The following is a 70,011-nucleotide window of genomic DNA, read 5'->3' as shown; positions in this document are numbered from 1 at the left end:
GTCTTCTGACCATTACACCCATGCTGTGGCACACACATGCACACATGTACAAATATAACAAATGTAAACAAGCTGGACTCTGTCTTATGTGCTCTTTATATCCATGTAGAATCTGAAGTAGAGAATTCCCACAACAGGCATCTCACAGTAACATTACAACAGAGCTCCGGTGTAGCAAGAGGCAGAAGCAAGCCTGCAGCTGCTCACAGTGGGGTAGCTAAAAGGGAGACCACAAAAGGGGTCTGCCGAAGACCACAGGGAATTTAAAGAGGATGAGTACAAAGGCCTCTAAGTCCTACACAGGATGCTCACCTCATGTTCTTCTCTGTATCTTCTGGAACCCAGGTTACCACCATGTTCCTGACATCTTCGGAGAATGGAAGTTTTGCCTCGTTCAAATTCAACACCGAAAGCTGGAAAAGGTGTCAATGATATGGTACTGAGCACCAGCAGGAGGCTGGGGCCTCAGACCAAATGCTGTGTTGTTATATCCTCTAAAACATTTGATGACTCAGAAAATCATTTTTTTTAATAAAACTTCCTATATCAGATATCAACACAAGTACTTCTCAAATGGGTAGAAGTTTTAACCAATAACACTCCCCACTTCTCCATGACATTACTGTAGAATTTTGGAAAGCCTATCTTACATGAAGGCATCTGGAGGCGACCTTCTAGGAGTACTACTTATTCCTCCACTCCACTGCAAAGGCTTGGATTCCCTGCAGGTAATGCAGCCCACATTTTGGAACCATTTTAGAGTATACTGAGCACAGGTAGTCAAGGTTTCTTTAGTTTCACCCTCTCTATAATTAAAAAAGTCCATATGAGTTAACACGTTAATTTCTCTCACACCTGAGATCACACAGCACGAGGGTTCAAGGAAAACCTGTGAATCATCTAGCCTATATTCTGTTTAAGATTTTTTTCAAAGTTATCAAAAATAAAGTCTTACCCACTGATCAGACTTGGAGAGGTAGAGGCAGAAGGATTTCTGTAAGTTTCAGGCCAGCCTAATATACTAATAAGTTCCAAACCATCCAGAGCTACATTATGAGAACCTTCTCAAAACAAACAAATAACAACAAAGGGGAGAGGAGAGAAGAGAAAAAGAGAGAGAAAAAGAAACAGGACAGAAAATATCAGAATACATCTCCTATGGTGTAAGTAAATTATTCTCTTTTTTACTACAAAATCTAACATTTTTTAGTTGACATATAAAATAATGGGTTCCAATATGACAATTTCATACATGTATATAAAATCCATGTCTAACCATGGATCACAGTTTTTACTTGGAGTCTTAAGTCCCATTTTAAGCCTGGCATTTCAGCAATCTAAGTTCTCTGTTTATAAAATGAGAAGTATTACTTAAAAGCTGAACATGTTCTATATAAGGACAGAGAAAAATCCTCACCTATTTGCAACATTCACAAATAAACTCCTATGTTGCTGGGGTTTCTAAAGACAACGTGGTGTGTGGAGCTATTAGTACAGAGACAGTCCAACATATAGTAAGAACAGCTATTATCGTCCTCATTCCATGACACTGGGGACTGGAGAGACGGCTCAGAGAATAAAGGTCAAATTCCCAGCACCCAGATAGTGGCTCACAACCATCTGTAACTCCAGCTTCAGGGGATCCAATGCCCTCTTCTGGCTTTGGAGTACCAGGCACACACATGGTGCATAGACATACATACAGGCAAAACAACTATACACTGAGAATTAACGTTTTTAAGAAGGAATAATGCCAATGACGAAACACTAATAAAGAGAAAAAAGGTAGAGGAAGCAACTTCTAAAAACTGTGACTTACTTTGGGAGGTCTAGAATGGCTGGTCACACCTTTGTCATATAAAACCTTCCGAGACCTGGAAGATATGAGTTCCAAGAGTGAAACAGAGTCAAAGAGAAAAACAAACAAACAAACAAACAACAACAAAACCAGTGAAATAATAAAGCTCATGCTCTGAAAACCTATCTACTTACTATGAAGGCCTGGGATTTAATACTAACCAAATAAACACAGGTATTCCTACACAGACATTGTACACTGCACTTTACAACTAGGTTTCTCAACCAACTCAGTCCATAGCCTATGCCTTTCTTTCTATAGAGAAAGAGGTACAGCACCTTAAATAACAGTGGATTAAGGGCCAGTAAGATGGCTCAAGAGTAAAAGCACTTGCTGTGCAAGCCTGGCAACCTAACCTTGATCCCTGACACCCACACTGGAAAGACAAAACTGACTCCAAAAGTCATTCTCTGACCTCCACACATGCAGTGTAATGCTCACATGCTTACACACACACACACACAGACACATAAATACCATTTTTTTAAGAGTTATTAAGGTTGGGCACAGAGTTCCATGCTTTTCATCTTAGCACTTGGGAGGCAGAAGCAGGCAGGTCTCTGTTATTCAAGGCTAGCCAGGGCTGCATAGTAAGACCCTGTCTCAAAAAACAGCAGGCACACATGAGAGATAAAGAGAGAGAGAGAGAGAGAGAGAGAGAGCCTGTAATATTTTCATATCATTTGCTCCTTATTTTAAGACATCTTAATCTTATAAATGAAAAAGTAATATGGAGGTATGCAAAGAGTCTACTCATCCTGACTTATGAAGTCTCATGTGATGGAGACCTTAATTTCCACTGGTATTTTCTACAGCTCAATCTTACCTCTGAGCCCACATCATTTCTCCTCTGTTTCAAACTCTCCAAGAATGTCCTCTCACTTGGAGGTCCCTGCATATACTAGTCCTTAGTTTGGAATTTCCTCCCTGCCAGCTTTCCACATGCAAGCCTCCCCTTCAATATGCTGCTCTAATTTCAGGGCTGGAGATCAATGCTCCCTGTGCAGATGACAGTGTCCTAGGTTAGGAAATCTTTCCTGTGCTTCCATAGCCCCAGTCAGCAGTCCTTTTAGGATGCTCCACACTGGATACCCACGACTGCTGGTGTCTTTGCCTCCCAGCTAGGATGAAAGCCTTTGAGCATAGACACAGTCTTATTTCCATGAGATAAACAAAACCCTGCTGTATCCATAACACCCAGTCTGGTGACCCCTACGAAAAACATATCTGTGAGCTACATATGTGACTAATATGTGACTACATATGTGGTGATACCTTGTTTGTACAAATGAAGTGTATCTGAAGATCAGAGGGTGGAGCTTGCCAATAGCTAACCATAGAGGTTTGGAGGTCTGTACAAACAGACAGAAAGTTAGATGGCTGGGCAGAGAAAAGAATATAGGCGGGAGGAAACAGGAACTCAGTCTCTTTTCCGCTGGGAAGCTAGTGAGGTAAAAGTAGCTTTGGCTTACTCCCTCCTTCTTTTCTCTGAACTCTCAGCATTTTCCCCTATACCCAACTCCAGGCTTTTATTATTAAGACCTATTAGAACTCGTGTTACAGCTAACAAATGATGCTGTGACTCCTGCTGTCAAAAGAGCTTAAAATCCAGGGGAGCAAAGAGGACGTAGGGCTGGAACACATGTATAAACATGGCAGGGACAATCGCTGCTGGAAGAACCATCATTCCGAGAATGGTAAGAGGTAAAACTCAGCCTTGACAGTGGAAGAGGCCATATTCACTCATTCATCAGAAACCTGAGCTTCCACCCTGTGCCATGCATTGATGGAGTCGCAGGAAGGCACAGAATGCTAGGAATCTATCCTGGACCCTCTCTCCAGCCCCAGCACTGACATTTTAATGCAGGGAGACTGTGAACTGATGTCCTCACTCTCACTCTCAAAGCCATATCAATCTTAAAGAGTCTGTAAGGCTGAATGGCTGTGTTTGTGGAAAGTTAGGATGTTACAGATCCAGAACCAAACTCTCTTGGCTACCTTTCATTCCTTTTATAACCATTTGTTGTCCAGCTTTATGTCTGACCTAACACGCTGTAATGGTCAGAAACTTTTTGAGGTGTATTAACAGATCATTAGTTGTCACCCACCCAATAGCTAAGTAAGAATGTCATCGTGCAGCATCTGAGACCTAAAACAGAGCTCTCTCCTGCTCTGTTGTAAGTAACCTCTGTTTCAGGACATGGCCACTCATGTTTGGCTCAAGAATGAATGATCTTTTATTCCTTTTTGCTATTGTTATTTGAGACAGGGTTTCTCTGTGGAACCCTGGCTATCCTGGAACTCGCTCTGTAGACTAGGCTGGCTTCAAACTCACAGAGATCTGCCTGTCTCTGCCTCCCAAGTGCTGGGATTAAAGTGTGGTCCACCATGCTCAACTTGCATACCCTTTGAAGTGAGAGCTATATTTTGTGGCAACGAGGCAAAGAGATCAATAAAAGGCTTCTCCGATCAGGATGCAAAGAAAAAGAGGCCAAATCAAATGATGGTCAAGGTGTATATCTTAAATAAGGTGCTAACTGAACTAGATGACAAGGAAGAATTAGCTGCAGGAAGATCTGAGGCAATTTTCTCAGTTTGTCAACTCTGTACCTGCCCCCCCCCCAGGGACATCTGTCAATATTCAGTGTATTTTAGGTTGTCACAGTTTCAGGTGAGGTAGTACTGGCTTGCAGTGGGTACACCCAGGAATGAAGCTCAATGACGCACAGCACAGACCTCAATAATAACTATCTGAACCAAAGTGTCAGTAATGGTGGGTTGTACAACACCAGTCTAGGGAGCAAACTGTAGGGGCATGAGCTGTGGTATAGGAAGTGTGGAGTATGTGACAGACGGAAAGGAAAATATGTCTGGAACCTACTGAACAAGGAAAACCGACACATACAGTAAGGTCCATCAGGAATGCAGGACCTCCTATGGCAGTATAAGCCACTCCAGGGATTTAATGAAGCAGAACAGAGGGAAGGGGGCCTTTAAGGTTGAGAAGGCTGCATGGGCAAAGTGTTAGAGACAGCGGGCCACCATCGGAAAAGCCAGCTGGGCTCCAAGAAAAAGTTGACATCAGAGAACAAGGACCATGACTAGAGAGGAGTCCAGCGATATGAAGGCTACAACTCTAGAGTGAGCAGATGGAAGGAATGAGTTGAGAGAGGAGATGGGCAAAGCATTATTCCTAGAGGCTTAATCTGTTGGTCCTAATGGAAAAGTGTTAGTGAAGAGGCAGGAGAGCACACTCAAGGTCATTCTGGAATAGTCTAGGACAGAGGCTGAGGCAGATGGCAAGAACACAGAAGGAACAGATGGAACAGGAGCTGGCTGGCTGGGGCCCTCCGCAGCACTGGCACATGGCAACTGTGCAGAAGGGGGCCCAGCGCAGGTACCTGGCTGGATGCTGATGCTGTTTTCTCAGGACTCAGGTCCTAGAGAATCAGAGAGTAGTCCTGATCCCTCCTATACTACCTTAAGCCTAAGAAGAAAACAAAATCACCAGATTGCTTACATGGACAATGACTTCAAGGGCAGCCAGTAGTGCTTGAACTCTGGGCAGCAAGGTCTTTGAATTGTAAAAGCTAAGGTTTCCACAGAACTGCAATTTCATGTTTCAGTAGAACTGGAGGCTAGACTTTGCAAGAGATTGAACAAAGGAGCCACTAGGAGCTTAAAAGTAGTTTCATATCTAAAACTAAAAAGTAAAAAGACAGCTTGAACCAGGTACTTGGGAAGCAGAGACAGGTAAATCTATGTAAGTTCAAGGCTAGTCTGGTCTATTTAGTGAGTTTCAGGACAGCTGAGACTATGAAGAGACCTCTTCAAAAATTACTTTTAAAAAGAAAGAAAGACAAAGAAAAGGAAGGCAGATTGCATGTGTTCTCTGATGACCTCCAGAAACTGATAAGGTCACCCCATTACCGGCTAAGTTGTGCCCCAACACCTAAATTTCATTTGTTGAATTCTTAACCCCAGTACTTGAGAATGTGACTATATTTAGAGACAGACTCCTTAAAGAGATAACTAAAATGAGATGAGGTCCTGAGGGTGGGCCCTTATCCAACAGGACTAGTATGTATACAAAATGAGATTAGGGTAAGATAATACAGGAAGACTGAAGGACAAGATGTCATCTCCTAGGAGAGGAGCTAGGAAAAAATAACTAACTCCCTGACCTCAGACTCACCTCCAGAATTCTGTGACAATGAATTTCATTAGTTCTACCACCCCGACAACAGTACAGTCCCATATTACCCTGCTCCTGGAACACACATGTGGCTGTTTCCTTTGGGTTCTCCTCTCTCCATTCATTCCCTACTTAACTTTTAGTATATTCCATTTTGCCATTTTGTTTTTGGTAATACTGGGTGTCAAACTCAAAACCTCATAGGTGCTGATCAAAAGGGTATTATCACTGAGCTACATCCAAGCCCTCAGTACTTTCTTTTAAATCCATCCTTCTCAAAGTCATCTACATGGATAAGAGAAATGTACACCTGGGAGTTGGTGACACAGTCTGCTAAGGAAAGATTATGTGATCACTTACCTGTAATGACACCTGGGAGCTGGTTTCGACAATAAATGCCGCTCCTTAGGGAAGGTAAATTCTGATGATTGTCGATGAACCACCCTATTCTTGGTCCATAAGCAGGTGTCCATGATATTTACAATGGTGAGTGTTGGGAGTTTATCTGAGAAATCAGACCAGAACAAAATGTGTAACCTACTGCCTGGAGAAGGGAATCAAATGAAAACAGCATAAGGACATTGTGAAGAAGACAACAGAGGCTAGCCAACGTACCTTCAATTTCCCGGGGAAATTTGCTAGATGAGTCCAGGATCCTAGGGTGGCCCCTCTCAATCCGTCGGAGAGATGCCCAGCATTGTGGATGTTGACACATTGCTGAGCTGCAGATGGTTTCGTCCCACTGATTGTCATTTGGCAAGTTCATATCTATAAATGGTTTAAGACAAAACCCAATCTTACAGTGTTTTAGCCCTCTGGAGAATTAACAGACACACACTTTGGGGTTATTTTTTAAAATAAATTATTTTTGTAAATTATATATAATGTCCATTGGTGTTTTGCCCGTATGTATGCCTGTGTAAAGATGCCAGAAGCCCTGGACCTGGAGTTACAGACAGATGTGCATTGCCACAAGGGTGCTGGGAACTGAACCCAGGTCCTCCAGAAGAGCAGTCAGTGCTCTTAACCACTGAGGCATCTCTCCAGGCACAATGGGTTATTATTTTTATAGATTAGACAACAATGAAGTCCAGATCTCAATTTGAAATGAAATAATAAACTGTCTGTTGAACCCATGTAAGTCAGTGCTGGTCACACACAAAGATAGATAGTATGAGGCCAAAAGGCAAGTTTGAGAGACTGCCTTCAAAAGCCCTTCTAATTGGATATTTGCAGCTGAGGGACAAGACTTTCCCAGACTGCCTCAGTCTCCTCATCTGTAAAATGACAAGTCTGTTTCAGAAACTACAACAATTAGTTTACAGACAGCCAAAAACTTGCTTAAGGCTGGCTGTGGTTGTGCACACCTTAAATCCTAGCACTCAGGAAGTAAAAGGAGGCTGATCTCCGTGAGACCCTGTCATCTCAAACAACAACAACAAAAAAAAATTGTTCAAATAATTCAAAAATAAATATCAGAGCCAAATGTTCATACATGTAATCCTAGCAGCTCTGGAGGGTGATGTAGGATTAACAGGAACTCTAAGTCAGCCTACGCTACATAATGCTTTAGTTCCAGCATTCTAGCAGGAAGAGGTAGGTGCAGCTCTATGAATTCAAGGCCAGCATGAACGACATAACAAGCTTCAGGCCAACCACGGCCATATAGTGAGACCCCATCTCAAAAAGAAACCAACAATAAAAATTTAAAAGCAGTGAAGTCACAGAAGGGCTATTTAGGTGGCTCAAGCCTTTAGAAGGCATTCCTCACTTTAAAAAAATGCTATTATAAAAACAATCAAAAAAGCTGGGTAGTGATGGTGAACACCTTTAATCCCAGCACTGGGGAGGCAGAGGCAGGCAGATCTCTGTGAGTTCAAGGTCAGCCTGATCTACACAGTTAGTTCCAGGACAGACAGTGCTATACAAACTAAAGCTGTATGCCTGTCTCGACTGGTTGTAATTTTCAAAGATGGTAGTATTTTTATAATGATAAATGAAAGGGAAAGGAAAGGATACTGATATTATCTTTTTCAGTGTGTGTGTAATGCATGTGTGTGTGTGTGTGTGTGTGTGCAGGTATGTTTGACCATACAGATATATATAGAGAGAAGCCAAAAGTCGACACTGAGTGTCTTCCTTAACCACTTCTCTACCTTATTTCTTGAAACAGGGTCTCTCACTGAACTTGGAGATGGCCACTGCAGTTAGACTAGCTGGCCAACAGGCCCTGGGATCCATCTGCCTGTGCCTCCCCAGAAATGATGGTATAGAAATAGTGTCCTCCTAGAAGGCACTACCCTCCCTGTAGGTTGGGAGATGGGATAGGAGGGTGGGAGAACATGAGGGGAGGGAGAGAGGGAGGGAAGGAGAGGGAACTGGGATAGATATGTAAAATAAGAAAAATAAATAAAACATTAAAAAAAAATAAATAAAAGAATGCCTGGCTGTCACATGGCTGTTGTTGAGCTCAACTCAGGTCCCCAGGCTTGCACTTCCACAGCCATCCAGTCAGCTCCCCAGTCCTGGTTTTAATACTTACTATGATTTCTGTGTTTGTGTATATAGACGCCAGAGGACAATTTGCAGGAGTCAATTCTCCCCTTCCACCATGCGGGGTTTGGGGATCATTGAACTCATATTGTTAGTTTTGCTGGCAAATCCTTTTACTCACCAAGCCATTTCCCTAGCCCTACTTTTTTTTTTTTTTTTTTTTTTTTTTTTTAATGTGGGAAGTTTTATTAGGGGAAAGGAATGGAGAGAGGATAGAGAGAGGGAGTAAGAGAGGAGAGAGAGAGGAGAGAAGAGAGGAGAGTGAGAGAGAGGAATCAATATATAAATAGACTTAAAGGATGTAAGTGAAATTTCCCCATCTGGGCTAAGAGTCCTCAAAGAGACATAGACCATCAACCAAAAACCACACTAGGTATGAGAATCCCTCTTTTTAGTTGTTGGTTAGAATTGTCAAGGAACTCCCAAAACAGTATAGGCTATTGCTATTGTCCTTGGTTGACCCCCAAAGGTGGAAGGTAAATCTCTATTACTGAAGACATAATACACTTCAAACACAGGTCTCAGATTAACCTGAAAGCCTCCTCCGTAAGGATTAGCCGAGAAGCCATCAATGATGTTGATGAGCCACATCTATGACCACCGGCACCATGACTCTAAAGGTGAAATAGAGGCATGCATACTTGGTGGTAACCAACAGCTCTCTTAATGAAACGTAAGACCTGCTTAACAAGTGGGAAACCATGCCTGGTAATGGAAGCCTTGTCAACACCACTTAGGTCTAAGAAGTTATGAATTGTGGAGAAGAACCTACAACCACAAATTTACTAAACCAGCATAATCCCTAACTATACTCTAAATATGTGTCCTTATACCCACAGATAAGTGTAGTTCTCACCCCCTCATTAAAGAAACTTCTCATTGAAACAGAGACCAATACTGAAAACCAAATCCAATAAAAATGAGGAGTTATAGAGCCCAGTCTAAGCTGGTACATCTACAACACAATCCCTATACCTAAGACAATAAAGTGAGTTCTAGGACAGCTGGAGCTGTTACACAGAGAAACCCTGTCTCCAAAACAAACAAACAAAAAGAAATGTCAGAAGTGTTGTGGAATATTATTTTAACTGGACAAAAATGTGTTACATGTGCTTATGCTGCAGAATATTACTTTAACTGTGTAAAGGTGTGTTACACTTGTTTGTGCTGCATTTGTTTAATTATGTAAAGATGTGTTGCATCTGTTTCACCTTGCCTGTCTAAGGTACCTGACTGGTCTAATAAAAAAAAAAAAAAAAAAAACTGAATAGCCAATTGTTAGACAGTAGAGGGGTGGGTGGGGCTGGTGGGCAGAGAGAATAAATAGAAGGAAAAATTTAAGGAGAATGGAGGAGAAAGAGAGGCCAGAAGCCAGGCAGCCATCAGCCTGACAGGAGAAGCAGTGAAATTAAGACATACAGAAGGAAGATAGTAAAAAAAAGCCCCAAGGCAAAAGGTAGAAAAAAAGAAACAGGTTAAGCTAAAAAGAGCTAGTTAGAAATGAGCCTAAGCTAGGCCAAGCATTCATAACAATAAACAAACTCCCTGTTCTAAACAGCTTATAATTTCTCCTATATCAAAATGTCTGATAGCACCAGTTCAAGCTAAATAGTGGCTGGAACTAAAGCTTATGACGTCTTTAAACCAGGCCTGTTCTAAGTGTGGAGTTCTTTCCACCACAACAATCACTCAGGACCATTCATCATCCTATCTGCCTTGGTGGGTTGGGTTGGGTTTTTCCCCCTCCTAATAGGGAAATATTTCTTTGTAATTATGTATTCATGAAAAGAGGGAAAACAAGTCTTGGAACATGTTTTAAGGAACAAAAGAGAGAGAGAGGAACACATACAGAGAGCATTAGTTTCTCAGTAAGAATTTTTTCTGTAGTTGATATGAAAATTATGTACCTTAAAACACCATTGAAAATGTAAAATCCTGTAATGACTTTGATGGGAAATATGTACAGAGAATCACTTAATGAATTAAAAACTACAACTTTAACACTTTTTTTTTTTTAATGAGAATGAGAACATGATGCATTATTCTTACAATCAGATGGTTCTCGCCCTTTCAGTACTGGACCAGTCCAGACTGAGTTCCGATGTCTCATCAGGCGTCTCTCGATATCGGCAGCATTACAGCTGTCCTAATAAAATAGTTATTTTAAAAAAAGATTTAAATAACGTTTATCTTTAATACAATTATCATAAAGTTATGAGGGGAATAAGATTAAAGATGGACAACGGTAAATTTGCATGCAATAAACTGGAAGGAAATTTCCACTGAATTCCCAGCCAAAAAGAAAAAAAAAATGAAGGACTCAAGTATCAGTGGTCTGAGATTCCGAGGGATAAAAGCAGATTCCAAAGGGCTCTGTTGGGCACCTCTAGGGACAATACAGAGATTGCGAAAACGCTGAGGATTTGGCCCCGCCCACATCGCCCAAGGGACCCCGCCCACCTCGCCCAAGGGGCCCCGCCCACCTCGTCCGGCGAGGCCCCGCCCATCTCGGCCGTCGTAGTCCGGTCCCTCTGGCTCAGTCTACGCCTTCACCTTTCATGCTAGGCACCATGCCCCCCGTTGCCTAGCAGCGGCGCAGGGTACGATGGGAGAATAGACGGAAACTTCCGAGAGCCAAATTTAGTTTGGTACGAAAGCTCCAATGATAATGACAGTGCGTGGTAAAGGAACGAGCCTGGAGGTGAACGTCGAGGATACAGTATAGGCTAACGAAAACCTCAGTGAGCCGCAACCATTGCGACATGGAAAACTCGGCTACACCGGCGACTTGAGGCGGAGCTGGTGCAGAAGGGAGGCTGTGGTGCGCAAAGCACTGTGGGACACTGGCAACGTGGGGTGGGACGGAAGCCTCCGAGGGTCAGATCTTAGCGACGCGGGAAGTCCAGACACCAGAACTGCCTGAAGAGAAGGCCTGAGGCGGAGAAGGCTCCTGCTCCAGCGGAGGCAATGGCGGAGAGGCCCGAGGACCTAAATCTGCCCAATGCCGTCATTACTAGGATCATAAAGGAAGCGGTGAGCTGCTCGGGCTGGCGAATGGGTCGAGGGCGGACGAGTGGGCAGAAGGTTAACAAGAGCCGCGTGCGTGTTTATCTCCACTCCCGCAGCTCCCGGACGGCGTCAACATCTCCAAGGAGGCCCGGAGTGCCATCTCCCGCGCCGCCAGCGTCTTCGTTCTGTATGCCACATCCTGGTGAGCGGAGCAGGGAGGGAGGCTCTGCGGGATCCTGACCCCGAGTTCGTGGCCCCAGTAATTGTTCCCTGCCTCAGCAGAGAGGGCGACTCACAGCTTTCCATCAGTTCTCGCAAATTCTGATGCAGTTTAAACAGGAAGGTTGCCTTATCCCTCTGTACGGGGAAGGAATGGACTCAGTCGCGTCACAAAAACCTATGAATCTGAGATGCATGTGGGTTTTACCACCCCTCCTCCTGGTGTCTCATGTCCCCTCCCACTGACAGCCTCTGAAGGGCTCTGCTTTCTCTTCCAGTGCCAACAACTTCGCAATGAAAGGGAAGCGCAAGACTCTGAATGCCAGTGATGTGCTGTCAGCCATGGAAGAGATGGAGTTCCAGCGGTTCGTTACACCACTGAAAGAAGCTCTAGAAGGTAGTCACTCACTTTTCAGTTTCTTAAGCCACACGAACGATGGTCGTCCTTAGTCCCAGATCACCTGATTTTAGTAATTCAGTGCTGGTCAGGATTCCACTCTGTTTAGTTGGCCCCACCTCAGACACAAGATGAGGGCCTGGTTAGTCTTCCTATGCCTCAGTTTGTCTAATAAAGCAATAATCTCATCCCTTACAGCGTACAGGCGGGAGCAGAAAGGCAAGAAGGAAGCCTCCGAGCAAAAGAAGAAGGACAAAGACAAAAAGACAGATTCCGAAGAGCAGGACAAGAGCAGAGAGGAAGATGATGAAGATGAAGAAAGACTGGAAGAAGAAGAACAGAATGAAGAGGAGGAAGTAGACAACTGAGTGGAGAGAGTGGGCAGACTGTGGCACCATGGAAGTGACCAACCACCCTGAGATGTTTTTATGCAAGGCCTTTCCCTGCAAGGCCTTTCCCTGCAAGGCAGAGCCATCTTAGGCACCGGTGCCTGAGATCAGAATAAAAACTAACCAGAATGATCCAAAACCAGCTCTTGCCAGGCTCAGAGCATCTGAGTAACAGAAACCTGTTTCACTGAATCAGTCTGGAGATTGTGTTGTGACTTTTTAGTATAAGGGCTTCTGACTGATGAAATAGTTTGATGTCGTTTGTTTACTTAAATATGTGGCTAGCTAGTTTTTGATCCCATTTCCCTCCAAAAAAAGTAATAACTTCCATGTTGCTCGCCTGCTGTGTTTAGGCACTCACGGCTCAGGGTGGGGAAATGGGGCTTTGATCATGGTCACCCTGTTTGATTATACAGTATTTGGCAATAGGTATTAATGGTCAGAATGGTTTCGCTCTGGGAAAAGTCTGTGGGAGGATAAGGTGATCTCTTTACTGGATGGTAACATTACTTGTTTGTTTTCTTTTTGAGACTTAATTAGCTTGCAGCTCTTCTTTGTTGACTGTAGATGTTCAGTTGGCTCGGGTGGCTGCACTCCTATGACATACACTCTTAAATTCTCAGTGTTGATTAGAATCTGTCAGAAAAGGGTGTCAGTTCTTAAAAGCAGGTGGCTTAATCTCAGCAGTAACTCAGTGCCTGCCACTGTAGGATTTAGTGCTACCTCCTGGAAGGTATAAAATCCCAGGTTTTCTCTTCCTTAGTCCATCTCCCTGACTTGTGGCTGCTGCTTTTCATTCCCTGAACTATTGACAAGTTCCAGACTTTATTTCCTCTAGGCACAGCCTTTTCCCTCTCCATCTCTCTCCTGCCTCTGCTTCCGGGCCCCACTTTCTCCTTTTCTTATTTCATCTTCCAGTCTAGGAACTTTGGTGACCCATGCAATGTCCCACAGTGCCAGTTCCTCAGCTTCCTTAGTCCTGCTCTCCTGAAAACCTCTGAACCTTAAGGGAAGTGTAACAGTGCTCAGGAATCTAGCAGCACAGCCACCACTGCTGTGGCTTTGGAAGTGCCTGTTGGCCTTTCCTTTCTCCCCATTTAGTGCTCCAAGCACTTTTTTTCTTAGTTGAGCACTTGAGGTTAAAAAGTAATGTAATATAGTTGGACATTGTTAGCTAGTTGAGTGAATACAATGAAGATTTATTGAAAGTGACAAGACTGTTGAGAAGATTTTAATGCTTTATACAAATAAAGAACATTCTTGTTTAAAATGATGACTCATACAGTGTGCTTTTGGAAAGGGCCCATCGAGCTCTCTCTCTCTCTCCCTGCCTCTCTCTCTCACACACACACACACACACACACTCAATCTGTATCTCCTTGGGTCACCAGCAGGTGAGTGAGCATTTACAACTAAGGGCACTGCTCTTAACCACAGCCCACATTTCCTGAGATTGGCTTGGCTACTCTGTGTATCTCACTGGCTCCCTCTTCATAAGCTCCCCCTGTTCTCTAGCGTTGTTCTAAGTGCTTTCAGGTATTCTCAACTCCTATCAAGCAGCATTGCTGTTACCTTTGTTAGCTCCTAACCACAGCTCTATATTAATTTCTTAATAGACATTGTTCTTAAGTCAGAAGTCAAGTTTATAAATCAGATTTCACAAAGAACCCCAATGGTCATTCAATATCCTTAATTCCCACGAGCAGCCTGCTAAACCTTCAAGTACCATGTGGGCTCCCATGACTTCCTTTGAGCTCAGTGTCCCTTGTGCACAACTTAGCAAATAGATCTTCCTGGAACATAGCTTTGTGTTCTGAGATCAAATCCATAGTTAAACCTGTTATTCAAGGCCTGAGTAAGAGGGGCTCAGCCTGCCATGTAATCTCCACCATAAGGCTGTTCATGTGCCAGTCAAAAATGGAAAGGGCTTAGTAATAGCATACTTGCCTAGCATGTTCAAACAAAACAAAGCCAAATGCTCTTATGTCTTTAGTTCATCCTGCCTGATCCTTTCACTGAACTTTAACTGTCTAAGAGAAACCTTTTCTAGGAGTGCAGATTTGGATTTAAAAGTAAAGAATTCAATATATGGAAAGAATCTTGAGTTCATCCTTCAGCTTTTTTCAGTCACATGTACACCATCCCATAATGGCATCTGGATTTTGAAGGATTTTCAAAGCAGGCTAAAGTAAGTTTCTCCTCTCTTAAGCAGAGTGCTTCATACACAGAGACTAACTTGGATCTGAGCAGTGGAAGGGTTCCTGTTCTAGTTCATTTAAAACTACTTTGAGAATCTGAAGAGATGTCTCAGCAGTTAATATTAATGACACTCTTCCAGAGGACCAAGGATTGGTTCTCAGGACCTACATGGCAGCTAACAACTTCTGCAGCTACAGTTCAAGGGGATCCCATGCCCTTTTCTGGCTTCCTTTCACTGCAGACAAGTGGTGCATAGCCATGCATGCAAGCAAAACATTCACACATAAAAATAAATCTTTTAAAAAATGTTTTTGTGCCCTAGCCCCCTATTTTAATTTATGAGAAGTTGAGGCTTTTTTGAGAAATTAGGGTCTTATAGCTAATTTACGATTACTAAGATTAAGATCCAGTGGCCTTTGGCCTCCTGTTTTTATTTTAGTAAACTTTGCAAATTGTTGGGATAATTTTAAATTTACAGAAAAATTACAAGGAGTGCAGTTCTCATATACCCTTCATCCAACATATCTTCATATTACAACTTTAAGTCCAACTTTTCTAATGAATTTTTAATGACCAAAATGAGATTCACAATCAAAAATTAACCATTTTAAAATGAACATTTGGTGGTGCTTAGGACATTTACAGTATTACACAACCACCCACTCCTACCTTCAAAATGATTTCATCACCTCCTCCCAATAAGCAGTTCCTCCCTAAAGCCTCCCTCCACTCAGGCCCTTACCACCTACCACCAGTCTTTGTTGAGTTTCTAGCCCCAAGAACCTCTCAAGACCCCATGCTCTGATCCTCCACAGCTTAATTTTTGTTTGTTTGTTTCTTGTTATTTTGTCTTTCTGATATGGGGTTTCTCTGTTTAACACCCCTGGCTATCCTGGAACTTGCTTTGTGAGATCCACCTGCCTCTGCCTCCCAAGTGCTGGAATTGCCCAGCTAAATTTTTTTTTAATTAATTGTGCTGTTTGGTTTGTTTTTGTTCGTCAAGACAACATATCACTATGTTGGCTGGCTTGGAACTCACTTGTAGCCAAACCTGACCTCAAATTTGGAGATCCACCTGTCTCTATATCCTAGTGCTAGGATTAAAGATGTATGCCACCTAGTTGGCTCCCTTTGGTCAGATTTTAATGTACTTACTGTAGATAAACTTGATGCCCCATCACATTTGGTTAGTCTTCTTTGTTTTTTTCCTATGTCCACATCTTTCACATCTCTCCACTCGTAACAGATCAAGGGCTGAATAATCAATTACGCTGGAATAAATTTGTCTGCAATGGTCAGACAGTTTGCTGCTGAACTCAACAACTTTAAAGCGCTCAGTGCGAGCCAAAACGGATTTATACGCTGTGTTAGACATTATGTAGTGTTTTAATGTTCTTGACATCCAATTGTTCTTTAAAAAAAAAAAAAATCCAATGAGCAACAGCCAGTGTTTTTTGCTCGAGGCTGAGACCTTCAAGTGAACTCCTGGATGAGTTCGGAAAGCAAGCCAGGGCCCCGCCCAGAGGCTCGGGACTGCCCACATGGAACCCTAGCCTACCCACCTCAAGGGAGGCCCGAGGGGCGGGAGGGGGATGGGCGGGCTCTCGGGCTCCCCGAAAACTCCACGCTGGCCCAGGTTCCAGCCCTCCAAGCGTGGCCCAGGCCGAGCGAGCTGACCCCGGATCCTGGAGCTGCCCCGCAGGGTGCGCAGGCGGCTCTCCCGTGGGGGCGGGCAGTAGAGAGCCGCTTCCGGGTGAGCCGCCCCGCCCCCACGTGGACTTGCGCTTTTAGAGCGGGAGAGCGCAGAGTCGGGAGCAGCGGTTCGGGGCGGCCGGGAGCAGCGTCCTCGGTAGGTGAGCGGCCCCGGCCTCTGGGAAGTGGCGGTTTGGGAGGGCGACTCCAGGACGAAGCGAGGTGCATCTCCGATGGCACTGTGCTCCCGAAGCTCTGACGCTTCAGCAGAGACGCAGTCCCGGTGCACCCTCTATAGAGTGGGCAGAATCTCGCCGCTACATTGCTGCGTCCAGGCTTGGGGATTCAAAGCTGGGCTCCACCCGCCTCCTTTCTCCGAGGCCGCAGGGGTAGTCTCGGAGCGCGAGCTGTCTAGCAGGCTAGAGAATTGGGGGGAAAACAGTGAGAGTCGCATGTCCAGGGTGTCGACAGCCTCTGCTCATTCAGTCATTACAACAACCCACTGAGGTCAGTTCAAGCCTCAATTTACCACACGAGAAGACAAGAGGTCAAGCAAGAATTTGTCTCCAAAGTCACACACAACCCTCCTGCTACCAGCAGTAGCCAGGTCTAGGTCATAACTCTTCCCTCCCTACTCTCTTGCCTGGAGCTCTCAGTAGGCTCATCTCTGCTGGGAATATAATGTATGAACTCTGTTTGTCTAGTGTCAAAGGTCGTGGGCTGTTGAACTCCCGAATTTTAGACCATATTTACAGCTAACCAGCTGTATGATCTCTATTCATTACCTGTCTTTCTCAGAGTTCAGTTTTACCATTGTTTGATGTAGAAGCTCTCAGCCAGAATCTTCTAGCAATCTGGGAAAGGCAACTCCTAGCTTGAAATGGCTAAACCCAGCAGACCTAGTTAGTTCTTTGTCTGCTTCTTCCTTCTAACACTGTGGCAGGTGGTACACAAGGCTATTCAGGAAATGCAAATGGGCTACCGGGCAATTCCTTTTCAGAACTGCCCACAGTTGCTTTTCCTGGGCCTTTTTGAAAATTGCTTCAGGTTTCCCAGCCTTGAACCTTCTACCTAGCTGGCCCTCCTTGTGAGTCTCCTCCCCAGCCCGTGCAGAGCCTGCCAGAGTTGGCACCAGCTCAAAACTATCTATGCCAAGAGCACAGCCTCTGGAATCCTCCATGAGGCACAGCCTGGGAGCCCAGGCCCTGAAGCTCTTTCTCAGCCACTGAGGGTGGCAGCAGTCACTCCCAGGTTGGGAGATCTGCCACTTAACGAAGGTGAGACCTCTGTAGTCTATCCCGCAATGTCTCCATACCCTTCAGTGGTCATTTTTCTTCCTGTCTGGTAATATCCTGCTGGAGGGCTCCTGTGTTCTCTTACCGCAGGCACTGGGTTGACTGTATATCCTTCCTCAGGTACAGTGCAGGGTCGCGAAGTACTGTTTACTCATCCCAGCTCAGCATTAGCCATGTATTTAGCATTACTGTGCTGCTGGTGTGGTGGCTACATACCTCACCATTATCTGATCTTCTCCACAGTTTACTGGCGTGATAAGATCAGCACATTTTAGATTTTGAAAAAAGGGATCTAAAAGGCCTTGCCCAAAGATATAGAGTCAACGCTGGGGCTGTTTGAGCCAGAAACAGTACTTCCTGCACCACTTTGTACAGCTTGCTAGCAAAGTGAAGCGGTTTTAAAATGGGGGAGAAGGTGAGCTGAGCCCCTGTGATCGTGTGTGTATTCCTGTTAGTATGAGACATGGGATTTAAGCTGAAGTTTGCAAATTCCCCTAATCCCCTGTTTGAGAATCTTCCAGACGCAGAAGGATTTCTCTCAAGGCCAAACCCTGATCTAGAATTAGTTCTATAAAATAGAAGCAACTCCAGGCTGCTTTCCACACTGGACTTTTCATTGAGTACCTGCTGTAATAGACTGTGGAGTATAGGAAGTAGGAGCCTCACCCACTGTGAGCTCAAGTCCTGTGACCTTCCTTTCATCCCTTCACTTTTCCTATCAAAATGTGAAGGATTGAATAGAACTCTGAGACATCTCTCAGAGGTTTTTTTTTTTTTTTTTTTTTTTTTGGTGACCAAAATAGAAACCTAAACCTGGGCAAGAGATGTCTCAGTGATTGAGTCACCTGGGTTCAGTCTTGTTCCCACATAGTGGCTCAACAACTAATTCTAGTTCCAGGGGACCCCACACCCCTTCTGTTACAAGATATTTGATTACACTATAAAGATATGTCACTGTAATTGGCTTAATAAAAAGCTAAAAAAGCCAGTAGCTAGGCAGGAGGTATAACAGGGACTTCTAGACAGAGACAGCTCTGGGAAGAGATAAGGCAGAGTCACCAGCCAGACACAGAGGGAGCAAGACATGGAGGAGGAAGGTAAAAGCCACTAGTCACATGGCAACACATAGATGAATAGAAATGTTAAAAGAGTTAGTGAGACACACCTAAGCTATAGGCTGAGCTTTTATGATTAGTAAGTCTCTATGTCGTTTCTGTGAACTGGTAACCTCAAGAAAAGTTCATCTACACCCTTCTGAACTCTGTGGACACTGCAGACATGTGATGGGAATACATGCACACAGGCAAATACTCCTAGATATAAGATCTTCAACTGTTTTTTAAAAAATCTACATCAGAGTTCAGCTATTCTGGCTGGGGATGTAGCTCAGTGCTGGAGCACAAGGGTCCAGGAGTTCAGTCCCATAAGAAGAAAACAAGAGCTGCCATAGTGGACCCCCGAACACGCACACATGCACAAGCACACACATACACACACACCCCTCTCCACTGTCCCCTCCTATCTCTCCCCACTACCTTGATGTAGAATTTGGATGGCACAGCTCCTAGGAGGCCCTCCAGGTTTTACTTTTAGGCAGATGGCCTATCAGTTGGCCTATAAGCTTGTAAAGGAGGTGAGTGAAAGCCAGGGAATGTAGGTGTGGATTCCAGAAGCCAGGTTCTTAGAATAGATGATAGAGATAGTTCTTGGGCAAATGAACCCAAATATGCACCTGGTTTCAAAATCTGACTCCAATCCAAAAGGGCATTGAGCAAGTTCCTTAACCTCCCTGAGCCTCTGTTTCCTAATCACTATAAAAGTTATGTCGATTTTTGCAATTAAATGAACTAAAGTACTAACTTCAGTGTGCTGTACCTGATAGACTCAGTGTATCAGAAACAATATGGTAGGGGGAAACCAGCTAGAGTCCAGAAAACAAGGTCAGATTCTGGTGTTATTGCTAACCAGCTATATGGCTTTGAGCGAATAATTTTACATCTCTGGGCTAACTCTTGTTATATGTGAGAGTCAAATTTTTCACAAAGTGGGTTGATAAACCCTTACATGTGCTGAGTGTGTTCTATCTCTCAGAAGGCCTGGCTGGCCTCCTCTGTGTCCTGTGATGAGGCTGGCCCACCCAGGGGTGTGGTGATAGGGTTAGTACTTGTGTGGTTCCTGATAACCTCAACTGTACCAAGGAGGAAGGTGGGATAAGATGGGCCCCTGGGCTGGTTGGGAGGAAGCTGAAGGGGACTGAGAAACAGAAACACAGCAGGGCACACTGAAGGATCCTAGCATCTCTGGACTTGTTTCCACTTTTAATTTGCTGTAAGACTTTGGGTAAGTAACTGCCCCTCTGATCCTCAACATCCCCATTGTTTGCAGAGCAGACATTCATGCCTACCATCCTCTACTTTCTGTAGTTTTTTGTTTTTTTTTTTTTAACTTGGCTGCTTAGTAGCCAAAAGGTATCTCCAAAAGGAAATGTCTAAAATGGAGCTAACAGTTCAAGCCTTTGTCCCACCACCCTCTTCCTGCCTTGTCCCTGTCTCTCTTGTCCCCTGGGTCAGAGCATCCGCCCTAAGAGACAGCCTCTTGGCTGCCTCAAGATGGCCCTTCCTTCTCCGCCTCCTGGCCTCCCACTGCTCCTCTGCTTCCTGTCTGCTCTCTTAAAGCCAGGTTCAGGCCAGGCCAGTGCCGTTTGGTGCTTAGAATCATCCCAGCCTATTCCTCCACCTGATAGATCCTCGAGGCTGCAGAACAGTTCAGTCACCCTCACTCACCACCGTGAGGGAACACTGTCTCTTCCCCACTGCCAGATTCACACACTCTCCAGAAGAGAGTCCAAGCCCTGTCTTCTTCATCCTCCTCCTCCTCTTCTTTTCTTCTTCATATGATTTTCAGAACATTTTTTAATTTTTAATATTTTTTTCTTATTTTATATATTGATCCCAATTCCCTCTACCTCCCATACCTCCCACAGGCTCCCCCCCCCCATCCCATCCTCATCCACTCCCCAGGGAGGGTGAGGCCTTCTAGGAGGGATCATCAAAATCTCAAATCATTTGGGGTAGGACCTAGGCCCTCCCCCGTGTCCCTAGGCTAATGGAGTATCACTCCATGGGAAATGGCCAGGCCCTGTCTTCTACAAGCTCTTCTGCCCTCCTCTCGGGGTCCATGGGTCATGTAGGCCTGGGCTGCCTGGCTGTGCAGTGCATTCGTCAGCCCTGCCTCCCAGGGCTAGCCTGTGACTTCCAGAAGGCCCTTGTGAGGGTGCTGCTGTGGGCTGGCACACAATAGGTGCTCCTAAAACAAGGTGGCACCCAGGCTTCCTTCAGTCATACGTCGCTTTTTTAGCATGCAGTTTTGTCTTGTGCTCACTGTGATGAATTATTTGCTCTGTGCTAGAGTCTGTGTGTGGGGAGAGTGTGGTGTGGGAGGCAGAAATGAACCCATCACAGCCCTTGCCCTGTAGAAGCTCTGTTAACTGGCACAAGATAAGCCAGTGCCGCCGCCGCCCCCCCCCCCCACACACACAAAGAAAACAGAAAAAACAAAACCTGTTTTATAAGAGGCACTGTGAAGTGGACTAGAAGGAAGCTATGAAGGGAGAGGGCAAAAGCTGGCAGCATGCTTACTTGAGGGGAGACTGTGCAGAGTGGAGGCCTAGGGAAAGAGGACGGCTTGCCATCACAAAACAAACAATTGGGCTGATAGAGTGCTTGCCTGGCATGCACAAACGCCTAGGGTTCCTGTCTGAGGATCACGGGATCCTAACCCTTGGGAGATAGATGCAGAAGGATCAGGCAGACATCATGGTTGGCTGGCGTGGAGGGCCCCTTGGTTGCAAGAGCTCTTGAGAGGACCCTGTACAGGGAAAGTGCATTAGTGTGTTCCTCTGTCAGTCACACTGGCAGTACTTGATCTTGATACTCCTTGTGCCTGGTGCCGCAGCCCGCATACCAAGCAAGGTATTAGCAGTGTTTTGCATGGCAGCTGAATTCCAGGGCATTTTTTTCTTACTGCTTATCTAAAATACTTGCCAAACAAGTTTGAGGCCAGCCTGCATTACATAGTGAAACCCTGCCTCAAAATCAAAACAAAACGCTAAGGTTGGGGCTGTAACTCAGTTGTTGAATCCTTGCCTGATATGTACAAAGCCCCTGGGTTTGATCCATGGCACCACAAAAAGGAAGAAGTCACATCTCAGTCTGCCATATCATGAACATTTTTCATGGAATAAATGAAGTTTAAATGTTGCAATGATCAGTGCTTCTCAAAATACAGACAAGGAAGAATTATTTCTGTTTCTCTATTCCTAAGTTTCTGATTTTTTTTTTTTTTGCTAAAATATGATTTAAAGTTACTAGTAAACTATTTTTTATTTAAATTTTTTATGTGCATTGGTGTTTTCTCTGTATTCATGTCTATGTGAAGGTGTCAGATCCCCTGGAACTGGAGTAAAAAAGACAGTTGTGAGCTGCCAAGTGGGTGCTAAGAACTAAACCCTGGGTCCTCTGTTCTGGAAGAGCAGCCAGTATTCTTAACCACTGATTCATCTCCCCAGCGCCTGCAAACTGTTTGTTTTTAACCAGCAGTCCTGTGAACTACAGCCCAAATGCTGTCATTAGATTGGAATTGCTCTGAAGCTTCTACAGGTGTCCCTGACTTAGCTTGTCCAGGAGGGGCAGGAGAGAGGGGAGGCAGGAACCTGAAAGAGCTGTCTTGCAGATGGCACCTTGAGCACAACCATGTCTTATGCTTCCTGTTGATCCCCCACAGAACTGAGTCTACAGCAGACACCCCAGGAGCCTGCGTCCCCTCTAGCAGACTGCCCTGTGCTCTGCTGGCCCACACCATGCACCACCAGTCCATTCTGCACAGCGGCTACTTCCACCCGCTGCTTCGGAGCTGGCAGACCTCTGCCTCCACCATCAGTGCCTCCAACCTCATCTATCCCATCTTTGTCACGTGAGTCCCCAAAAGTGTGACGGGCGGGCGTTGGATCTGCCTAGGGTTGGGGGACAAGTGACTGGAGCAGGCAGTATTGTTAGGAGGAGGGAGTCTTAAAGTGGGCTGTCAGTTGAAACAAAAGGTTTTGCAAGTGACCTATGAGGTTAAGGACAGTAGTCTTTGGAGCCATACAGGCCCCGAAAAGAACTCAGTCGCTCCATTTGTAAAGTCAAGATTACTCTTGCCATTCTGAGCTTTGGTAATTAAAATGAGGAGGAAGCAGCTGGGTCAAATGCTGTACCTGCATAAGAAGCAATTGTTAAAAACAGTCAAGTGATTACAATTGTTAGCAACCACAGAAGGTTATTTGTGGAGTGCTTACTGTGTAGCAGGTACTATGCTACACACCTGCATCCATCATCTTATTCAGTACTGGGCTCTACACAAGGACTAGAATCCTCATGCCTCTCAACTCTGGAGGGCAGGGTTTATTGCCTGTTTGGCTCACTGTTCTGATCAGCGCCTGGAACACTACCTAGCACATAAGAACTGTTCAACTAATCTTCAGTGGGTGAAGAAAATAATCCATACAGAATCTGGGTGAAGAGCCTAAAGCTGAAGGAGGTGCTACATCTTGGCCAAGGCTTAGACACAAGGACTCTGACCTCAGAGTTCAAGTCCTTCCTGTGACTGTGGTTCTTTTGGTACCGTATTGCTCTTACTGTCATGCTATTGTTATTCCTGTTATTATTTCAGGCCCTGGGCTTGGCCAGGCAGGGGAGCCAGACATGGGATCCCACCTCCTCCTACCATCTCTACTGCTTGTCCTTTCCCAGCTTCCATCCATCCTTCCCAGTCACACTCATCATTGGCCCTTTCCACAGCCAGCAATCCATAGCCCTCCCCTCTCTTGCAGGGATGTTCCTGATGATGTCCAGCCCATTGCCAGCCTCCCCGGAGTGGCCAGGTAGGAGTCTTGATGGGTAGCACGGGGGTGGTGGAAGGAGAGATTTCATAGGTGCAAGTGTCAAGAAATAGAGTCACACCCGGCAGGGAGCAGAGCTGGAAAGACACTGTGGAAAGAAGGATTTCTTGGAGACTAAACTGTTAGCTAGTATGGAAGGCAACCTCATAAAGTAACAAGTTTCTCACCATGGGGGACATTGTGGCAGAGGCTGCTGCAGGCAGGAACTGAGCTTGAGATGGGACTTGAGTAAAAGCCCTGAAGGAGTCTTCTACAGCTACGCTAACTCCACAGCTCTGCTGTCTGTGGCCCGGTTTGGCTCCTCCATGGTGGGTGTGTCACTACTTGGTCCTGGACTGTGGGCCTTGTACTCTCCTGGTACCTACATAGCTTGGCTCTTCACTGAGGGCATCTCACATGCTAGCCTGTGTGTTACTACAGAGCTACATCCCCAGCCTGCAGCTTGGCTTTTAACAGAAGCACTATTCAAAGGGGTGGAGGCCTGGGCAGGGGACCTGTTCCCTCAGCACTTCCTGCTTCCTTGACCTCCCCCAGGTATGGCGTAAACCAGCTAGAGGACATGCTGAGACCCCTGGTGGAAGCAGGCCTGCGCTGTGTCCTGATCTTTGGCGTCCCCAGCAGAGTTCCCAAGGTGAAAAATGGAAGAGTTGAGAAGGGAAGATGAGGGCTGGCTTGGCAGGTGGCTCAACTGGTAAAAAGCTTTGCTGCTCCAGCTTGAGGACCTAAGTTCAGTCTGAAGGCCCATGTTGAAAAGCTGAGCAGGCAATGCATGAATAATCCCAGTGCTGGGGAGGCAGAAACACCGGGATCCCTGGGGTTTGCTGGGCAGCCAGTCTGCCAGAATCGGGAAGCTCCAGGTTTCATGAGGACCTGTGGCATGGTGCTGCACACCTTTAATCCCAGCATGAGATTGGTGGGACAGGCAGCCTCTCTCTGAGTTCAAAGCCAGCGTGGCCTATATAGCTAGTTCTAGGCAAGCCAGAGCTATACAGTGAGACTCTGTTTCCAAAACAAAAACAAAAATTAAAATTAAATGGAGCATGATTGAGAAAGATACCAGTTTTTACCTATGGTCTCCACATGCATGTACGCACGCATGCGCGCGCGCGCGCGCACACACACACACACACACACACACACACACACACACGGGAGGGAGGGAGGGAGGGAGGGAGGGAGGGATGGAGGGAGGGAGGCAGGAAGGGTAATACAGAGTGAGGAAGGATTGAAGTGCCACACTCACAGTGCCCTTGATCTGCCCTGTCCAGGCTTTGGGGGTCATAATTGCTTTGCTGTATTTTTTGCCTTTGACCCCAGGTCAGGAAGCTCATGAATAGGACTTTGACACCTTAACTGTTGATTCAAGCCCCCTCTCCAGGCTTCTGCTGTACCCTGTGCAAATGGGGCCAGTCTAGTGCATCTTCACGTACAGTCTTCGATGAGATAGAAGGAGAGGGCTGGTGTTGTATTCTTCAGTGGCAACTACCATGCTTTCTGAAAAACATCTGTGATAAACATACTTCCTGTACTTCCCTGTGTCTAGGATGAACAGGGCTCTGCAGCTGACTCTGAGGACTCCCCAGCTATTGAGGCTATCCGTCTGTTGAGAAAGACCTTCCCTGACCTTCTAGTGGCCTGTGATGTCTGCTTATGCCCCTACACCTCCCATGGTCACTGTGGTGAGCTCCTCCATATCCTGTTATCCAATCCCAGTCCCTGCCAGGGGTGGGGCACAAGCAAGTTCCCAAGGTGCAATCCTGTATCTTGTCCCCCAGGCCTCCTGAGTGAGAATGGAGCATTCCTAGCTGAGGAAAGCCGACAGCGGTTGGCAGAGGTAGCATTGGCCTATGCCAAGGCAGGTGAGTGTTCCTCCTAGTAGCAAGAACAGGGAGGTGGCAAATGGGCAGGAGAGATCCAGAATTCTGAAGGTCACCCTCTATCCTTCAGGATGCCAGGTTGTAGCTCCATCAGACATGATGGATGGACGTGTTGAGGCCATCAAGACTGCCCTGCTAAAACATGGACTTGGCAACAGGGTATGAACTGAGGGCAGGGAGGGGTGTGAGGATGGATGGAAGGAGAGGGCCTGAGCCAGCCCTAGGAATATGGCTCAGTCAGTAAAACACTTGCTTGCAAGTGTGAGGACCTGAGTTTGGATCTCCCAACCCATGTAAAAAGCAGGCATGGTGGTGTATGCTTGTAATCCCAACGATGGTGAGGTGGAGCTTGCTGGCCAGCTAGCCTACCCTTGGTAAAGTTCTAGTACGGCACCTAAGGAATGATGCTGAAGTTGTTCTCTGAGCACACACACATGAACCCACATAGACACAGTGAATCACAAAATTGAGGGCAATGCTGGATGAGGCCTCTGGGTCCCATCTCAGCCTCCTTGTCATTTCACCCCTGGGGTTTGGAAGTGCTGACTCAGCCTAGATCCCATTATCTTCTCTGTAGGTCTCTGTGATGAGCTATAGTGCCAAATTTGCTTCCTGTTTCTATGGCCCTTTCCGGTGAGTGGCACCAGCACTGGTCTGTTAAATTCCTGGCCCAGTCGCCTGAAGCTAGACCCTAGCATTGTGATATTCTTTTGCAGGGATGCAGCTCAGTCAAGCCCAGCTTTTGGAGACCGCCGCTGTTACCAGCTGCCTCCTGGAGCCCGTGGCCTGGCCCTCCGAGCAGTGGTGAGTGAATTTAAGCCCCAAACCTACCTGCCCTTCCCTGCCCTATCCTATTCTGTCCCATCCCAAGCACTGCCCACATTTCACCCTTATCCCTAGGCCCGGGACATTCGGGAAGGAGCTGACATGCTCATGGTGAAGCCTGGATTGCCCTACCTGGATTTGGTGCGGGAAGTGAAGGACAAGGTGAGCACAGAATGCAGGGGAGGAAAGGGTGTCCCCTACGGTGGACCCTAAATGGAGGGGCCCCAAATCAGCAGGCTCTGAGCCAGAAACAGTATGCCCCTAAACAGGAGCCCTCTCCCACCCCTGCTTAGGTACTGTCTTTTTTCATCTGCCGTGGCTCATGGGTGCCTTTAGGCCTCTCTGGCTGGACAGTTTCTGAATGAACTGGGCCCTTAGGAGCCATGATTCAGACTGGCCAGGGAGGAAGGGACAGTCACTTTAACCCATTTGCCATTCTCCACAGCACCCTGAGCTCCCCCTTGCAGTATACCACGTATCAGGAGAGTTTGCCATGTTGTGGCATGGAGCCAAGGCCGGGGCCTTTGATCTCAGGACGGCTGTACTAGAGACCATGACGGCCTTCCGCAGAGCCGGTAAGCAGAGGTGGGGTTCGTGACCTGTGCCACAGGGCCTGATGGGCATCCTGCCCAAGTAGGAAAGCAAGGTCTGAGAAGCTTGGATTCTTTGCCCAGAAGTTCTGATCACTGGGTACAAGTGGAAAAGAATACGGGGAAGGGCAGAACAAATGTGCAGTGGTGACGGAAATGGAACCCCTGTATAACTTTTTTGGTTGTGAGAACTTGGACAAGCCACTTTTGTCAATCTTAGGGTCCTTGTCCATAGACCGGAATAAGATAGCTACCTGGTATGTATGTGTCCTGAGGAGTGCCTGACATAGTACACAGTGTATGCTTATTATCCTATAAATGGGAGCAGGTTTTGTTAATATCACACACCTTCCTGGTCATCAGGATGGGTTCAGGTAGGGCCAGAGGTTTAACAGCAAATGCCTGTTCTCCTCTCTCACCAGAAAGGTCCATAGAAACAAGCACATTGCGCACTGTAGCTCATCACTGAAACCCATGGGGAGACAGTGGGATCTAATTTAAGTCAGCCCTGGCTGGATCTGAGAGGGACATGGCAGGAGGAGAAAGACCTCAGCCAAGTAATGTCTGTAGTCTGGTCTCCATGCTGCACTGGGCCTCAGTTTCCCCAGACCAGCAGGCCATTCAGGTTTGTGCTTGCCTGTTTCTTCTGCACACATCACACATCAGCAAATTAAGGCCCAGCACAAGAAGAAAATGACTTGTTTAGAGCTGTCTGCAGCCTGGCTCAATCTTAGGCTGTGACACCTGGCTGTGTCTCTCCATGGTGACCTTTCCCTGCCTGGCTCTCATTTCCTAAATGTGCAAGGAGCTGATGTCACATCCCTCTCATTTTTGTTTTCCGTATAGGTGCCGACGTTATCATCACCTACTTTGCACCCCAGCTGTTGAAGTGGCTGAAGGAAGAGTGATGGGAGAGGGTGTAGGACTTGATCTTGACAAAGCTCCCTTGGGCCTTGAGAAGTGAAAACCAAAGTAAATGCTGCTGTTAGAACTGTGCCCTGTGCCCTCTTTCTGCCTATGTTGCTGGCAGGGTGCAGCACCATGGGTGGTTTCTGCCAGCTTGCTAACCTCCCACTCGAAGCTGTGTCTTCAGGCCCTCCAAGAGCTCCACCTTGGCTCAGGCCAGAGACACACCTCCCTGCTCTTCTGAGGTGTGGCTTCAGCTTGCCAGGAGCCAAGAGCCCCAGGCCCAGATGTGGGGCTTTGGGACGAGAGGAGAGCAGCTGGTTCTTGAACCCCAAAGAAGACTTATTAATGAGGATCAAAACCCAGAAGCAGTAGGGATTCCTGGCTCCTAGAGATGGCAGCCAGCATCAAAAAATCTTTATACACAAGACAGTTCTTGAGAACCTCTGCCCAGGGCAATTTGGACACAGCAGGACAGGCAGCAGCTTGTCCTTCTAGAATTTGTACCGAGAAATGGGAGTCAGATAAGATGCTACAAAGCAGCTGTAGAAAGAAAGGTCCAAGACAAAATCTGCCTGAGTGAAGACATTGGAAGGACAAAAAGGAGACATGTGTAGAGGCCCCTTTAGTAGGAGTGTGGCAGGGCTGGAGGGCAGTCCAAAAGGAAGGTGGATAACAGCCTGGAACTTGGAATGGTTACTTCTCCACCTGGCAGCGACCTTAGGTTTTATTTGGCAGCCATCTTAAAGATGTTGGCATAGTTTGGTTTGGTTTGGCTTGGTTTGATCCACTAAGGACTGAATCCTGGCCTCACCCATCTAAGCAAGTACTCTGCCACTAAGCTGTGCCTCTAGCCCTTCAAGAGACAATCTAGAAACAGGACTAGAGATTTTGCTAGAGGGGAATAAGGATATCTTTGTGGATTTCTGAAGCTGCCCAGCTAGTTTCAATTCTGACATTTGACACACACAACTGCCACTAATGTAAGTTAGGGCCAGTTTGAAGCGCACCTGACTTCACAGTCCCTACTCTAGCACCAAAGCAAGTTCAGTTCAGACTTTAAAGTGAAATCATCCATTTTTAAAATGTAGAATTAATCAGTTACAAACTGGCAGCTCCTGCAGTCAGACTGGTCCCAACTCTGGGTGGCTTTCATTTAGAGCTGTGACTAACTCACCTTAAGAAAGGATCTTCCAGGGCTTTGATAGCCTTTAATCCCAGTATTTGGGAGGCAGAGGCAGGCGGATCTCTGTGAGTTCAAGGCCAGCCTGGTCTAGAGAGCTAGTTCGAAGACAGGTTCCAAAGCCACAGAGAAACCCTGTCTCAAAAAAAGGATCTTCCTGTTTCTGTCCTGGAAGGTAGCCTCCAAAGTCAGATCTTATGTTTCCTTTCTGAGAGCCTGAGCCTAGAGCACCATCTAGAGCCCAGATCCCTAATTTGAGACATGTTATCATTAGGCCAGAGGTATACTAGACTAGAAATAACTGTCTCAGCTTCTAGACCTGTTCCATTGCCTCTGAGCTCTTTGGTTGAAATAGTTCTTGTGTTAGGGATGGCTTTCCCAGAGTGGTCATCACCAAGTCAGTGTAGAGAGCCAGAAGGTGTGTTGCCCTGCAGGTACAACAGTCCCAAGGATGTAAACATGTATCCAGGAGCATATGGTAGACACTGAGCAGACACAGTGGCAAATGTGAAGTTCACCTGGTCCTGACCTTTGAAGGATCGATGTTTGGGTGAGCATCTAAGCTGAGACTTAATTGGGCAAGAGCGTTCTAGGGAAAAAACCATTGTGCAAAGTTCCTGGAACCAAAAAGGAGCTAAATGAACACAGGGCTAGTGTGGCTGGCACACCAGGAAAGGTATAAGAACAGGTGAACTGAAGTGTGGAATTTTAGGTCAAATCATACAGGGGCTTTGATGCCACATTTCCCAAACTTTATTCCAAGAGCAAAAAGCATTTCAAGGATATCAGCAGGAGAATGACCGTATTATATTTTCTCTTAGTAACACCATGGCATGATGCTGATAAGATGTTTGAATCGTGTGGGTTATAGTGACCATAGAGATTTGATAAAGGAGATGTACTTAGGATATAATTAGGAGGTAAGTTAGACATGAGAGATGATCTTGCTTGTCTGGGTAGCAGGTGGACCATTTAGTAGAGAATGCAGGTTCAAGGTAGGTTTAGCTTTGGGTCTTTGGCAATGAGGACGGTCTGTCTAGAGATTTGGTAGCACTCCACCAAGGCTACTTATATTTGGCAACACTGGGTTAGGCTACAGCTGCAAAGAAAACCAGATGTGGCATTGCCCCAACTCTGCCTTTAACCAATCATGACACCCCTGAGTAAGCAGCAGTGGATGTATGGCTGGCCCTTCTGTGTGATCAACTTTGCGTGGTGGGAAGACCTAGAAGCTCCCTTTCCTTCAGGTGTCAGTCTGAGTGGTGTTCCCTAGAGTCAGGTCTTGTCATCTAAAGTGTCCACCTGGTGGCAGCTACACACATCTCTGCAAAGCAGTCACAAGCAGATATGGGTTGTACCTAGGCATTAAAGCAGGATTACCAGGACTTTGAGATGAACCTGAGCTGCAGTGAGGTTGCTTTTTGTTTGTTTGTCATTTGGTTTTTTGTTTTGTTTTTTAAGGCAGGAAGGGACTGAGAATCATCTGGAAAGGTTAAAGTCAGCCTGTGAATATGCACCCTACCCCAGGGTAAAGAATCAGATTTTCAGAGTCTGGTGAGGCATATCAACCTTCCAGAAGTTGCTGGATGGTAGCCATCCAGGATTCTTCTCAATGAGTAATACTTGGTTTCTCATTCTCTCAAATGTGCCTGTTTAGGCTGTAGGTTGTTCTTTAGACAGGCATTTTAATCAGCTACTTAACTCTAGGAGTGGAGAAGACAGTTTCCAAGTCCCTGTGTCATGTGGACTGCCAGTTCCACACAGGAAGAGCCTTTGATCTGTGGTGGACATTACTCTGGGTGTTTTTGGTTGCAGGGGCTAAAACCCAGTTAAATAGAAAAAGCAGTTCAACTAGTTTTTATGCCAGGATCTTGATACGGTCAGATGTGTCCCTGGGTCAAATGCTTAGCCCTTGGCCTTGCATAGACTTTATTACTAGATAAGTCTTCCTGTAAACAACATGGTCCTCATAACTGCTGAAACAACCCCTAAGGTTTGTAATCCTATAGAAAGACCCTTGCTGTCCCAACCCTGTCATAGATCTATGGTTGCTCTGCTTGGGTCACATGCCTGCCATTTGGCTCACTATAAACTAAGAAGAGATGGGTGACATGGTTGAACTGCCGCATTGTGGGATAACTAAGCCTCAATGGACCTGACAGCTGGCATAGAGCATGTGCAGTAGATGTCTCCTGAGCCAGCTTGGGTCTGCCAGAGGGCCTTGACAACAGCAGCTGAGTCTGACAAAAGATGATGACCTATGGACAGTGAGTGACCACATCACCTCAGCAGATGCCAGCAGGGGATCTCCTCCCCTGGGGGTGGGTTGAGAAGTACATAAGGTTTACCCCTTCCTGGAATAAACTGAGCTTGTTATTTCAACTTGTTTCCAGTGCCTGTGTCGTTGATGTTGTCTACTTTCCCTTACCCCCAAGGGAAACTCGTCAGGACCCAGCAACATCTGGCAGCCTACAACGTGTGGGGCTCAACATGGGTAGTGAGCCTGCATAGGGTTGCTATCACTGTTGTCGTTGCCACGGTAATTTTGGGGGCCACTTTTTAGCGACAGAAAGTCACTGCTGAATTCAGCTTGAATGACCCAATCTTGCATTCACTTTTGATGTTTCGGCCTGACAGATCCCTTCTTGCTCTCAGTGCTGGATAGCACCCCTGACTGGTGTTTTTTGGTAAGTTGGCCCTTCTGTGTTGAGTGTTCCTTCAGTCCTGCTGGGGGACCCCCTCTCTTCTTTTTGGTGTTTGTCTTGTGAAAGTAATGAAGAGGCACATATTGTTGGTCCTAGTTTACCCGGAACCTCCATATGAGGATTGCCCCCCCCCCCAGGAGGTAGAACCAAGTAGCAGCTCCTGATCACTGCTCTGGTCCAGAGACACTATGCCCACATCCCTTTACTCTATTACCTGCCTACATTTTCACTATGGGAAATCTCATTGTAAGGAGGCTCATATTGGGCCCTCAAGTCCCTATTAACCAGTGAAGGGTGTTGGGCCAGAACTGTGTACCTAGAAAAATTTTGGACAGAGGCCATTGTTTTAGTGCCTTGGATCTCCCCAGAGAATATATGAGATCCTAATCTCTGGATGCAGGTTTTGTTTCTAGCTAGGAAGAAAGAAGTAGCCTCAGGAGTGGCTCCTCAGTTATCCCTTTATCCCTATTATGATTGGTAGCCTCTAATGAAGGCTGTCACAGTGTTTCTGAACTGGCACTCTGCCTATGATGATCAGGCTGAATCACAGGCTCGTATAAGTATACAATATAACCGTCCAGGTAACTCATGACATGCTCATAGGTCATAGGCAGTATGTAAACTCCATTATTCTGGCTCTAATTGAATTGCAAGCTTACTTTCAACAGGTCTCCAACCTGGCCTTTAAAGTCCTAAAGACGCGCGCCTGTGCGCGCACGAACACACACCATCTGCATATTTTCATAACCTTACCCAGCAGCAGGGCTGATACTGACTTTCTGGCCTGAGTTAATGAGGCAGTGGAATAGAGGTGCTGTAATGCAGTAATTGCTGTTTGCAGTGAAGACATCCATAAATGGGTAATAGCAACTAAAGACCTTGATCCCAGCAATGGCCCCGTATCTGCTCTAATAGCTTCCCTTATTGCCCTTTTCACTGGCAGACAACAAAGGGAGAATGCTCCAGCAACACCAACTGACAGGATGTGCTGGGACTGTGGCAGGCCTGGCTACTTACGAAGGAATTGTCCACCGGCCAAACCAAAAACTAGATGCCCAAGATGACATAAGGGTTTTCATTGGTCCAAGGACTGCCGTTCTCAGCCTGAGGAGGCTGAGGCTCCTTTAAACTCCAAACAGGCGCTCCTCGGCCCTGCAAGTAAAAGGAGGCCCTGCAAACCAAAGATTTTTTTGGATGCTGCCCACCTTCCCTCACTCCCCTGTGGTAACCATTTTCCTGGATGAGCAGCCCTTCAAGGGATTGGTGGACATGAGTGCGGACGCCACTGTATTAACTGAGACTGCTTCCCACATTGGAAGTTTAAACCTGACTACCCAATTAGTGGAGTAGGGGCCAGCAGGCCTCTTAAGATAATCACTTGTCCAGTTTATTGGAAGGACCTAGAATGAAATTGGGAGCCATTCACCCTATCATCTCTACTGTGCTGAGAAATCCTGAGAGCGAGGGTACAATTGCATCTTTCCACAGAATGCCACCACTCCAATATGAATATCATCCAGAGATATTCGTCATGCTATGGACCAAGTAACCTTGCCCAAAGAAGCAGCTTCAGATGGGTGATGTATATTGCTGTGGCTCTTTATGCTCTTGTTTGCTCTGCATCTGTGGAGGATTTGTGGGCCCTTGTCCCACTACCCCCCATTCTTTTGTCCTTGGCTGTTGATTCCCGGGCTTACCCAGTTTTTTTTACATCTCATTCAAGTAGGAGTTGCCTTTCATGGACCTAGTAACTACACATAGAAAACTGGAAGGCATGTGGTCCATGGAAGAAATACTCTGCTTTACTATAAATGTATCCTCTCTCAGTCCCTGTGCAAAATTATATAGCATGACCACAGGAGACTTTCAAGGCCACCTCACTTATGGAACCATATTGGACTTGGAACTTCTTGCCCCATTCATTAATTACAAACATCCGTTAGTTCCTCCAGCAATATCCTAGCCACCTAGATGTTCAGTAGTGTCTGGACTGTCCATTTCCATAGGGCTCCCCATCCCTTGGGAACATTGCTAACCTGTTTTCTCCTCTAGATTTGCAGGAGATTATCCAGTACAGCCTGATAATCTCCGACTTGGTATGTGGAAGCTTACTGCATTTGATGTCTCCTACCTTTCGCTGCATATACCCAGAGATCCCATACATGTTGGATATGACCTGATCATGGGCAATTGGGACTTATGTGTCCCCTCTAATTGTTTTCATTTGCACCCTGTAACACTTCTAAAGTGTGGTCATCTTTTTAATGGGACCTACTTCCATAAAAAAATATAATGGTCAATGGACAGGAAGGAGTACTCTAATGAGACACAAAAAAAATATCAAAATAACTAGAAAACCACCCAATCTGTGTCCAATCCCCCCTTCTTCTTTGTAACCAAAGCTTCCAATGTCAGAGATATCCTCCCTGGAGATGTGTTCCTTGACACCCTGCTGGCTGGGATACTCACAAACAACCATTCTATTGAGAGAACCAGCACCTGTTGTCAATGCTACCCACTTCTACACCATTATCATTATGGCCCAAACCCAATTAGAGGAGGTGGAGAGGACAAAAAGAGACTTTGGAATTATGACTGCTGTCATTGCGACAATTGTGCTGGGAGTGGAGGGGCGGTGGCCAGAACAGTATCACTAACACAAATGGCCACCATGGCAGAAACCTTAAATCTAGTCACTAAGTCTGCTGAGGCTCTATATCAATCAAGAGATCATTAATTGACATCTTTATCAGGCTATACATATATTTCAACAACAAATTGATCTTTGGCTGAGGAATTGACTTTGATAAAGGACATGTTGTTAGTGTGTGACACCCCCCCCCCGCAATACTGAGTAATTTGTCTCACCCCCTACAAGTTTTTCAAGACACAATACATAAAAGGGACTTGGTTGCACAAGTTCCTCGATGAAACATGACTAGGGTACCACCCATGTTCTTGGAGACTGATTTTTTTTTTTTTTGATGAGTATGTGGAGCAATTAAAAAGCACTCTTTGATCCCTCCTCGATGCTTATATATGCTTTGCTGGGGTCTTCCCTTGTTTAAATGTCTCCTGCAGCATATTTGGCAACAGGTAGTGCATGTATAACTTACTGAAAGACAAAAGGCTACTTCCTGACCAACCACCTTGACAGCTCACCAGGATTGATGCTCTTCTAGGGCTGGTAGTCAAGGACAGGTAAGAGTCTGTTTGGCAGATCGACCAAAGATAGGCACAGTCCATTATGCCAAGCCCTCCTGAGGTGGGGACAACAAGGCCAGGGCAAAGTACTGTAGCTCCCACTGGGAGTGTCCTGTAAAAATAATAATAATAAAAAGGGTGGGAAAGTGGGAACTGATCCCCAGTGGGCCTGACAGCTGTCGTAGAGCATGTGCAGTCGATGTCTCCTGAGTCTGCCAGAGGGCCTTGATAACAGCAGCCAAGTCTGACAAGAGATGATGACCTAAGGACAGCAACCACATCACCTCAGGAGATGTCAGCTCAGTGGATCTCCTATCCTGGGGCAAGATTGGGGGTGTATATGCTTACCCCTTCCTGGCATAAACTGAGCTTGTTGCTTCAAGGCCTACATTCCACCACCCCAAAGGGACACCCATCCTGACCTGCAACACCCCATTACATAAAAGGCTGACAAGGCCTTGGCTCTTATACCACTGATCCTCTTTGCCTGAAATGCTTTTCCCCTAAATCTGGGTGGCTTTCCTTGTATTTTATGAGCTGGACTGTCTTTTCCTCAAATATGACCCAACAATTTCTCTAAACTCACCCTCTATATTTGGATTAGTAAATATAACAAATGCCAAAATAACAATAGTTTTAAAGATTTACTTCTTGGAAATAGTGAGATGACACACAGGTCCGATTGTTTGCCTTGCAAGCCTGACCCAAATTCAACTCATAGAACCCACTGTGAAAAGAGAATTAACTTCCAAAACGTGTCTCCTGACCACCACATGTCAATTTTAGTACTGTGTGTGTGTGATATAATTTGCTTTCATAAGCAACCTTGGGCTGGCTTGTCAGTTTGTGCAGGCAGTGGGGCTGATCTCAGTGCCTATCTTGTTCTGTTTACTTCCTTTTTCATCTCATAATCAAAGATGGTAGCCTTGGCAGAGTGTGGTAACATTCTTATAATTCCAGCACTGGATAGCTGGGGCAGGAGGATTATGAATTCAAGGCTATCCTAGCAGCATAGCAACAACTCAAAATAAATCACATGTGTGAGCACCAGTGGGTGGGGAGCATTGGGATGTCATAATCCATATTTCCTAACATTGAAAGGTAGGTACCTGTTGAGAATGGGGAAGTTGAGAACTCTAGTTACTAGTACAGCCACTTCAGGAAACTGGCTCTATCTACTGAAATGAAACATACTTAATGATGTCACATCTAGGCATTTATCAAAAGTGTATACTGGGGGCTGGAGAGATGGTTCTGACATTAAGAGAGCACTGACTGCTCTTCCAAAGGACCTGAGTTCCTAGACCCACATGGCAGCTCTCAACTGTCTGTAACTCTAGTTCCAGAGGAGCCGACATCCTTACACAGACATATATGCAGACAAAACACTAATGTTCATAAAATAAAAATTAATTAAAAAAATTTTAAAGTGTATACTGATGTTCTCTGAGACATTTAGAAGGTTCACATGTGCCTTCTGTCCTCAACTATTTAAATGGGAGGATCACAAGCCGAGGTTGAAGATCAACCCAAGACAAAATTGGTCATAATCACACTTTCTAATATGTGTGACCATCCCAAACCAGAATGAACCCAAATGTGCTCTATTCAGATTATGGAATGTTACAGTTCTGAAAGTGAACAAGGCAGCTGCACATTGTGATGAGGATTAATAAAAATTAGAAGCAAGGAAGATACAAGAACATGGCTGCTGTATTGCTCCATTTATACAGCTCACAAATAAGTGAAATTACAATAAAAAACCAGAAGGCCAGGGGTTAGATCAGTGGTAGAAAGAGCACTTGGCCAGTTGTGGTTCAATTCCAGCATCACACACATAAAGAAGTAGGTCATGGTGACTAAGGCTTGTATCTTAGCACTTAAGAGGCTGAGGCAGGGGGATTGCTGTGAATGAAATAGAGCAACCATATAGTCTTGGTTACCATATGAGATCTTATTTCAAAAGGGGGCAAGATGGAGATTTTTGATACCATTTGGGGGATAAGCAACTGAAAGCAGACATGCTCTAGACATCTAGATTGGAAAGGGTTCTGGGTAGCAATTGCAATGGTAAACATATTGTGAAAGTTTAAAAACATACTTTAAAAAAGCATGTGATTTTATTATTGTGTGCCCAAAGTCTGGACCCCCCAAACCACCAAGAGACCCGATCTGATGCAAAAGCAAAGAGTCTTAAATTATGAGTTAACTCCGGTCCTCTGTTCATCTGACACATCAGGTGGGATAGGAGGGACCCAGAAGCAGTGGGGCAGGGCATATATTGGGGGTAGAGCAAGGGATCTGCTAGTTACTTAGTAACAGTCTCAGGACTGGCACAACTCTCGGATGGGGGAACCTGTCCTGAGTTGACTGGTCAGCTGCAGCTGCAGAAAGGTTGCTGTGCCTGGAAGCCATCTGGGGCCATTACTACCTACTGCATTCTACTATTATCAGTAAAGCACATCCAAAACCCGCCACCTAACTTCTGATTGGTTCCTTACCACATAGAGGGTATCTGGAAGTTTCTTCCCAGTAATTAGGGCAAGGTGTAGGGGGTGGGGATGCTCAGCACATCCTGCTGGGTCAGGGGCCTACATCTTTCTGGGTCTTTTCTGCAACCTGTCATAGTTGCCAAAGCAGGGGGCTGGGTGAGAGTCTGGGCCCTTCACAATGTCTGTCTGTCTATCCTAGAATTTATTGTGTATTCCAAGCTGGCCTCAAACTCATATATCAGTCTGCCCTATGCCTCTTGGGCACTAGGATTAAAGGCAATGCTACCACACCCAGCATGTACATTTTTTCTGTGTTTTAACAAAAAAATTTTAGAAGTAAATGAAAAATTAAAAGTAATGGGGTGTGTGCCTGGCAGGTGTGCCCCTGACTGGGTTTCCTTGGTGTCTTCAACAGGAGACTCAAGGAGAAAAAAAATGTTTCATATAATATGAAACTTGTTTTCCCAAGCTAGCATCCACATAGCAACAAGCCACGGGACATAGACTAAACTAAGAAATGAAACTGTCAGGGAATTTCTGTAACCTAGTTATAGGATGAAAACATATCATTTGTCCATTGGAAGGAATCTTGCTCCATAGCCAAGGCTGGCTTGATACTTGAATGATCCTTCCACCTATCCTTCCTAATTGGGCTTACAGGTGTATATCACCTGGCCAATCAAAAAGAAGCTAGATCCAGACCATCAGAGACTACCACTATCTTTCCTGTGACATCCCAGGCTTATTATTATTATTTATTGTATTTGCTACTCATAACCTAGCAAACCTAACAGAGTCTAGAGGCCCAGCAGTTAAGTCGATGTCATGACTCCAGGTGAGCAGATACACACTGGTAAACACTCTCTGGAGATGTACAGTGTGGTAGCCCTGTGCTCCTGGAATAGGACCCCAAACGAAATTCTTAAGCATCTAGCAGTCTGTTTTCTCATTAAAAAAGAATCTTCATAAACCCTCAGAGGTTTTGTGTGGACTGTCTTCATACCAATCATCCATCTTGATGCCACCTCCATACGGAGAGACTTATGGAATGACAGGTAACATTAATTATCTTGGAAATCCACTTAAAGCTAGCCTGGATTCTGTTGGAAGGTACTTTGTCTAGTCCCCAAGGTGTCAGAGTTGGGATCAGAAACTAAAGGGTTAGGCTAGAGGTGACCTGAAAAGAGACACAGTCATGGATTCTCAGATTCTGTGAAAGACAGGTGTGATATCCTGGCTACCCTTTCTACCTTGATTTCTGAGAAAGAAGCTGGGACACAAAATCAGTCTGGCAGGTGAGCCCGACGGTCCATGACTGCACTTCTGAGGCCCAGTGAGAGAAGGTTGAGTCCATCCAAAGTCCACAGAGCCTCCAGGAGATAAAGTGCTTTAATAGAGTGTTGGTGGGGGAGGGGAAGCAAAGAGTACTGGGAAGTCTCCTGCCCCCACCCCTGTCCCCTAACCAAACCCTTGGCTGCACTTACAGCCCATTCCATGTAGTTACTTGATTTTTGCCTGTCCCTTCCATGTCCATGCAAATAGGAAACTGCCATTTTCCTGCTGTGTCCTCAGTGAAGAAAGACTGAGTCAGGTAGAGAACTCTGGTTTAGCATGTGGCAAATCGAGGATTTGAGGGTGCAACTCTGCTTGTTGGCTTTGGACACTTTTTTTCCCCCAAAGGTAAACGAGTATTTCAGTTATAAAAACATGACTCTTCCTTCCCCTTAAGACAATTTTTCAAAAAGTACCTAGGGTAGACAAACACTGTGGTGGCATGCTTATAATCCCAGCACTTGGGAGGCTGAGGCAGGAAGATGTTCACCGCCAGCTGGACCTGCACAGTAGAACCCTATCTTAAAGTGTCTATATTACTGCAGAGGACCTTACTACCTCAGCAACCTTTGTGGGTGTAATTCCCTTCTATATCTGACTGGGGTCTCTCAGAACAGAGAAGGACAGGGCCTTGCCAGAGTCCTCACTACACTAGTAAAGACAGATGGTGTAAGCATAAGGCACTCGGGAGCCAAGGATACCACAGGTCACAGTAAGCATAGCAGCTTACAGCTCTGCTCCAGGAAAAGGCTTCCCCAGTGTATCAGCTCTACTGCCACAGGGGAGGGCTTCCCCAGCGAAGTTGTTACTTCTCTCATCCTCTCCATTCCTGGGAAAGAAGGTCTCACCCAAACCTCCTTCAAGAGATCCATAAACTGAACAGGCACAGGGTTTATATAGGGATTCTTAGGGGCAGGGCCCCTCTCCCCCTTTTCTTTTTCTTTTGGTTTCTCAAGGCAGGGTTTCTTTGTACTGCTTTGGAGCCTGTCCTGGAACTCACTCTGCAGACTAGGCTGACCTTGAACTCACAGTGATCTGCCTGCCTCTGCTGGGAATGCTGGGATTAATGGATTGCCTCTACCAATGACCAGTAGGGGCGGAGTTTTTCCGGGGAGATTTCCAGGGTGAGGATTGGTCAGATTTCAATCCCTGAGCTCAGAGGGCTAGATCTCCTGCTCAGGGACTGGTTGGTTTTCTGCACAGGTTTTGGGTCAGATTTGGCTGTTTTCAGGGCCAAAGTGTATTTCTTTCACTGGTCCATTTTAGCCTTTTGGCTCTAATTTTTGGGCTAGGATGTATTTCTTTCACTGGCTCTGATTTCAGGGCCAGAGTGTGTTTCTTTGGTACTGGTTTCAGGGTCAGGGTGCATTTCTTTGGTTCAGGGTGCAGGGACAAATTGTTCCTTTGGCTGGCCCTGTTTCCCTACAGGCTGAGCCCCACATCCCCCATCCTCAAATCAGTGGGAAGCAGGTCGCTGGGGACGCTGGGGTGGTGCACGGGTTAGAAATGAGAAACAGAATCGCCTGAATTGTGATAGTAATAGGGGAGGTGGGGAGGAGCGTGGAAAGAGGAGATGAGACAGTGAGTGACCTTGAGAAGCAGGATGGAGGCGCAAAGGCCATGGGATAGGAAGCAGGGGGCTACGGGGTAAGAGAAGGGACAAAGAGGCAGGAGAAAAGTAGGGAAGGAGACCAGCACGAGGGAGGAGCTCGGTGACGTTTCGAGCAAGGCGGGGCGAGAAGTAATATCCAGTTCCAGGGTTGCGAGTGTCTGCGCGTCTTTGCGGAGCCTGTAGAGCAGCGGCTGCTTCTCTGGTCGCTTTCCCCCAGCCAGGTGGGTGCGGAGTCCCTGGGTGGGGGCCGCTGAGCCTTGGGGGCGCCGTGCAGCAGAGCGGGGAATGCGGGAGCCCTGCCAGCGGCGGACAGGGTCTTCAGAGGCTCCCAGCCCGGGTCACACTGCTTTCAGGGTGGTCAGGTCTGCAACCGCCGCCCCCAACCCTGCTACGCCTTTTGTTCTGGGGCGTAGCTGAGCCAGATATGTCCCGAGGTCTTTCGGATACAGTCTGGTTACTGACTGAGCCTCGGCCTACCCACTTGAGCAATAAGAGCCCCTTTAAAATTGTCTCCCTGTTTCAAGCTGACTTAAATCCTCCTCTTCGTCACAATTCTCTAAGCGCCCCCACTTCCACCCCACCCCGGACCTCTGTCTGCACCTGTTGGCTGCATTATGAATGAATCCGGGCCCTTCAGATTCAAAGAGATGGCTTTGTATGGCAGTCAGGTCTGTCTGGGTTAGAAACCTGCAGTCAGTCTCTGACTCCAGGCAGAGAATTGGCCTCTGGGCTTTGGGTCAGTCGCCCTCCTGGGCTGACCTCCCTGGCAGTTGTTACTAATTTCAGGAAGGATGGAGAAGCTGCAGCTCAGGGCCAGGTAGGAACAGACTGTCCCCTGTTCCTTCCCTATACATGCTTAGCATAATCCAGTCTTTGGGTTCTAATCCAGCCTGTATTGCAGGCTGTGACCTTAGGCAAGTAACTGTCCCTCACCTGCTCCATCATCCCCTCACCAGCTATGTTGTTGGTCAGGGACTTTCCTCTTTTGACATTACTAGTAGGACATTCATTACTAGTAGGTTGTTTTGTGGGGGCGTTTGTTTTTGTAAGTTAAGTTGGAGAATTCACTAATGATATTTTAAAATAGATTTAAGCATGAGGGTTAGGAGAAAGTCGAGCATACACAAGTGTGGAGATGGGTTTCTCAAAGAAGGGACACATTTATTCATAATTTTAACAGGGTCATGGGTTGAGAGATGGCTCAGAGGTTAAGAGCATTGCTGCTCTTCCAGAAGACCTGGGTTCTGTTCCCAGCAACAACATGGCAGCTCAACTGTCTGTAACTCCTGTTCCAGGGGATCTGACACCCCTGGCTCCACAGGTACCAGACATGACTAAGGTGCACTTACATGAAGGCAAAATACAGCATACAGATAACAGTCATAACTGCTTCCTGACTGACCTACAAGGCTGTATACCTGAGCTCAGCTCCACCCAGAGCACTAGACTTTGCCCAGCCTCGGGTCTCCCCCAGAACTTCAGCTGATAAGGAAATTCCCTGAGTTCAAAGCCTAACTTGGGTTCTGGACTTACAGCCTCAAGCCACATACTGACTTCATTATGCTTGCTTTCTAGTTTGTTGTCTACAAGGGACCGCTTCTTATTTAATACCTAGAAATGCCACAGGGGCTGGAAATCTGTCTTCTTCCCCAACATCCAGCCCAGAAATTTGGTTTGAAGCAAATGCATAAATCATTTTAGTGCAAAAATCTTGGTTGGGTTTTATTTTTTGAGACAGGTTCAGCCCAGGCTGGTCTCATACTTGCTATGTAGCCAAGGGTGACTTTGAACTTCTGATTCTCCTGCCTCCAACTCCTAGTCACTGGGATTATATATGTGTGCTGCAGTGCCCATCATAATTCAGTACTGGGGATCAAACTCAGGCTTTTGGTATGCTAGGCAAGCACTCTACCAACTGAGCCACAACTCTAGTCTAGTCCCGTGATCTTGTGAGGCCAGCACCCTCATGTCTCTCTTCCACATGAGATTCAACAGGTGTTCAGGGAGTAACTCCTCAGGTTGTGAACTTGGTCCATCAGGATGTGGAACCAGTGTCTGACATCAGGGCCTCAGAGTCCATCTCACCTGCTTGATGTTCTTTCCAGGATCTTATGCTGAGAGACATTTCCTAAGTGCCTTGCTTGTGTCAACCTACAACTCTGACCTCCACAGCCTGGAAAGGAGCCACTGATAGCTTGTGGAGGGGTGACCTGAGCCAGTTCAGTGTCTCCTTTGGTCCTAGGAACTTGGTCTCCATGGCACACCGGCTGCAGATGCGTCTGCTGACGTGGGACATAAAGGATACCCTGATCAAGCTCCGCCGTCCTGTTGGGGAGGAATATGCCAGCAAGGCCCGGGCCCATGGGCTTGTGGTGGAAGCCACAGCCCTGGAACAAGCCTTTGGGCAGGCATACAGGGTTCACAGCCACAACTTTCCCAACTATGGCCAGAGCTGTGGCCTTACCTCCCGTCAGTGGTGGGTGGACTTGATCCTAAACACCTTCCACCTAGCAGGAGTCCCAGATGCGCAGGCCGTTATTCCCATTGCTGATCAGCTATACAAAGACTTCAGCCGCCCCTCCACCTGGCAGGTGTTGGAGGGGGCTGAGACTACCCTGAAGGGGTGCCGTAAACGGGGTCTGAGGCTGGCTGTGATCTCCAATTTTGACCAACGACTAGAGGATGTCCTGGTAGGCCTTGGCCTGTGGGAACATTTTGATTTTGTTTTGACTTCTGAGGCTGCGGGCTGTCCTAAACCTGACCCACGAATTTTTCATAAGGCCTTGCAAATTGCTTGTGTAGAACCTGCAGTATCAGCTCATGTTGGGGATAGTTACCTCTGTGATTACCAGGGGGCTCGGGCTGTAGGCATGCAAAGCTTCCTGCTGGCTGGCCCAGAGCCTTTGGACTCCTCAATCAGAGACTCTGTACCCAAAGAACATATTCTGCCGTCCCTGTCCCATCTCCTGCCTGCCCTTGACCTTCTGGAGGCCTCAAGCCCTATGTCATGAGTCTGATGAGGGAAGTAGCTGGGACCAAATAAAGATTGGAAGCAAGGAGTCCCTTCTTTCTCCCCCGCTCCTACAGAGGGAGGTGTCTTGACCCTCCCTCTGCAGACTCCACAAATTATTCTGATCATAGAACAGCGAGGGCTTTGCAGTGGCCTAATCTCTGAAGTCACTTATTAATCAAACCTGTGTCCCTTTTTATTTATTTATTATGATGATGTGGAGTGGAGTGTGTGTGTGTGAGAGAGAGACAGAGAGAGAGAGAGACAGAGAGGGAGAGAAGGAGGAAGGGAGAGAGAGGGTAATTTTATAGACTCTGGTCTCTCCTTCCATCTTTACATGGGATCTGGGGATTGAACTGAGATCATAGAGTTGGTACAGCGAGTGCTGTATGCACCCAGCCAACTCACCAGTTCCCCTTGTCCTTTTCTATAACCCCTGCTCCCTATCCATGGAGGGCCCATCTATTCAAAGCCATGTTCATTTTGGTTTTTTGAGGTAGGTTTTCACTGTAGCCCAGGCTTAGTCCACACTGGCCTGGAACTCATGATCTTTTCTCCATCAGCCTTCTGAATCCTAGGCTCACAGGTGTGAGCCACTTTCAAGAGCTAGGGACATGGATCAGTGGTAGCGCACTTGTCTAACTTGTGAGCCCTGGGTTCAAACTTTAGGTATATTCTCTCTCTCCTCTTTTTCACTCTTTACAGCAAGGGCTTGTTGTCACTGGAGATCTGAAACCCCACTGTGCAAAACACAAAATCAAAAAAGCCCAGAGACGCTGAAATAGAAATCCTTTCCCCAACCTTGGAACCTCAGAGTTAGACGAATTTGAAGGTCAAGAGTGCTGGGCTTTCCACTAGCACCCTTGACAGGAGGACACTATAATTGGTTCTAAGAAGGAACACTGTTGACTTGTGCCTGCCCTGCAGCAGATACCCTGCCTGCTACCTTTCTTTTTCTTTTTCTTTCTTTTTTTTTTTTTTTGTTTTTGTTTTTGTTTTTGTTTTTGAGACAGGGTTTCTCTGTGTAGCTTTGGAGGCTGTCCTGGAACTCTCTCTAGGTAGATCAAGCTGCCCTTCAACTCAGAGAGATCCACCTGCCTCTGTCTTCCAGGTGCTAGGATTAAAGGTGTGGGCCATGACACCTGGCTGTTTTTTGTTTGTTTTTTAAATCAGTTTTCCTTCCCGTCTTACCTATATAGCTGGTGTCTACTAGATATATCTGTGCCTTTGTGCATTGCTGGCACAAGGGATACAATGGGCTATAAGCACAGACAAGCACAAGTGTATATACTCTAATATTCACAGCAGTGACTCTGGAGGGGACTCTCACCTGGGAATAAAGTTTGGGTAGTATCTGAACAGGTAGAGGGAAGAAGGGGGGGCATGTCTGCAACAACCCCATGAACTGTGAGCTCAACTCTGCTACAGCATCCGAGTTGGTAGTCAGGGCACCATGGCTTTGAATAACCCAGTAAGCAGTCCTAACAAGGTATTCCTTATATGAGCATGGTAGCACATGTCTGTAACCCTGACATTCTAGAGGTGGAAGCTACATAGTGAGTTCAAACTAGTCTAGGCTATGGGAAACAAACCACAAATGAGCCTGGCGGTGGTGGCACACACATTAATCCCAGCACTCGGGAGGCAATGGCAGGTGGATCTGAGTTCAAGACCAGCTTTTTCTACACCGTGAGTTCCAGGACAACCAGGGCTACACAGAGAACTCTTTCTCAGAAAACAAAAGCAAGCAAGCAAACAAACAGAAAGCCTTAGGATGACCCATGTTTGACCTGGGACTCCAGAGAGATGGAAGGAAAGAACTGGCTGAATAAAGTTGTCCTCGGGTGACTTCCACATGTGCACCATGGCATGTGAGTACCCTCTCATATTAAGTACAAAATCAAGGAGGACTAGGGAGATAGCTCAATTGGAAAAGTGCTTGCTCATTGCAAGCATGAACCCAAATCTGATGCCCTAAACCCACATAAACTTGCCAGGCACGGGGATGTGCACTTGGAATCCCTGCAGTGGGGAGAGACTAAGACAGACAGTTTCTTTGAGGCTCACTGGCTAGCCTACTCTACTTGCTGAGCTCCAGGCCAATGGGAGACTGTCTCCAAAAGGGAGATGTCGTCTAAAGAAGACATCTAAGGCCACCCTGTAAAGCCTTCACATGCATGCACTTACATACATGCATACCCAAATGCACACATGTACCCACCCACATGAACACACTGTTCTCCAAAGACCTCCCTTCCAGTCATCTTGAGATCACATTTCTATATGGCACTGAGGGACTGAAGCAGAACAGTATTTGCCAGCTGTACGTTGTGACAACCCTGGCTGTTTTTCAAACTGTTCTGTTTGCGGTGCTGGGGATTGAACCCAGGGCTTTTAGCATGCTACCCATGTGCTCTGCCACCATGCTTCGTCCCTGGTCCTGGCAAGAAGACTTGGCCTTGGTTCAACATCTCCAGTAACATGTCCAGGCTCTTTCTGCTGGGGGGGGCACAACCCACTTATTTCTAAGCAGGTACCTAAGGCTGTCATGCAGCATGAAGCCAGTTACCAGCAAAGACATCACTAAGTCTTTGGAAACCTTTAATAACACATTCATTCATTAAGGAAAGCCTCGTTTCCACTCAGCTCTTCTGGCTTGAAGCTCTCCATCCAGGTCTGCACCCTAAGAGTCATGATGTGGGGTGCTCATCAGCACGGTGATGGGGGATCACCTTATCACAGGCAGGTCCACGTTAGAGCTCAGCCTCAGGACCCGGGACAGATGCCCACAACTGTGCTGTAAGCACATTTCCTGGAGCTAGGATACAAGTGCCATGGGAGACTGTAGGAGGGCATGACACTTGCAGGCTGGTTTTCTGGCCAAGAGCAACCTGGCAAGTTGTCTTTTGTGTGCTAGAAAAATATTCTCTCTGTATGCTGTGGCATGAAAAGGACCGAGAAATACTGAACTGACAGGCTAGGGGAACGCCACCATACACTTCTCTGCAGAGAGGCACCTCCAGGGACAGCAGTGCTCCTCCAGAAACTGCCACACCATTGGTCACCTGCCTGCCTAGCCATATACTCCCTCACTGTGTTTTGCTGTACACTAGCCATGCACCAGGTTAATGAGACCCTTAGAAAGGCCCAAGCATGGTGGGCTTGGGTTCCACACAGATGACCAGCATCAAAAGGTTATGTCTGAGATGGAAGCAGATTCCATCTCTCCCAAGGTTGCCCACAGGGAAGACTGCACACACCACTGAGGAAAGAAAGGACACTAGCTGAGAACATGGCGTGACCTACAAGGGTGATGGGGAGGTGGATCTGGCCTCACCGTGGCCAATGGTCAGTGAACGATGGAGATGACCTGGTCAGCCACGGCAAACACTGGGAACAGCGGCCGAGGGAAGGATGCGCGGTGGATGTGAAGCACTGTCCCCAAGGCGGGCTCATAGAAGACCAGCTCTCCTGCCTGGAGGTCCAGCAGCACACCCAGCTGTGCTGGGCACCGAAGCAGTGCCAGAGGCTCGTGTTGTCCATTGTGTGAGAAACGGAACTCTTGATCATAGCGGGAGAAAACCCAAGAGAAGGCATTGTGGCCCAGGCGGCAGTCATTACCAGAACCCTTCCGGGGCAGCTGGGCTGAGGCCACACCCACTTTGTAAGCACAACTGTGCTGAACATTCACTATCCAGGCATGGAGCCCAGCCTGGAAGGTGGTAGCAGCCAGGGCGTTGGGCCAGTGGTCAAAGCGCTCTGGGTCATCTGAGCAGGCCTTGGACTTCTTGGCACTGAAGGTCAGGGTCCTTCGATCTTCCGACAATTGCAATAAGGGGCTGACAGTCCTTTCATTGATATGCACCTCCTCCATGCCTGCCAGAAAGAATTCTCAGGGTTGTCCAGGGCTCTACCCCTACTCCATCCTAATCTGGTCCTATCAGGTAGTCAAAGGCGTTCTTACCACTCACTGAGGCCTCACACAAGCCATTCACTCTCCCTAAGCCTCGGTTTCTTCATCTTTAAAGTGGGAACCAAATAGGACTTGTCACAGGGTAGTCGTGCGGACTACATGAAGTAATGTATGTTAAGCGCCTCATATATAATACATGCTGAGTGCCTGTAGCCAGGGGAACAGTAGTTATTGATCTAAAATCTTCATGTGGAAATTCTGATAGAAAGAAGGGCCAGAGTTGCCACATCAACCTGGGTCAAATGAAAATCTAGTATGTAAGTATTCCCCTATCATACTGCTTTCAAGCTGGTCCTATCTGTGGCTTCCAGAGCTGGTATCTCGAGGACAGAGCCCAAAAACTGGGAAACGTGACATAGGCAGTTCTAGAAAGTTAACTAAACCAGGCACCATCTGATACGAGAATCTAGAGCATACAAGATATTTCTTGTAATAGTGCACACACACATACACACACACTATTTGCAGGGGAGAATTAAAAAGTGTGCAGTACAGGGCCATGCCCACACTCAACACCAGTTAAGGTTTTATTCTCTTGTTCTTGAGACAGGGTCTTACAGAGGAAGATAGGTGGCCAGCCTGGCCTTGAACTCAGTATCTTCCTGACTCAGCCACCCAAGTGCTGTGTATCACCACACTCAACCCTTTAGGCCTATGTTTGTTAAATGAATGGGTGAGGCAAATTCTGGCAGTTTCATTGTGATCCCAGATGCTGTCCATGTGGATGTCACTCTACTTTTAAAAAGAAATCTGAGGTTTCCAATAAGTGATAAAGAGCTACCCCAGAATGGGAAGGATATGGTCAACTGCTCAGCCCTGCCCATAGCCTTGGCTCTCTTGAGCAGCCTGCTTCCAACTTTACTGGCTGTAAGAGCTACCATCCCAGATGCACTAATACCCAGTGTGACCCAGCAGCAACCACCCCTCCCCTCAACACACACACACACACACACACACACACACACACACACAAAAGCAGGCAGCTCCTAACCTGAGAGAGACCCGAGAACCGATGTTGCCCAGAGTTGAGTCAGTAGTGGGCTCCGAGCACACTTCTCGTTAAAGCTTAATTTGTCCGACTCCTGGGGATCCAAAATGCCCTCTGCTTCCTCAGCCCTTATGCAGAAGGAAAAAAGAGAGACAGAGGTTCAGGAAGGTTCTGGAAATGCACCTGGATCCACATGAGTGAGGGGAGAAAGACAAAAGTAAAATCCTTCCTTTGTAGGGTGACACCATGATTGTATTAACCAGAAGGGACAGTGGCTTTTCCTGATTCCCCCCGGGGGCCTTCCTTCCAGCAAGGCAGGCATGCAGACAGCTTATAAGGAGTATACTCCCCCCCCACCCCAAGACAGGGTTACACTGTGTAGCTTTGTAGACCAGGCTGGCCTCGAACTCACAGAAATATGCCTGCCTCTGCCTCCCAAGTGCTGGGATTAAAGGTGTGCGCCATCACCACCCATCCAGGAAAGTACATTCTTAACTGGTATTAAAAGTAGGGGCAGGGGCTAGAGAAAGCTTAGCTAAGAGTGCCTACTGCTTCTGCAGAGGTTCCCAGCTCCAGTTCCAGATCAGAAAGCCTCTGTGAACACTTGCACCTGCGTGTACTAACCAACACACACACAAGCATGATTAAAAAAATCAGTCAATCTTGGGGATGGGGCCTGGAGGCTATGTGCCCTGGGGTGTAAGCTGACAGCAGAGATGGGATAGGATCTGGGTCTCAGACCTGCTGTATGATAACATTTTCTCTATTATACTCTCCAGAAAATATCTCACTGCCTCCAAAACCCACTGTAACAGTAAATGCTCCCCTGGTTTGGTTCCAGCCACTCCTCATCTCTTAAACACAAACCTGGGGAGCACACAGACCTGGAACATTTAGTCATCAAGACAAAATGCCTGGAAGCCGGGAATGACTCAATAGGTAAAGCACTTGCAGTGCAAGCTGAGGACTGGAGGTTGAATCCCTGGAACCCATGTAAAATTTGGTGAAATGGCACACAACTATGATCCCTGTGATTCTAGGTGAGATGGGAGATGGAGATAAGAAGCTCAAAGGCCAGCTAACCTGGTGTAGGCTAACAAAGAGACCCCGTCTCAAACAAGATAGAAGGCAAGACCCAGCATCTGATTGTTCTCTGACCTCCACATGAACAATGTTTTTTGTACATACAAACATGCAAGCATACATACAGACAAAGCACACATACATACACACACAAAGAAAAAACCCAACTAGGGCTGGAGAGATGGGTTGACAGTTATGAGGAGCTATTACTCTTGTAGAAGACTTAGGTTCAATTCCCAGAACCCACATGGCAGCTCACAACTTCTGTAACTGCAGTTGCAAGGGATCCAATGCCTTCTGTTATCTTCAGGCTCCTGCACATACATAGTACACTTACATATACACAGGCATGCACTCACGCGTGTGTACACACACACACACACACACACACACACACACACACACAAATATTAAAAACTAACAAAAAAATTTAAAAGAGGAAATGCCTTAGGGTAGGATGTCATTTATCCAGATGTTTGGCCTCTGTGTTTACTGTCTTTATAAATGATCATTTAAACTTTGCTGTAATGGGAAGGGAGTAGGAGTAGTTTTCCCATCTGACACCAGAATGGAACTTTATGGAAGACACTGTGCAGAAAATGGGAGCTGGATTCCAGTCCTCTTCCATGTTAAAAAAAAAAAAAAAAAAAAAAAAATAGAACAGATTCAGGGTGGAGCCCACTCAACATATTTTCCCCTTGACCTGAAATGAAATCTCAAAGGGAAAAAAGTAAAGTGGGAAGTTATCCAGCACTCTGTAGTCCTCCAACCTGGCTTCTCAGAAAGAATTTTCCTACCACCTCTAATTCTGAAGATGGTTTGGGGTGTCATTCGAGCTACACTTCTCTGATGCATGCAGGGTCTCTGTGAGACTGTCACTGATCGTCCTGGCCTGGGAAGAATTGAGATGAGCAGAGCCTTAGAAATGGGGAAGTACAAATGCTGACCATGGGCTCTGGCAACAAAGGTTCTTTATGGTCAGAACAAGAGAGAGCCTGTGCTCTCAAAGCATGGCAGCTCTGTGTGGAAAAGCCCCAGCTAACAGGTGGAGACAAGGAGGAACCAGTGTCAGCAAGCAGCCATTCTGGAACAAAGCTGAGACTATGTATGGACTGAGGTCAACAGAGAGCCACTGTCCAGCTACTGCATGGTACGGAACACAAATCCATGGCTCCAAGGCCCAGCCGGACTTGAATACAGCAAAGCCTGGCTGGAATCAGAATATTTCGCAGTGGGGGTTGTTGTCACTCTTAGGCAAGAGTTGAGCCATCAAAGGCATATATCATAGATAGTGAGATTCCTCCTAGATGGGCCTGACAACAGCTCTTGAGAGAGAATAACCTCAGAGCACAAAACACTACATGCAAATCTTCAACTCAACTAGTATGTTTCTCAATGGAAGAAGTATGGGTTCAGCAATTCAACAATGTGTGTGCTGAAGGACTGAGAAAACAAATAAAACTGTATATGTAGCCCTGGCTGTCCTGGAGCTATATGGACCAGGCTGGCCTTGAACTCACAGAGATCTGTTTTTGTGTCCCAAATACTGAGATTAAAGGCATGGGCCACTAAGCCTAGCCTGGGAGCCAGGGTTCTTAATGTAAGATATAAGTATGGAATTGGGGGCAGGCAAAGGCAAAACACTGCTGTGTTAGACTGGAATTAGAAGTTATGATATAGATTCATGCACAAAATGTTACACATATGCCCAAGTTCTGATTAAAGGTCCAGTACAATGACATGTCAGTAGCAGTGAGAACACTTAATGACTCATCTTGGCTTTCAGATATCTCATTCTACTGAAAATTGAATGATAGTCTATAAAAGAGGCCTGATCTCCTAAAGACTAAGGGACTAAAAAGGCCAGATGAATCAGAAGAAAACAAAACAAACAAACAAACAAACCCACTGATAAGAGTTTTTGGCACAAATGGCAACCTTTGAATATGGATTATATGGATCTTGTGTTAGAGAATGGTGTTGTATCAATGATGAATTTCCTAAATTTTATGCTGGAGTTATATGGGAAAATATCTTTGATGCTGGGTGTTGGCAGTGCATGTTTTTAGTCCCACACTTAGGAGGCAGAGGTAGGTGGATCTCTATGAGTTCAAGGCCAGTCTGGTCTATAGAAGTAGTTCCAGGACATCCAGGACTACACAGAGAAACCCTGTCTCAAACAACAAAAACAAGGCTGGGCCGTTGGTGGTGCACACCTTTAGTCCCAGCACTGGGGAAGCAGAGACAGGTGGATCTCCGTGAGTCCGAGGCCAACCTGGCGTACAGAGCTACTTCCAGGACAGACTCCAAAGCAATACAGAGGAACCCTGTCTCGAAAAACAAAAACAAAACAAACAAACAAACAAACAAAAGAAAAGAAAATGTCTTTGTTTTCAGGAGCTATATTGGAAATATCCAGAGAGAAAATTTCATGTTCTCTGCAGGATATCATAAGATAGGTCAGAGAAAAACATTTTTCTATACACACTACATACACGAAGACAAAGGACAGGCAATAGATGACAGCCATACAGAAAGGAAGAGTAACAGTGTAAGGGCTACTGTGGCAGAGTATGACTTCTAGTGAAGTTTATTATGCCACACTTCCTCACAAGCTTGAAATATTTCAAAATTTTAAAAATTAGAGATGGGATTTTATTAATAAGTCAAGCTTGCTTCATACTAAGGATAGACTGTAGTAAAGGAAGACGATGACAGATGAACTGAATGAGAAGACCACCAGAGAAGTATGGGAAACAGTATGAGCAAATAGACCAAACACATTCAATGGGTGGATGGCTCACTGTCATCTCAGCACTAGGGAGACAGAGAAAGAAGGATCCAGAGGTCTAGGCTTGCCTGGGCTACACTAGATTTTGTCTCAAAGACAAAAGACAAAACTCTTGCCTGGCATGCATGAGGCTCTAAGTTGGCTCCTCAACACCATAAACAAAACAAGACTCAGAGGAAGTGAGCTGGAGAGATGACTCAGTGGTTAAGGACACTTGCTGCTATTGCAGAGGACCCAGATTAGATTCTGAGCACCCACGTGGTGGTTCACAACCATCCCTAACTCCAGTTCCAAGGGATCTGATGCCATCTTCTGACCTTCACGGGCACCACACACATGTATGGTGTACAGAGAGCAAAACAGTCATACACATAAAACAAATAAATCCAATAGAATTTATTTTCATCAGACAGTGAAGGAAGGAAGGAAGGGAGGGAGGGAGAAAGGAAGGAAGGAAGGAAGAAAAAAGGGAAGGAAAAAGAAAAGGAAATCTAAATGTATTAATGTGAACTTTTCCCCGAAGCAGCTAAGGAATAGAACAGGTATAAAATGATCCCATCTGTGTTTGTTTAAAAACATATAGTGTTAAAAGGAAGTAAAAAAGAAACACGTACACACATGAATCCACATATATTCCAATTAAATAAGTCCAAATCTCAAATCTAATAAAACAAAGAGTGTGGAATTCCACATCTAAGACTGGTGAGCTGACTCAGTGGATAAAGTACTTGCCACAAAGCTTGACAACTTGAGTTCAATCCCCAGTACCCACACGGTAGAAGGAGAGAATTCACTCCCACAAGTTGTTCCCTGACCCACACACATGAGCCATGGTACACACACAAACACACACACACACACTCTCTCTCACTCCACACACAAAATAATTAAGTAACTACATTTTTAAAAATCCACATCTTTAAAACAACTCACATCTCCAGGAGAATGCAACTGGGAAGGGTTGATGAAGACTCACTTTTCATTTTAAAGTTTTTTTTTTTTCTTTTTAGAGGATTGGGAATTGAACCCAGGACCTTCTACAAACCAGGCAAAAGCACTATACCACCAAACAACCATCAGGTGAATCCAAGCCCCAGTTCTGGGTCTCGGCAAGCTCCCTGCCCTTTTTTCTGGGCCTCCGCATTACCCAGGGTAACCATGGTTGAAGTAGGATAAATTTTCGGAAAGCCCCTGGCTAGTTAAGTATTTGTTTCAGTGCCTTTCCATATGGATATAAAGAAGACTTATGGGGTGGGAAGTCAGAGGGGTGACCTTTGACCTTGGAGCCAGGCTCTAGGAAGTTACTTGGCTACATGCCTAGAATGCAGTGGCCTGGGAAGAAGTGGCCTGGGTCTCTGTGACTGCCTGAGCAAATTATAATGCCACACTCACCTCTCAAAAATCTCCTGCTCCTTCTCCTGCAAGAGAGGAAAACAGGGTCAGGCTGGCAACAGAAACCCATCATGTGGACAGGACCTGAACACATTTCCCTGCAAGCAACTGTGGATGGAGACTTCACAGCAAAGACCAAACAAAGCTTTCTGGGCTGTTCTCTCCTACATATACACTTGCCCCTCCCCCATCCTCCCAACACACACAAAGAATGAATCGGCCATTGCCCCCTACCCTGTGACATCCTGGGCTCCCCTCAACTTCACTTCAGGACCATCCTCCACAGACCCAGCTTCCCACTGCCACCTGCCATGGAGACTGCCTACTCTTGGATGCCTGTGTGATTCTCTGAATCTTTTACTGTGACTCTCCCAGTGGCTGGGACAGAATGTGCCTTTGCCTGGAAGCTGGTACTGAATGGATGTACAATCTAGGGCAGTCATAGAGACTGCCCTACTTGAAAGGCAGGGGCTGGCCTGGTGGTTCCTCATTCTCCCTCTGCTTGGTAGTTTTACTCGGGTATCTTACCGTCCCTCAAAGCTGGAGGCATCTGCAAATCTATAAAGTACTGTGGAAGCTGCACACTGAGTATTAATCGTGGTTATGTCTGGTAAAACCGAGAGTGTTTTCTTTATTGGTGCCCTCGTCTGTGCCAAGCACTGCCTTCTCCCTGTGTACTTCTGACCTCTCTCCACCTCCCCAGTTCCTTGAACCTGGGAACTTTTTTCATTACTTCTAAGTCACTTCATCCAGGAAACTATAATCTATTCCAACTGCCTTGGGGGTGTTCTGACCTCCAAGGGATTCCTCTACTACACAGTCTACTTGTCCGTTTATGTATTCCTCTCTTGGGTAGGGCTGGGAGCAACAGCAGCTGTCCCCTGTAACTCTGCCCCATTACACAACATTTAGACAATAAGGATTTGCTGGCTGTTCAGAGTATATTGTTATTGCGTGCCAAAATACTCAAGATAATTTTAGTCCCCGTCTTGTGTTAAAAATGGAACGAGTCAATGATATTAAACACAGTAAAGAAGATAGCTCTAGGGACCACTGCCATGGGATCTTGCAGTGGGTGAAAGACTGAGTTCAGCTTTGAATACAGATGGAATTGGTGGCCATGGAGCAGTGTGGGATCACTGGGTAGTAAATCACTAAGAGCAGTGGTTCTCAACCTTCCTAATGCTGTGACCCTTTAATACAGTTCCTCACGCTGTGGTGACCCCCAACCATAAAATTATCTTTGGTGCTGCTTTATAACTGCAATTTTGCTACTGTTATAAGTCATAATGTAAATATCTGTGATTTCTGATGGTTTTATGCAATCCCTGTGAAAGGGTCGTTCAGCCCCCAAAGGGTCCAAAACCAACAGGTTGAGAACTGCTGGCTAAGAGGAAACACTGAGGGGAAGGGGGATCCTAGCTAAACCTACCTAACAGGATTCTTGCTAAAGACAGGCCAGGATGATCAGAACCCCCTTGGAGATGGCGGAGATGTGGAATCTGATAAATGCCAAGGGCTATCAGATGTCAGTGGTGGGGGCTTTTGGCCAAGCTGATTTAGCTAGGTTCTTTACTAAGAAAGCATATAGATGGGCCTGGATAGAAATAGCGTCACAGTCTGGCAGAAATCACTGTCACTCATCCCTGTCCCAAGGCTCACTGCCATCTTTTTGGCAGTCTCAGATCTTCAAATCTGGGGGAAGCTGGCCAACCTCCCGTGCCCTTGCCCTCTCCGGACTTACAATGAGCTGGAGGTCATCCAGATGGGTAAGCATGCCAACCAGGCTGGTCCGGAGGACGTCCAGCTTCTTCAGTGCCTCGGCCCAGTGTGCCTGCTGAGTCAGGATACTCTGGTGAGCCCGCTCCTCTTCGCCGTGCACCTGCTCCAGTAATCGCTGTTCCTCACTCTCACACAGGCTCCTCACCAGACTCAGCCTCTGGATAACCAGTTCCCTCGTTGCACTAGCCATGCTCTGGCAAGGGATAAAATGAGGAGTCAGATCCTGGCAAAGTCCCAGTCACAAGCAGGAGAGTACAGACAGAATGGGTTCAGCAGAAACGATGCCAGCAATGATTGACAATGTCTGCCATGTGCAGAGTGAGGAGAATAAAGGTACCCAAGCCATTTACTTTGACACTCTAGCATTTAGAGTTCCAAAGTGTGGTTTAAGAGAAACCTGAGATCCAAACATCCAGGCCATGCCTCAGAAGGTCATGGCCATGGAATAAAAGGTGGGCAGGGCTTAGAGATGAACTAGAATTGCCTGCTTACTTCACAGTCAGAAACATGATGGCCACTATGAGGGAATCATAGTGATCACAGGGCAGAATGGCCTTAAAGAGTTATTCTCATCAAGCTGACCAGTAAGAATGAGCTCACTCTGCCGGAGGCCCAAAATCCTATTCCTCTCCTAAGGCTTGTTCATTCCAACTGGTTCCAACACAAGATTTTTATGTGTCATAGAGGAGCTTGGAAAGAAATTCTCAGCTAAAGATGCTTTTTTTTGTATGTCTATTCTTGTTTTTGTTTGCTTATTTCTCCACAGGGTTTCTCTGTGTAACTACCCTGGCTGTCCTAGAACTCTCTGTAGACCAGGCTGGCCTTGAACTTACAGATCTGTCTGCCTCTGTCTCCCGAGTGCTGGAATTAAAGGCCACCACCACTGGCTCAGCTAAGGATGTTAACAAGAATCATCCTCTAACTCTCAGTGGTCAGGGTCTGGCATGCAGTAGACACCTCCAAACATAGACTCAGTGACTGAGTGGGAAACTCATGCTGTCTTAGGGGAAATCTGTTGCTGGCTTGGACACCATGAGCCAGTGGCTGAGGTGGAGCTAGCTGCCCACTCTCCCAACTGGAAGTCTAGCACTACTCCCCTATGCCAGATGCCACCTGGCAACCAATCTTCCATTTGCTACATAAGCGCCTGCACTTGACTCTTGCCAGATGTGTCAGAGTAGAGCTATCTTCTTGGTGTCAGAGGGCCAAGGACAGCTGGTTGCTTCTCTGGGTCCTGTCCCTGAAGACCTGCTTTGTATAGCACAGGGAATAGTTGTTCCTCTTTTATAGAAGAAACCGAGACCCACAATCTGCCCAGTGTGGAGGAGAAAACAGTTTAATGAATATCAAGGAAGCCACACTGACTTCACTTGTATTATTATAACTGCCCCCATTTGGTCACCTGCCCTTTACCTTTGTTGCCTGTGGTCACTTCCTACTACAGTTGCAAGGGGACTTATTTTTAAACTGAAATCTCAACCTGTCTGCAAGTGTGTGAGTGTGTGTGTGTGTGTGTGTGTGTGTGTGTGTGTGTGTGTGTGCCACATGCATGTTGGATCTCTGGGAGCTGAAGTTAAATGCAGTTGTGAGCTGCCCAAAGTAGGTACTAGCAACTAAACTCAGGTTCTCTGGAAGAGGAGGAAGTGTTCTTAACTACTGAGCTACCTCTCTAGCCCCTAAACTTAAGGCTTTTGCCTATGGTTTTTTATTTTTTTTAAGCTTTTCAGTGGCTTCTCTTTATATCTGAAATTAAGATGAGGCCCTCTGTGACCAAGAAGGTGAGATCCAGCTCCTTCCTGAACCTTTTTCTCTCTGACCTAGTTTCTTCCTGAACCTTGTTGTTCTGATTTTACTTCTTTCCTGCCACCTCACCTGGCCACACTGCGTTAGCCCCAAAGGACTCTACCTACTCCTCCAGTAGGTCAGGACTCTTCTGCCCAGGGGTTTTGTACTTGCAAACCTGCACACACTTTTCCTTCAGATGTGTGGTTAATCACTACGTTTCTTAGGTTTCTGAGCAAATATAAACAAACCTTTTGTGCATCCTGGCACATACATGTGTGGAGGTAAGAAGACAACTTTGTAGAATTAGTTCTCTCCTATCTTTATGTGGATTCCAGGGAACAAACACAGGCTTTTGCAATAAACAACTGACTTTTCTTTTCTATTTTTTTTTGTTTGTTTGTTTGCTTGTTTTTGTTTTTTCCAGACAGCATTTCTCTGTACAACAGCCCTGGATGTCCTGGAACTCATTTTGTTCACCAGGCTGGCATGGAACTCACAGAGATCTACCTGCCTCTGCCTCCCAAGTGGTGGGCTTAAAGCTACCACCATCCAGAAATATCAACCTTTCTTAATGAGAGCATTGCTTATAATATCACGAGAAATACCCTTGTCTTCAGGACATGCTGTCCCCTCTTCCTACTTACAGCTCCCTCAAAGAATGTATTGCCTTCTGACATAACCTACTTTATTTTTTATTGTCCATCTCTCCTGACAAGCATGTAGCATTCACAAAACAGGCATTCTCATGTTTTGTTCACTGCAGGATGCCTAGCACACAGGCACATGGAAGTGCTCACTAAGGATTTGTTAAATAAATAGTAAGATGTTGGAAGTCTCCCACTTAAAGTCTAGGTCTGCTACCATAGCTTCTATTTTATATTATTCTGGAAGTATAGCCAGTGCAATAGGACAAGAAAATAAAAATAATGACAGACTCAAAGACAGACCGAGATGGAGAATTCAATATCATCATGCAAAAAAGTGGAGGTGGACTCAGATTAGTTGGATTCCTAGCTGCTTTCTGGTTCCTAGTTCTGGTTCCTTTAGCTTCTGAGAAACCCCTGTGCCCTGCCATGAGTCCTCTATTTGTTTATGGCAGTTCAGTTTGTACAATTAAAGAAGCTGGGCCAAGGCAGTGCCAAACTTATTCTCTATGCTGTGTGTATAGGTAGGGGTGGGTGAGGTGGTATGCAAAAAGAAATTCACAGGCACCCTGAAGGGCCTACTGGAAGAGTGAAGATGAAATAGTGGTGTTGAATAAGAGATATGCCTTGTGATGCAGCAGAGACAGCAGTGGCCTGAGAGTCAGAGAATCCAGGACTAGAACTGACCCTGCATGAGGCACTGGGGCAAGTCAACTGATTTCTGTAAGACGTGTTCCCATATCTTCAAATAGGGATGTTTACTGCCACCTACTGCATGAAGTTGTCATAAGAGTACATTCCTGGCATGGAGGCAGTTGCATGTAATTTCAGTGCTCCAGAGGCAGGAAGATCAGTAGTTCATGGTCAGTCTTGACTATATAGCGAGTTTGAGGCCAGCCTAGGCTACACAAAACACTGTTTCCACAAACCAACCAAACAAAAGAATATCTCAAAAGGACTGGAGATGTAACTCAATGGTAGAGTATTTGCCTAGCATGTACATGACCCTGGGTCCATGCTTCTTACTGGTTAAAAAAAAAAAAAAAAAAAAAAAAAAAAAAAAGGAATCCATGTAAAGGAATTTCATAATTCTGAAGATGAGCACAAAATAATTCCATAGTAAAAGCCTTTTGGCTGGAGAGATAGCTCACCAGTCAAGAGTATTTGTTGCTCTTGCAGAGGATCTGGTTTGATTTCCAACACCCACATGGTGGCTCATAACCATCTATAACTCCAAGGGATCCAATGCCCCCTTCTGATCTCTGCGGATGCCAGGCACACAAGTGGTGCACATACATACATGCAAGCAAAACAATCATATACACAAAATAAAATGAATCTAAAATTTTTGAGAAAAAGTTCTAGTCTTTTGACTTTCTATGTCAAAGTCACCAAGAATTCTTTCTCTGTAGCCTGCGAACTGAAGGAAACAGTCAGCCAGCTCATCCAGTAGCTCAATGAGGTTGTAAGTTCAGAAAGGGATTTAGACTATGCTAGACCTGGGCTAGAGTCTTAGGGGGTGGCCCAGAGGAAAGCGGAAGAATTACCACGGCTTTCTGGTTCTTCCCTTGCAGGACCTCTGCCACATACTTGGTGATGCCAGCACTCTGTAACTGCAGCCTCTCACACTGGTCCACAATCTTGTTCTGCAACACAAATGACATTACAGTGTCCTTATTCATACAGTTGGGCCACTCACTCATTCAAGTGACTTTTCCCTTTTACTCTACCCTCAGTTGCCCACTCCCATGATCTGAACCCAGAAACCATCATCATCAAAAACAATAATGACCCCAAACCTTATGTCAAGGATGCCACATATACCAAGCAAGCAAGCCTTCTCTTCCAGCTCACTGATACTGGACCCCCATCCCAGTCACTCTTGGGTCTAGATGGGTCTGTCCCCAACCCCCTTTCCTCCCCTCTTCTGTCCTCACCTCACCACTGACTACTTCCACTCCATTATTCTATCCAGATGGTCACCGCCTCAGAGGAACCCTGTTAGAACCTCCAAGTTGGATTACTCTGTCAGTCTTCAAGTCTCCCCATTACCACAGCCACTTTTCCTAGGGGAACCAGTCAGTGCAGGGCCTGACCAGCTCAAAACCTCCCAGTGGTTTTCCAATACAGTCACAGAGAGAATGAGCCTCCTATCTGAGCCCATGGGTCCTACCTGGCATAACTCTTTGTCTCCCATGACACCTCCTACCTCACACTAACCTTTCTGCTCCTTAAAAACACCAACTCTAACCCGTCTGCCTTGAGTTCCCTGGCTTGTTGTTTCTTTCTCCTTCAGCCTCAGCCTCCCCTGATTGCCTTGCTTCCTTGATCTACCCATATCCACCTCCTCAGAGAAGCCTACCCTGACTCACGTCACCTTTGTCCTGCTTTATTTCTCTTATAGCTCCCAACTACACACTGTGTGTTTACTTTCGTATGTTTTTCCATCTCCCTACTACTGGGGTGTAAGCACCACGCTCTGACCTCTGACCTACCATCTAGAACGGAGTTCCTGCATATAAAGGGCCTTAAGTAAATACTTACTGGTGGTGAGCGCTCATTGCCTTGACCACAAACGAGTCGGCAGCTCTCTGTGCCCAAAGCCACTAACACCAACCGTCAAGGAAGAGGGAAAGGCTTTTATAAATGAGGAAGCTGAGTCTGATGGTTAACTGGCTCACCACAGAGACATGGTTAGACCAGGACTTTCCCGCTCTTTCCCACAGGTAAAGCTGGAGAGCTTCCAAGCAGCAGCTCTTCCATCACTCCCCATAAGCACTGGGACCAGTGCCATCTGCCACAAGGCAATCTAGCTACCTCTTCCAAGAAACCCTCCCAACCCTCCCTCTCACCAGTAAGAGTGAGTTGTGGCATTATGGTCATCATGTACCCAGGGACTAAGAGAAATGAACTTAGCTTTTGTCCTTCTTTAAAAAAAAGTTTTATTAATGTATACTAATTGTATAGAATGTTTCATTGTGACTCTTCTGTCACACCAACCCTTCATTCTCCCTCCTCCATCGTGATCTTCTTTAATGCTTCCCTATCTAAGTTTCATGCCTTTTTTCTTTTTTTAGTTTGTTTATTATGATTATTATCATTATCTTATTGCATTGGCATTTGGCCTGCATGTATGTCTGTGTGAGAGTGTCAGAACCCTTAGAGCTGGAATTATACGTTTGAGCTGTCATATGAGTGCTAGGAATCGAACCTGATCCTCTGGAAGAAGCCAGTGCTCTTAACCACTGAGCCATCTCTCCAAAATCCCCCCTTTTTTCTTTTTATTAAGAAAAAATGTTTAAGATAGGATTTTTCTGTACATCTCTGGCTGTCCTAGAACTCACTTTGTAGAACAGGTTGGCCTTGAACTCACAGAGATTCTCCTGCCCCTGCCTCCCAAGTGCTTAGACTAAAGCTACCACAACTGGCTTTTATTTTTTTTTTTTTTTAAGACAAGGCTTTTTTTATGAAATCCAAACTGGCCTCATACCTGTCATCTCCTTGCCTCACTAGTACAGGAGTGTGCCAGCAAACCAAGTCATGTTGTCTTTTTATGGCTATGTTTATTTTATGTCTAGGTTCTATATATAAGACTAAACATGAGACAGTTGGCTTTCTGAGTCAGGCTTGTTTCACTTAACATGGTGATCTCCATTTTCCCCATCTTCCTGCCAGTCACATAATTTTATTCTGTATTATGGAATAATACTCTAATGTGTGGTTGTATGTGAATATATTTTTCTTATCCATTCATCCAATAATGTCACTTAGGTGGCTCCTAACCTGAGCCTACCTTCTAACTAGCTTCCAGGTAGGAAGCCAGACACTAAGAACAGTTGAACTGGTGCTATTCTGCCCAGGTCAGTAAGTAGTGTTGATGCTCCAGAGACAATGTCTCTCTAGGATTGCGGGATAGGAGGAGTATATTGAAAGCATTGTGTACTCTAGTGCTAGAGATGTTGCTCAGTGGTAGAGTCTAACATGCATGAGGCTTGGTAAAACCAAAAAAGAAAAGCAAATGAAAACACAATATCTAAAGTAGAAGAGACAAGACTCACTTCCCTTAAACCAAGGCCACACGTGTGTGTAAGGTCTTAGAGTGGCCCAGAGAAAGCACCTGGGGCATAGTACCAAGCTTGTCATCCTGCCCCAGCTTTCACCCCTCCCACCACTCAGGCACGATGGCCACTTTTCAAGGCTTTCCATTAGGTCATTTCCTCTTCCTAACCACTGAGGTCAAGCAGTGGTTTCCTCTTGCCCAGTCAATGAATCTCCCCTTCTAAGTCTTGAACCTTAGGAGTCTGGGAGGAGTTACTGTCCTGCTGTGGACCTCCCTTCCCTCATCTGAAAAACCAGAATTAGAACCCATGCTTCAGAAGCCCAGCCTGGGTGGAATGAGATGATAAATATCTAAGTCCTTAGGGAATTTGTAAAATCCTTACCCATGATGCAAGCTGATTCTATCAACTTTACTCAAGTTTATTTTCATCACCACTGAGTAACTGAACCCTGCTGGCCCCAGTTTTAGTAAGGTACGCTTTTTACAATCTGGTTTGAGTAGGTGATGTCCCTAGTGACAGCCCTCAGTGCACAGCAGGGCTCAGTGCCAGGGTGGTTGGGAGAAGTAAGCCATTTACCCAAATTGCAAGGAATTCCCCAGGGGCCACAGCTAGAATGAAGGGAAGACAGCAGCACCAAGGTGATTTGGCCTCCAATCTCAGCAGCTCAGGGAAAAGGGTGGGGGTGTAACAGGAAGGTGACCAGCCTACACCTACAGCCACACTGAGCCAGGAAAAGAGGCGCCTTCAGAGATAGGGAGCGTCTTGCCATTCTCCCCACCCCATCCAGCAACTTCAAGTCCAGTCAAGGCCAGGTTGGAAGGCAACTAGATCCCTCACCAGGAAACCTGAGTGGAGGGGAGGAGACTCTGAGTCAAGGGGTGAGGGGGAATTGAGTTTTTCCGAGGTCAACTATAACAAACACGTGGTATTATGAATGCCCCGAAACTGCAGGTGAAATACAACAAGCTAATTTCCGTGACTCACAGGGAGTGGGTAAAGATTCGAACTCGGATACAATTTAATACAGAGATCACACCTTTAACCAACCAGCTCTGAAAGGGAAGCCACAGAGAAGCCAGACCTTCCCCCACCCCACCCCACCCCACCCCCCCGGCTTCCTGGTCCCTGCCAATTCCCGGACTTCAAGAAAACCACTCCAGCTCCCGGCCCCATCCCCGCTCACTCGCAACTCCTCGGCGTGCTCCTCCGCCCGGCGGATGCGGTGCCTGTGACAGCGGCCACCCAACCCGGCGCAGGCGGCGCACACCGGCCGTCTCTCGGAGAGGCAGAACCAGTTCAGAGGCTCTCCGTGCTCAGGACACAACTGGCCCGGCTCGGACCCCAGCCGGGGTTCCCGCCCCAGACCCAGCCCCGGCCGGGTCTCCGGCCCCGAGGCGTCCGCGGACATGGCCGAGTGCCCGGCGCCGCGCGCTCCACCTGTCGCAGGTGCTCGGGGCGTGGCTTCTTTTGCCCACGCCCTTCCAGGCCCCTCCTTCTCCGACCCCGCCCCCAGGCTGCGCCCGCGCGCTAATGCGTGCCACTCTTGTCCTGCCTGCATTAGCAAACTTTGCTTCTTTGTACAATTAAGTTATGTTGTGCCCGAGTTTTTAAAGCAAACAACTAACAACCAACATTCTAGTGGTTGAAGAAAACTTTAGAGAGCACTTACGAAGTGTCGGGTTTTGCTAAGTGCTTTAACAGCCATTGAGAGGCAATTTTAGGGAAATGTCTTCGTGTTTGTGTGTGTGTGTGTGTGTGTGTGTGTGTATGTGTATGTGTGTGTGTATGCGTGCATATATGTATATATATATATATATTTTTTTTTATTTCGATCCCAGTTCCCTCTCCCTCTGTCCCTCCCATGTCCTCCGACCTTCCCTTTCACCCCCCCATATTAGGCAGATGTCTTAAAGCGAGGCTTCCCTCTCAGCCCCTCAGTGGTCTTGATTGTTAAATGAGGGGGCTGAGACATCTCTTTCACCTACTTGGGTTGAGGAGTAGATAAATGAGTCAGGTGTGGTGATACAAATCTGTAACGCCATTACTCGAGAGATGGAGGTGGGAAGAAGATCAGGAGTTCAAGGTCATCCTCAAACATACGACATTCGAGGCTAGCCTGGGCTACATAAGACCCTATCCCAAAGACACATAAAATCAAAATACATTCTGTAAGTGCAGCACATACCTTTAGTCCCAGCACTCAGGAGGCAGCACTCTGGAGGATTGCTGTGAGTTAGAGGCAGCCTGATTTACAGGGCAAGTTCCAGGCCAGGAGAGAGCTACAGAGTGAGACACTGTCACAAAAGAAAAAGACTACAAGGAATCAAAAAGGCATGAACAGTGTTGGGCACACAGCAGCTGAGCACGCTAACAATGGGGGGAAAGCACTATTATGACACATTTTTAAATGATTAGTTGTTTGTTTTTGTTTTTTGGCCATCCTGTGTTCAGTTGAACAGGCTGGCCTCAAACTAACAGAGATCATCCTGCCTCTGCCTCCCAAGTGCTGGGACTAAGGTGTGTCCACCACTGCCAGGCAGCACCTTTTTTAAAATCACACAAAATCTCTCCCTCTCTCTCCCTCTCTCTCTCTCTCTCTCTCTCTCTCTTTCTCTCTCTCTCTCTCTCTCTCTCTCGCTCGCTCTCTCTCTCCCTGTGTGTGTGTGTGTGTGTGTGTCCTTGTTAAGGATTTTACTGTTGTGAAGCGACACCATGATCACAGCAACTCTTATAATTGGAGTGACTCACAATTTCAGAGGCTCAGTCCATTATCATCAGAGAGGTGCAGGAAGATGTGGTGCTGGAGCGGAGAGTGCTACATTTTGCAGGCAACAGGAAGTTGACTGACAGTCTAGGCTGTATCTTGAGCATAAGAAACCTCAAAGCCTGCCCCCACAGTGGCACACTTCCTCTAGCAAGGCACACCCACTCCAACAAAGCCACATCTCCTAATAGTGCCACTCCCTATGTGATTTTTTGTTTTTCATTTTGGTTTTTCTGACAGGGTCTTTTTTTTTTTTTTTCTTTAAGATTTATTTATTATGTATGAGTGCTGTCTGCAATGTATACTTACAGGCCAGAAGAGGGCACCAGATCCAATTATAGATGGTCATAAGCCACCATATGGTTGCTGGGAATTGAACTCAGGATCTCTGGAAGAACAGCAAAGTTCTCTTAACCTCTGAGCCATCTCTCAAGCCCGATTTTTGTTTTGTTTTGTTTTGTTTTTCAAGACAGGGTTTCTCTGTAGCTTTGAAACCTATCCTGGAACTCACTTTGTAGACCAGGCTGGCCTGGAACTCACAGAGATCCACCTGTCTCTGCCTCCCGAGTGCTGGACTAAAGGCATGTGCAACTATTGCCTGGCTCCTTATGTGATTATAGGGGCCAATTACATTCAAACTATTACTGTGTGTGTGTGTGTGTGTGTGTGTGTGTGTGTGTGTGTGTGTGTGTATAAATACATGGAGGTGCATGTACTCACAAGCCAGAGGGGATGATTCCTGCCACCATGTGGGTCCTGGAAATTGAACTCATGTGCTTTCACCTTCTGAGCTATCTATCCCACTCTTGGTTACTATTTTATGGAAATTACGTGACTTGTGAAGTTGCAATGACTGACGGATATAAAAACCCAAGTACTGACACTTCAGGCTACTGGATGAGTAAGTTTTAAGTTACAATGATTGAGACCCTTTAAGAAGGCTGATTTTCCAAGAAGTATATTTGCACTCAAATTTTCTGAATTTGTTTATTTATTTGTTATTTACTTGTTTTCTGAATTTGTTTATTTACTGGGAGAGGAATTATATCTATTTTGAAGAAAATGGAATATGCAAGTAAGCATTTAAGGGAGAAAACAAAACAAAACAAAACAAAAACACTCATTCCAAGAACAACTAACTGCTAAGACATGCCTGAAGCTCCCTCTGCCTCTCTTATGTATCAGACTGAGCCCAAAGGAGCTCTCTGCTGGGTATGCAACCCAGCATGCCTGGCATGGGGAGAGGGTGTTGCTCCTAGCCCAAAGCTGGTCTCTTGGGGACTCAGGCTTTTCTACTCTGAAAACCCCACTTGGCCACTTCAACAGAAAGAGGATAAAAGCGTTCCTTTGCAGCTCTGCCTTAGCACCCAGATGTAAACACAGCTAAAAAGTGCTGAGGCCACTCAGAGTGGTACTGAATGGAGTCATCCTTCCAGGACAGACACAAGACCACTCAAATGCACACATATTATCTACCAAGTGACATGGAGAGAACTTAAGGATGTAGGGTTATTGGTTATACTATATGCAGCTCTAGGTCCTTAGTCAGGTTGTCTGGTTCTTCTGGTCCCTCTCTGCTCATTGATACAGTGGGATAGTAGTATAGCGCACATAGAGGACTGCTTCAAGAATTAAATGCAGTCTTATCTGTGAAGTGCTAAGTTTGGGGGATTAGCATCAGCCAGGCATGAAAACTGCCTTTATTACACACGATCTGAGATGTACTCATTGCAAGTGTATCAGAGTGCAAATTATGTGATGTTCTTGGAGAGGAGGGTGCTGTGTTCCTGGCATTAAGTAAATAAATAAATAAATAAATAAATAAATAAATAAATAAATGGGGCCCAGGGAGCCAGACAGACAGGTCCATGGCTGAGTGAGTACTGCTCTTGCAGAGGATCTAAGTTCTGTTCTCAACACACAAGCACCTGTAATCCCAGCCCTAGGGAATCCAGCAACCTCCACAATCACCTGAACTCATTTGCTTATACCACATGGAAACCCATAACTGAAAAACAAATCTTAAAAATAAATAAATAAAGGTTCGTTATAAATCAAGGTTGCCCAGTGCATTCCAGGTGGATATCTAACAACATCTATCCTCCTGTGAAGTAGAGATGGAAGCAGACAAGGTAATTAGGAATTGTTGGTAGATTTTTGTTGTTGCAGTTGTTCAAAAGAAGAAGCTGTGGGGACAGAAAAGGATGCTCCATGAGGTGTTTGAGGGAAGCTGATGCCTTCATTGGGGTTACCTCTCCGAAGGCCCCTACAGAGCAAACCACCAGTTATGCTTCCAGGCAGAGGGCTAGATGGTGAATGGATTTTCGGTTAGAAAGCAGGGTTCATCAGTCCTACTGCCAGCTCCAAGAGAATAACAGACAAACTTTCTGAGGCCACTTCCTGGAAAGTGTAGAAGAGCCTGCATGACACCAGGCACAGGCCTGCACATTCACAAACTTCCAGACGGTGGCTTTCACATGTTAGATGGCTTTAGACTCACTGGGGGATGGAGATGAGGGTGGTGAGAAATGGATTTTCTAGTAAGAAATTTGTAGCAGGCTTTCTTTAGGGCCACCAACCAGCTCCCAAGTCATAACATGGAAACTTATTATTATTAATTTTGAATGCTCAGCCCTAGATTACTTAGTTCTTATTTTATTTTTTTTAAGATCTTATTTATTTATTTTGTATACAGTGTTCTGCCTGCATGTATGCCTGCACACCAGAAGAGGGCACCAGATCTCATTACAGATGGTTATGAGCCACCATGTGGTTGCTGGGAACTGAACTCAGGACCTCTGGAAGAACAGCCAGTGCTCTTAACCACTGAGCCATCTCTGCATCCCCCTCAACTCTTATTTTAATCTGTTTCTCTTTATCTCAGGACTTTTTTACCTTTATTTTCCTGTTTTCCTGGCTGGCTGGCAGCTGGCTGGCTTCTGACCCCAGGAGTATCCCTCTCTTTCTCCCTTGTTCTCTTCTCCTTCTCTCTCACCTAGATTTCTCCTCCTACTTATTCTCTCTGCCTTCCTGCCTATCCCTTTACTGCCTAGCTATTAACTGTTCAGCTCTTTATAAGACTTATCAGGTGCCTTAGGCAGGCAAGGTGAAACAGCAACACATCTTTACATAATTAAACAAATTCAGCACAAACAAATCGTAACATACCTTTACACAGTTAAAGTAATATTTTTCAGCATAAGCAAATGTAACACATCTTAGCTAGGTTAAAGTAATATTCCACAGCACATATTATTCACTAAGTCTGTGGGAGAACCGAGAATCTGTGTTTTTAGCAATCATCCATGATTAGAACACAAAAGACCTCTCTGAACTAAAGGGTGCTTTAAGCAGTGACAACTCTTTTATTAGGCAAGGCTACCAAGTCAAGGAAGGAGGAAAGATGAATGAGAAAGGAAAAGAATATAAGTATAGCAACGTGTGTTGTTTCTCAGTTGTGCATTGTGAGAGATCCTCATTTTGGACCAGCTCCCATACAGACCCCCAACAGACCTGCATGGGAAATGGAGTCACATAAGCTCAAGTTCACTAGCAAGCGGAAACTAACTCATCACCAACGTGCTTGTCTGGAACTTCCAAGAAAACAAGAGACAATGATAAAAGAGAGATTATGGGATGGAAAGAACTCGACTATTAACCCACACAAGCCAGATTTAGCTCATTTAACTAGGAATTCCCCTCTGTTTTGATTCTATAAAGAAAGTAACTTTGAAATGACTTTGTTTCTGCTCTCTGTAACCCTCAAAGTAAACCTCATCTGTTCAGTCCATCCATTTTATAGAAGGAGGTTTTTGCCCAGTTCTAGAATTGCTAATAAAAATCAATTAAATAACCTAAATAATCGTAATTAAATCTTTAGGCTATATACGGAGGAAGTGGTAACCATCAGTGTCTTTTTAGGTGAGGAATAATTAAAAAAAAATTGAAAACTGCTTAGTCACAGAGCTTTCCAGAGCCTTGGTGGGCTTGAGGTAGGCAGTACTTGATCTTGAGGGTTTATAAAAACAGGAAACCCTGTAGAAACAGAGAAGAAAGAATACCTTTGTCACATTATAGTCATTCAACAAATTTATTGGGTAATTACCCGTGTACCTACCCTGGAACTACAACGGGCAATAGGAACAAAGTCATCTCCATAGACAAATAAAATATAATGCCGGTAGTGATAAGAGCTACAAGAAAGATTCAAAGTTGCTGGCCCTGGTGGTACAGGTCCATAATGCAGCTATTTAAAAGACTGAGACAGGAGGATTCCAAGTTCAAGGCCTGTCTGAGCCTCAGGGTTTCATTTCAATCCAGCATGAGCAACCCAGCAAGACCTTATCTCAATTAATTAAATATTATATAATGCAAGAAAAATGACGTGAATTTAATTCCCAGTGTTTGACAACAGGGGAGGAAGACTGAAGAGGTGAATTAGTTTACAAACTCTAGACCAAGAACAAAAACTGCTCAATATATTTCTCCTATATATAGCAGATGTAGATTGAATATAAACAACTTATGCCCTCCATCTCCAAGTTTGCTCTAAACTACTATGTTCAGCAGACTGTTTCTGTCACCTGGTTCTGCTGGTGGTGATTGTGAGGGCTTATCTCAGGGTCTGCCCTGGGGAGCTGGCATCTGTAACTACATGGTGAATCCATATATTTCTGAGACCCCTTGGCTCAAGAGTGAGCTTGAACAAGAGAACATAAGCTTGTTGTGGTGCTGGTCTAAGAGGGGTCACCTAGGAAGACTCTGGAAAAAGCAAGCCATGAGAATAAATTACTTGGAGAAGCTGGTTTGGGGGCACAGGGACAATGAGTGAAAATTGTACTGGTTTTTGTTGTTGTTGTTGTTTGCTTGTTTGTTGTTGTTTTCAATACTGGAGACTGAACTCAGGGTTTCACACATGCTAGCCAAATGCTCTATTAATAAGCTTAGTCCCCTTAAAAAAGAAAAATAAATGTCAGCCTAGCTTCACTAGCCAGATAGTACAGCCACAGGCTCCAGCTACAGTAGGTCTGGCCTTCTGAGCAGATGACACCTTTGAAGCCCTGAGCATTGAGCCCTTCTCCAGCTCTCCAGAGCTTCCAGATGTGATGAAGTCAGAGGATTCTGGAAGCAGTGCCAATGAACAAGCTGTGCAGTGAGGGCCCCAGGCTCACCCCTCTAGATACCCATATTCTCAATAAAGATTTGGATGCTGAAAAAAAAAAAAAAAAAAAAAAAGCCAGCCTAGGCTAGCCTTGAACTTGTGATCCT

The 70,011-nt window shown here is 46.0% G+C and overlaps 5 protein-coding genes across 5 annotated transcripts in view; 3 read left to right on the top strand and 2 right to left on the bottom strand.

Annotated features, from left to right (window-relative positions):
- CUNH9orf43 (chromosome unknown C9orf43 homolog) overlaps positions 1–6,819 on the bottom strand; it is a 15,952-nt gene extending 9,133 nt beyond the window's left edge. The window contains exons 1-4 of the mRNA XM_051187870.1: positions 6,669–6,819; positions 6,414–6,558; positions 1,820–1,874; positions 313–413 (exon numbers count right to left, since the gene is read on the bottom strand). Of these exons, the coding sequence (XP_051043827.1) occupies positions 313–413; positions 1,820–1,874; positions 6,414–6,558; positions 6,669–6,819 (452 nt within the window). The remainder of the gene's footprint in view (positions 1–312; positions 414–1,819; positions 1,875–6,413; positions 6,559–6,668) is intronic.
- A 4,602-nt stretch (positions 6,820–11,421) lies between these two features.
- Pole3 (DNA polymerase epsilon 3, accessory subunit) lies at positions 11,422–13,893 on the top strand. The gene is made up of 4 exons (XM_051187922.1): positions 11,422–11,639; positions 11,732–11,817; positions 12,113–12,231; positions 12,430–13,893. Exons 1-4 carry the CDS (start codon positions 11,574–11,576, stop codon positions 12,597–12,599), a joined length of 441 nt encoding a protein of 146 aa, XP_051043879.1. The 5' UTR covers positions 11,422–11,573; the 3' UTR covers positions 12,600–13,893.
- Positions 13,894–22,577: 8,684 nt separating this feature from the next.
- On the top strand, positions 22,578–28,032 carry Alad (aminolevulinate dehydratase). Its single transcript, XM_051187921.1, has 11 exons — positions 22,578–22,777; positions 23,676–23,726; positions 24,279–24,375; positions 25,288–25,423; positions 25,520–25,603; positions 25,692–25,780; positions 26,199–26,254; positions 26,338–26,425; positions 26,522–26,608; positions 26,892–27,021; positions 27,883–28,032. The coding sequence occupies exons 1-11, from the start codon at positions 22,665–22,667 to the stop codon at positions 27,942–27,944; spliced, it is 993 nt and encodes a 330-aa protein (XP_051043878.1). The 5' UTR covers positions 22,578–22,664; the 3' UTR covers positions 27,945–28,032.
- Positions 28,033–40,614: 12,582 nt separating this feature from the next.
- On the top strand, positions 40,615–43,529 carry Hdhd3 (haloacid dehalogenase like hydrolase domain containing 3). The gene is made up of 2 exons (XM_051187920.1): positions 40,615–40,691; positions 42,576–43,529. The coding sequence occupies exon 2, from the start codon at positions 42,726–42,728 to the stop codon at positions 43,479–43,481; it is 756 nt and encodes a 251-aa protein (XP_051043877.1). The 5' UTR covers positions 40,615–40,691; positions 42,576–42,725; the 3' UTR covers positions 43,482–43,529.
- A 2,535-nt stretch (positions 43,530–46,064) lies between these two features.
- On the bottom strand, positions 46,065–63,437 carry Bspry (B-box and SPRY domain containing). The gene is made up of 6 exons (XM_051187919.1): positions 63,163–63,437; positions 59,466–59,564; positions 55,452–55,682; positions 53,708–53,733; positions 48,445–48,569; positions 46,065–47,356 (listed from the first exon to the last, which is right to left on the bottom strand). The coding sequence occupies exons 1-6, from the start codon at positions 63,385–63,387 to the stop codon at positions 46,830–46,832; spliced, it is 1,233 nt and encodes a 410-aa protein (XP_051043876.1). The 5' UTR covers positions 63,388–63,437; the 3' UTR covers positions 46,065–46,829.
- Between the last annotated feature and the right edge of the window lie 6,574 nt (positions 63,438–70,011).

The sequence above is a fragment of the Phodopus roborovskii genome, unplaced genomic scaffold (assembly GCF_943737965.1).
Source record: "Phodopus roborovskii unplaced genomic scaffold, PHOROB, whole genome shotgun sequence".
Taxonomy (NCBI): domain Eukaryota; kingdom Metazoa; phylum Chordata; class Mammalia; order Rodentia; family Cricetidae; genus Phodopus; species Phodopus roborovskii.
Note: the sequence above shows the minus strand (reverse complement) of the source record. Positions and strands in the feature narration are given on the sequence as shown.

Coding starts and splice junctions, on each gene's coding strand:
- Alad (XM_051187921.1), top strand. CDS start 22,665: ATGCACCACCAGTCCATTCTGCACAGCGGCTACTTCCACCCGCTGCTT. Junction 24,376..25,287: donor TCCCCAGCAGAGTTCCCAAG/GTGAAAAATGGA, acceptor CCCTGTGTCTAG/GATGAACAGGGCTCTGCAGC. Junction 25,604..25,691: donor ATTGGCCTATGCCAAGGCAG/GTGAGTGTTCCT, acceptor TCTATCCTTCAG/GATGCCAGGTTGTAGCTCCA.
- Bspry (XM_051187919.1), bottom strand. CDS start 63,387: ATGTCCGCGGACGCCTCGGGGCCGGAGACCCGGCCGGGGCTGGGTCTG. Junction 59,565..63,162: donor AGCACGCCGAGGAGTTGCGA/GTGAGCGGGGAT, acceptor TTTGTGTTGCAG/AACAAGATTGTGGACCAGTG. Junction 48,570..53,707: donor GAGCAGGAGATTTTTGAGAG/GTGAGTGTGGCA, acceptor CTTCTGCATAAG/GGCTGAGGAAGCAGAGGGCA.
- Pole3 (XM_051187922.1), top strand. CDS start 11,574: ATGGCGGAGAGGCCCGAGGACCTAAATCTGCCCAATGCCGTCATTACT. Junction 11,640..11,731: donor CTAGGATCATAAAGGAAGCG/GTGAGCTGCTCG, acceptor CCACTCCCGCAG/CTCCCGGACGGCGTCAACAT. Junction 11,818..12,112: donor GTTCTGTATGCCACATCCTG/GTGAGCGGAGCA, acceptor TTTCTCTTCCAG/TGCCAACAACTTCGCAATGA.
- Hdhd3 (XM_051187920.1), top strand. CDS start 42,726: ATGGCACACCGGCTGCAGATGCGTCTGCTGACGTGGGACATAAAGGAT.